Source organism: Marmota monax, unplaced genomic scaffold, assembly GCF_021218885.2.
Source record: "Marmota monax isolate L192 unplaced genomic scaffold, Marmota_monax_Labrador192_F-V1.1 WCK01_AAM20220418_F8-fsc00110, whole genome shotgun sequence".
Taxonomy (NCBI): Eukaryota; Metazoa; Chordata; class Mammalia; order Rodentia; family Sciuridae; genus Marmota; species Marmota monax.
Genome location: NW_026694633.1, coordinates 4,160,033 through 4,232,121, shown reverse-complemented (window position 1 = coordinate 4,232,121; position 72,089 = coordinate 4,160,033). Strand labels below are relative to the sequence as shown.

Genomic DNA, 72,089 nt, shown 5'->3' with positions numbered 1-72,089 from the left:
GTTGAACAGAAGTGGTGAAAGTGGGCATCCCTGTCTTGTTCCAGATTTTAGAGGGAATGCCTTCAATTTTTCTCCATTCAGAATGATGCTAGCCTGAGGCTTAGCATAGATTGCTTTTACAATATTGAGGTATGTTCCTGTTATCCCTAGTTTTTCTAGAGTTTTGAACATAAAGGGATGCTGTACTTTGTCGAATGCTTTTTCCACATCTATCGAGATGATCATATGGTTCTTATTTTTAAGTCTATTGATGTGGTGAATAACATTTATTGATTTCCGTATATTGAACCAGCCTTGCATCCCAGGGATGAATCCTACTTGATCATGGTGCACAATTTTTTTGATATGTTTTTGTATCCGATTCGCCAGAATTTTATTGAGGATTTTTGCATCTAGGTTCATTAGAGATATTGGTCTGAAGTTTTCTTTCTTTGAAGTGTCTTTGTCTGGTTTAGGTATCAGGGTGATGTTGGTCTCGTAGAATGAATTTGGAAGTTCTCCCTCTTTTTCTATTTCCTGAAGTAGCTTGAAAAGTATTGGTATTAGTTCCTCTTTAAAGGTTTTGTAAAATTCTGCTGTATACCCATCGGGTACTGGGCTTTTCTTAGTTGGTAGTCTTTTGATGGTTTCTTCTATTTCCTCGATTGATATTGGTCTGTTTAGGTTGTCTATATCCTTCTGACTCAATCTGGGCAGATCATATGACTTAAGAAATTTATCTATGCCTTCACTATCTTCTAATTTATTGGAGTATAAGGATTCAAAATAATTTTTGATTATCTTCTGTATTTCTGAAGTGTCTGTTGTGATATTGCCTTTTTCATCCCGTATGCTAGTAATTTGAGTTCTCTCTCTTCTTCTCTTCGCTAGCATGGCTAAGGGTCTGTCGATTTTGTTTATTTTTTCAAAGAACCAACTTTTAGTTTTGTCAATTTTTTCAATTGTTTCTTTTGTTTCGATTTCATTAATTTCAGCTCTGATTTTAATTATTTCTTGCCTTCTACTTCTTTTGCTGTTGTTTTGCCCTTCTTTTTCTAGGATTTTGAGATGAAGTATGAGATCATTTATTTGTTGGTTTTTTCTTTTTTTTTAATTTTTTTAATTTTTTTTATTGGTTGTTCAAAACATTATAAAGCTCTTGACATATCATATTTCATACATTAGATTCAAGTTGGTTATGAACTCCCAATTTTACCCCAAATACAGATTGCAGAATCACATGGGTTACACATCCACATTTTTACATAATGCCCTATTAGTAACTGTTGTATTCTGCTACCTTTCCTATACTCTACCATCCCCCCTCCCTCCCCTCCCATCTTCTCTCTCTACCCCATCCACTGTAATTCATATCTCTCCTTGTTTATTTTCCCATTCCCCTCACAACCTCTTATATGCAATTTTGTATAACAATGAGGGTCTCCCTCCATTACCATGCAATTTCCCTTTTCTCTCCCTTTCCATCCCACCTCATGTATCTGTTTAATGTTAATCTTTTCTTCCTGATCTTCCTCCCTGCTCTGTTCTTAGTTGCTCTCATTATATCAAAGAAGACATTTGGTATTTGTTTTTTAGGGATTGGCTAGCTTCACTAAGCATAATCTGCTCTAGTGCCATCCATTTCCCTGCAAATTCTATGATTTTGTCATTTTTTAGTGCTGCGTAATACTCCATGGTGTATAAATGCCACATTTTTTTTATCCATTCATCTATTGAAGGGCATCTGGGTTGGTTCCACAGTCTAGCAATTGTGAATTGTGCTGCTATGAACATCGATGTAGCAGTATCCCTGTAGTACGCTCTTTTAAGGTCTTCAGGGAAAATTCCAAGAAGGGCAATAGCTGGGTCAAATGGTGGTTCCATTCCCAGCTTTCCCAGGAGTCTCCATACTGTTTTCCAGATTGGCCGCACCAGTTTGCAGTCCCACCAGCAATGTACAAGAGTACCCTTTTCCCCACATCCTCTCCAGCACTTGTTGTTGTTTGACTTCATAATGGCTGCCAATCTTACTGGAGTGAGATGGTATCTTAGGGTGGTTTTGATTTGCATTTCTCTGACTGCTAGAGATGGTGAGCATTTTTTCATGTACTTGTTGATTGATTGTATGTCCTCCTCTGAGAAGTGTCTGTTCAGGTCTTTGGCCCATTTGTTGATTGGGTTATTTGTTTTCTTATTGTTTAATTTTTTGAGTTCTTTGTATACTCTGGATATTAGGGCTCTATCTGAAGTGTGAGGAGTAAAAATTTGTTCCCATGATGTAGGCTCCCTATTTACCTCTTTTATTGTTTCTCTTGCTGAGAGAAAACTTTTCAGTTTAAGTAAGTCCCATTTGTTGATTTTTGTTATCAACTTTTGTGCTATGGGTGTCCTATTAAGGAATTTGGAGCCCGACCCTACAATATGTAGATCGGAGCCAACTTTTTCTTCTATCAGACGCAGAGTCTCTGATTTGATATCCAGCTCCTTGATCCACTTTGAGTTAACTTTTGTGCATGGCGAGAGGAGGGGATTCAGTTTCATTTTGTTGCATATGGATTTCCAGTTTTCCCAGCACCATTTGTAGAAGATGCTATCCTCCCTCCATTGCATGCTTTTAGCTCCTTTATCAAATATAAGATAGTTGTAGCTTTGTGGATTAGTCTCTGTGTCCTCTATTCTGTACCATTGGTCCACCCTCCTGTTTTGGTACCAGTACCATGCTGTTTTTGTTACTATTGCTCTGTAATATAGATTTAAGTCTGGTATCGCTATACCGCCTGATTCACACTTCCTGCTTAGAATTGCTTTTGCTATTCTGGGTCTTTTATTTTTCCATATGAATTTCATGATTGCTTTATCCATTTCTATAAGAAATGCCGTTGGGATTTTGATTGGCATTGCATTAAACCTATAGAGCACTTTTGGTAATATCGCCATTTTGATGATGTTAGTTCTGCCTATCCATGAACAGGGTATATTTTTCCATCTTCTAAGATCTTCTTCTACTTCTCTTTTTAGGGTTTTGTAGTTTTCATTATATAAATCTTTCACCTCTTTTGTTAGGTTGATTCCCAAGTATTTTATTTTTTTTGAGGATATTGTGAATGGAGTGTTTTTCCTCATTTCCGTTTCAGAAGTTTTATCGCTGATATACAGAAATGCCTTTGATTTATGCGTGTTGATTTTATATCCTGCCACTTTGCTGAATTCATTTATTAGTTCTAGTAGTTTTTTTGTAGACCCTTTTGGGTCTTCTAGGTATAGAATCATGTCATCTGCAAATAGTGATAATTTAAGTTCTTCCTTTCCTATTTTTATGCCTTTAATTTCTTTCGTCTGTCTAATTGCTCTGGCCAGTGTTTCGAGAACTATATTGAATAGAAGTGGTGATAGAGGGCATCCCTGTCTTGTTCCAGATTTTAGGGGGAATGCCTTCAATTTTTCTCCATTGAGAATGATGCTAGCCTGAGGCTTAGCATAGATAGCTTTTACAATGTCGAGGTAAGTTCCTGTTATCCCTAGTTTTTCTAATGTTTTGAACATAAAGGGATGCTGTACTTTGTCGAATGCTTTTTCTGTGTCTATTGAGATGATCATATGGTTCTTATTTTTAAGTCTATTGATGTGGTGAATAACATTTATTGATTTCCGTATATTGAACCATCCTTGCATCCCAGGGATGAATCCTACTTGATCATGGTGCACAATTTTTTTGATGTGCCTTTGTATCTGATTCGCCAGAATTTTATTGAGGATTTTTGCATCTATGTTCATCAGGGATATTGGTCTGTAGTTTTCTTTCTTTGAGGTGTCTTTGTCTGGTTTCGGAATCAGGGTGATGTTGGCCTCATAGAATGAATTTGGCAGAGCTCCTTCTTTTTCTATTTCCTGAAATAACTTGAAAAGTATTGGTATTAATTCTTCCTTAAAGGTTTTGTAAAACTCTGCTGTATACCCATCCGGTCCTGGGCTTTTCTTGGTTGGAAGTCTTTTGATTGCTTCTTCTATTTCATCTATTGTTATTGGTCTGTTTAAGTTGTGAGTATCCTCCTGACTCAGTCTGGGCAAATCATATGACTTAAGGAATTTATCAATGTCTTCACTATCTTCTATTTTATTGGAATATAGGTTTTCAAAATAATTTCTAATTGTCTTCTGTATTTCTGTAGTGTCTGTTGTGATATTGCCTTTTTCATCCCGTATGTTAGTGATTTGAGTTCTCTCTCTTCTTCTCTTCGTTAGCATGGCTAAGGGTCTGTCGATCTTATTTATTTTTTCAAAGAACCAACTTTTAGTTTTGTTAATTTTTTCAATAGTTTCTTTTGTTTCAATTTCATTGATTTCCGCTCTGATTTTAATTATTTCTTGCCTTCTGCTACATTTGCTGTTGTTTTGCTCTTCCTTTTCTAGGGCTTTGAGATGAAGTGTGAGCTCATTTATTTGTTGGTTTTTCCTTTTTTTGAGGAATGACCTCCAAGCGATGAATTTCCCTCTTAAAACTGCTTTCATTGTGTCCCATAGATTCCGATATGTTGTGTCTGTGTTTTCATTAATCTCTAAGAATTTTTTAATTTCCTCCTTGATGTCTTCTATAACCCATTGATCATTCAGTAACCTATTGTTCATTCTCCAAGTGATGTATGCTTTTTCCTTCCTTCTTTTATCGTTGATTTTCAGTTTCATTCCATTATGATCAGATAGGATGCATGGTATTGTATCTACTCCTTTATATTGTCTAAGAGTTGCCCTGTGACATAATATATGATCTATTTTTGAGAAGGATCCATGTGCTGCTGAGAAAAAAGTGTAACTGCTTGATGTTGGGTGGTATATTCTATATATGTCAATTAAGTCTAGGTTATTAATTGTGTTATTGAGTTCTATAGTTTCCTTATTCAACTTTTGTTTGGAAGATTTGTCCAGTGGCGAGAGAGGTGTGTTGAAGTCTCCCATGATTATTGTATGGTGGTCTATTAGACTCTTGAACTTGAGAAGAGTTTGTTTGATGAACATAGCTGCACCATTGTTTGGGGCATATATATTTATGATTGTTATGTCTTGTTGGTGTATGGTTCCCTTAAGCAGTATGTAGTGTCCCTCTTTATCCCTTTTGATTAACTTTGGCTTGAAATCTATTTTATTTGATATGAGTATGGACACTCCTGCTTGTTTCCGAAGTCCATATGAGTGATATGATTTTTCCCAACCTTTCACCTTCAGCCTATGTATGTCTTTTCCTATCAAATGCGTCTCCTGTAGCCAGCATATTGTTGGGTCTTGTTTTGAGATCCATTCTACTAGCCTGTGTCTCTTAATTGGTGAGTTTAAGCCATTAACATTTAGGGTTATTATTGAGATATGGGTTGTTGTTCCAGCCATATTTGTTTATTTCTGTTACTAAACATGGTTTGTTTTCCTCTTTGATTATTCCCCCCCCCTTTACTGTCCTACCTCCCGCTGTTGGTTTTCATTGTTATTTTCCATTTCCTCTTCCTGTAATGTTTTGCTGAGGATGTTTTGAAGAGATGGTTTTCTAGCTGCATATTCTTTTAACTTTTGTTTGTCGTGGAAGTTTTTAATTTCATCTTTCATCCTGAAGCCTAATTTCGCTGGATACACAATTCTTGGTTGGAACCCATTTTCTTTCAGTGTTTGAAATATGTTATTGCAGGATCTTCTAGCTTTCAGAGTCTGTGTTGAAAGATCAGCTGTTATCCTGATTGGCTTGCCCCTAAATGTAATCTGCTTCCTTTCTCTTGTAGCTTTTAAAATTCTCTCCTTATTCTGTATGTTGGGCATCTTCATTATAATGTGTCTAGGTGTGGATCTCTTATAATTTTGCACATTCGGCGTCCTGTAGGCTTCTAGAATTTGGGATTCTGTCTCATTCTTCAAGTCTGGGAAGTTTTCTTGTATTATTTCATTGAATAAATTGCTCATTCCTTTGGTATGGAGTTCTATACCTTCCTGTATCCCAATGACTCTTAAGTTTGGTCTCTTAATGTTATCCCATATTTCTTGGATGTTCTGCTCATGGTTTCTTAACAGTCTTGCTGAGCTGTCTATGTTCTTTTCAAGTTGAAATACTTTGTCTTCATTGTCTGATGTTCTATCTTCTAAGTGTTCTACTCTGCTGGTAGTATTCTCAATTGAGTTTTTAAGTTGGTTTATTGCTTCCTGCATTTCTAGGATTTCTGTTTGTTTGTTTTTTATAACCTCTATCTCCCTGTATAGTTGATCCTTTGCTTCCTGGATTTGTTTGTGTAATTCCTTGTCGAAGTGATCTTTCATTGTCTGATTTTGCTGTCTAATGTCTTCCTTGATACTCCAGATCATCTGAAGTATATATATCCTGAATTCTTTATCTGACATTCCATCTGCTGCAGCTGTTACCTCTTCTAAAGTTGAGTTGACCTGCATTGCTTGTAGTCCTTTCTTTCCTTGTCTTTTCATACTGCTTGCGTTTCTTTCTTCTTGGTGAAACTGTTGTGTTTTTGAAATTTTTCCCCCCCTATATATTTATATTGCTCTTGTATAGTTGAAAAGTCTCCCTTGCAGGTGCGGGCGGGGGCTCTGCTCTGCCCCTCCTCCAATTGGTGTGAGGTGTCTACCACGCCCGCGGACCCCTGGGCCTGATCCGCCGTTCTGTCGCAGGTCTGCCTACCTTGCAGGTGGTGGCGAAGGCTCTGCCCTGCCCCTCCTACCATGCCCGGGGACCGCTAGGCCTGATCTGCAGGTTGGTCGCCGGTCTGCCCACCTTGCAGGCACCGGTGTCAGTTGCGCTCCGCCCCCACTCCAATTGGGGTCACTTGACCACCACACAGGCGGGCCGCTGGGCCTGATCTGGGCCCGGGCGAAGGCTCTGCTCTGCCCCTACTCCAGTTGGGGTGAAGTGTGTACCACGCTGGCAGGCCGCTGGGCCTGATCCGCCGGTCTGTCGCAGGTCTGCTTACCTTGCCGGCGCGGGCGGCGGCTCTGCCCTGCCCCTCCTACCACGCCTGCAGACCACTGGGCCTGATCTGCAGGTTGGTCGCAGGTCTGCCTACCTTGCGGGCGCGGGCAGCAGCCCCGCTCCTCCCCTCTGGCTCTACGACAAAGCGAGAGAGACTCGCGTATCTGTGACTCACCCTCCCTACCAGGGGACCAACTGTTTCCGTCGCCGCTGGCACCGATGAAGTTCTCTCCTCGGCCGCTCTCCGATGACATCAGATCTCTGCCATGCTGGCATCCCCTGTTCTATGGCTGAATCCCATTTTCTTCTCTTCCAATAGGCGGAGCTGTGCCCTCTGAGCCGAGCTTCTGCCCTCTATGTGCTGACAGAAATCCCTGTATGGTGGCTCCTGGGAGTCTCTCAATCCTGCTAACGTGGATTCCGCTGGGAAGGAATTCTGTCGGCGGAACTCTGGTGATGTCACCACTCTGCTATGGCGGGCCCCAGGCTCCTTGCCGGAGTGTCCGAAGGGAGGGGTGGGACTGGTCTGTCTCTGGTTGGTTTCAGCTCCCGGGTTTGCTATTTCATGAAGGCTTGGCGAGAGACCTCTTCCTAGAGTCCCTGCACCGCTCCTGCTGCACTGCGCCTGGGAGGCTATCCGCCCTGACGCGGGGGCTGCGTGCAGGCAGCCGACAGTCGCCGAGTTGCGCGGGCAGCGGCTGGCGGGTCTGGACCTCTGCGCTGTGTGGCGGAGATTCACTCATCTAGCGCAGACTGTCACCTCCAAAAATCCTACCGATTCCCGGCCCGTCTCTCTTTAGTGGAATTTTGCTAGGAGTTTCTCAGCAGGTCGAATCTAAGCGTATCCATGCGTCTCTCTGACCCTGTTGTTGAGGAGGTACTGAAAGCGCTGCCTCCCCTCTCGCCGCCATGTTGGATCCCCAAATTAAACGCAAAATTTCCGCCAACTATCACAAACTTTATATACACCACATGTCTTCTTAAACAGCGGCAGGACTGATTTTTTTCCACGTCTAGAGCTGCATCCTGCTTCAACACTGTGCAGCGCTCAGGCTCCGAAGCCCATTCACATGGTCCACTCCCCGCCCTCCTTCGGCGCGGCCGAGGCGGGTCCAGTAGCTCCGCTGTGGACCCGGGAGCCGGTGGGCCCTCCGAGATCTCCGAGGGGGCGGCGCCGGGGTGTCCCCGGCCTGGCCGCCGGATCCCTCCCTGGCGTGAGCCGCGGCTTTGTGTGCCCCGGAGAGTGCTCGGTGCACGGGGAGAAGCGCCGTGCGCCCGGACAGCGGAGACTAAAAATTTTTAAAAAATTAAATTTTAAAAAAAGTGAGGCTTACTCCTCCCCTCACTCTGGATACCCAATATTGCCATGTGATCTCTCCCTCCTTGATGAACAATTCTTCCTTCTTTCCCTTAATTATTGTAGCTCCTTCACACCATTCATTTACTTTTGCTTAACTTAAAAAAACAATAAAAAATAATGTTTCCTTGTGCTCACAATTGAAGAATTCTAATCTACTAAAGAGTTGAGGTTACACAGTATGTTGCAAATCTGGTTATCAGAATTGGATAGACAAAAGATGGTGGAAGACCATGTATGTTATACAACAGCAATAGCTCAACAAATTATTTCCTAGACTGCATGCCAACTGAAAATGAAATGTACTAGTTGAGGAAAAAAGGTAACTGCTGCCATGAAACAATTTAAAGAATTTAAGGATGAAGCCAAGCACTGTGGCAATGCCTATAATCCCAGTGACTCAGGAGACTGAGGCAGGAGGATCACAAATTCAAGGCCAGCCTCAGCAACTCGGCAAGGCCCTAAGCAACTTAGTGAGACCATATCTCAGAACAAACAACAAACAAACAAAAGGACTGGGGATGTGTAGCACAGTGGTGGTAGAGCACCCCTGGATTCAATCCTTAGTACTAGAAAAAGAAAAAAAATTAAAGGATGAGAAGTGTTTATAACTTGAAGATAGGATGGTTATTTTACATGAGACTGGGTAACGTAAAGCAAGATAAGTTTAATGCCTAAATTCAACCTTAAAATGAAAAAAAAATCCTGATTAAAAGTATAAGATTTGCTTTGAAGTATGCTTTAGATTTTGTCTGTTAACTGCTAGAGTCATAGGTCTCATTTCTTAAAATTAAGTGACTGGTAGGGAAAGACCCTACCAAAAAAAAAAAGGATATTTGAGAAGATGAAAATCAAAGTACTCCAAACCTCCAAATCCTTTAAAAATACTATCATAGGCATATTCCTAGGTGGAAAAGCTTTTCTTATCTAAAGTAGCTGTTTTTGCTGTGCCTGAGGAAATTGTCACTGGCTGAGGAGGAAGGCAATAATTCCCTTATGCCCCACCCTTCATTGTTACTTAGGCAAAAATCCAACCCTGATTTGGATACTGAAGGTTGAGTACAAAATTAGACTACCTGGAAGTGAAAATTTGGCCACAAAAATAATTACAGGCATCTCTTGATATTTATATACAAGTACTCACCCTTTTTCACAGGGGATATGTTCTAACACCCCCAATGAATGTCTGAAAATACAGATAATACCAAACCCTATAATTTCATGCCTTTTTTAAAATCCTGACTTACCATGCACTGTGGCTGTAAATTGTGCAATTTGAATTGTATCACAAAACTAGCATGAATTTCTTTTTCCTTCTTTACAATTTCACAAATAGAAGATTGATTCTTACCATAGATCTTAGTGACCTCAACATACAATTTTTCTAACCTTATAAAGAACTCTTTCAACTTTTCACTTAAAGGGAGCACTATATAGCTTCTCTTTGGCATATCTAAATTGCCAGCCATCACTATTTTTGCACTTTTGGACCATCATTGAACATAATAACTGTGATACTGCAACAGTTGATCTGATAACCAAGATGGCTACTAATAGGTAAAGCATAAAACATGGATATGCTGAACACAGGAATGATTCCCTTCCTGGACAATTCAGAGTGGCACAATGAGAGATTTTTAAAGCGACTCAAAACAGCATGTAATTTAAAATTTACAATTTATTTATTTCTGGTATTTTCCATTTAAAACTTTCAACCATGGTTGATGGTGAGTAGTAATGGAAACTGTGGAAAACAAAATAACAGATAAACAGGGAAAAAAACTGTAGTATAAAATATGGAAATTATTTGTAAAATGGAGTGTGCTCAATTATACAAGGAAAATCATAAAATTAAACTAGGCTCAGTTTGCTGGTGTGATTATATATTTCAATGTGTTATGCTATAGTTTGGATCTGGGAGGTTTACCCAAAAGCCATGGTAAAAGCCTGAATCCCAGGATGATGATATTGGAAGATGGTGGCACCTTTAAGAGGTGAGGCTTATGGGGAAATCTTTAGGTCATTGCAGGCGTGGGAAATGTAAGACCTTGGACCTCCTCCTCTCTCTCGATTCCAGGCCATGAGGTAAGTGGTTTTGATTCACCACAAACTCTTGTCCTGATGTGATACCTCATCACAGGCCCAAAAGCAATGGAGTCAACTGATCATGGATTAGTCCTTCCAAAACCATGAATCAAAATGAACCTTTATGAGGTGATTATCTCAGGTATTTTAATAGTGACAGAAATCTAACACATGTTGTTTTTGCAGCTATGTAAGATAGTTTGCTGGTTTGCTTAATATTATTCTGAATCCAGTGCTATTCCATTCTATAGGAAATTGACATGGTGGAAATTCCTTGACACAATACAGAGATTATAGATAATAGGACTGTTGAAATAAGATACCTTGTCAAAGGGTGAAAAGGAAGCAAAAGCTACAGAAATTGGAATTCCCTTGTCCAGACATCAACCCTTAGCCTATCTCTACTGACATTTTCAGGTTGTTCATTCTAATGGTACCACACCAAAAGAGACTATACAATGGAGTGTGTATTTTATTAACCTAATCTATTTGCAGTACAAGATGATATCATGATTCTATCACCTACAGGCCTTTGTATTTCCATTCCCTTTGGCTAAAATGCCTTTTCCAAACTCCTTCCCATTTCTAACCTTCTATTCATATAAAAACTCAAATCAGATTGTCACCCCCACCCCCCCCCCCAAAAAAAGTCTCAACTTTCTAGATCTGTGATGTCCAATATGATAGCCATCAGCCAAATATAGCTATTGAGTACTTGAAATGCAGCTAGTGTGAATTGAGATGTATTGTAAATTATAAAATACACACCATATTCAAAAGGCTTACTATGAAAAAAAGAATGTAAAATATCTTTTTACATTTTTTAGATAGGTTAAATGCAAAATAACATTTTGCATGCATTTACTGGATTAAATAAAAGATTACTGAAATTAGTTTTATCATTAAAATAATTTTAACGTATCTATAAGAAAATTCAAAATTATATGTACCTTGTGGTTTATTTCAACTGGACTTAAGACTATATAAGGAGGATCTCCTTTCTTCACTTTCCTATAATTATTTCTTTACTACTATGTTTTATATTTTAAAGTTGCATATTGTCTCTTTTACAAACAAGGGGCTGTCTTGATATACATGGTAATTTCAGAAGAGTGCTAAAATATATGCACTGAATTCTCATTATTTTTGGACTCCATATTTGGGAACTTACATACACAATAAATGTACTTGTAGTTCCCCCAAATCAATAGTTGTGATTTCTGGGACATTTGTGAACATAACACAGAGATTTGAGTCATGCATGTTTCCTAAAAAGGTCAAACACAGCAGTGCTCTACTTTCTTGTTTCAACAATTGAATTGTAAACTAGTGTTCTTTTTCTTTTCAGTCTATTTTCTGCCTTGTCCCCTTCCCATTTTTATGCCTTTTGTTGTGATTTCACTGCTTAAAATGGCCACCAAGCATCAAACTGAAGACCTGTTTATGTCCCTAAGCATAGAAAGGCCTTACAAAGAAAATGTGTGTAGATAAGCTACCTTCAGGAATGAAATACAAGGATGATGGCTATGAATTAAATATTAAAGAATCAACAATGTATGTTTAGTATTTTTAAATAGAAACATACATACAACAAGATCTCTCCATGACCAATTAATGAAAATATGACCAGAGGCTAACAGGAACCTAACACTATATTTCCCCTATGAACAATGGTTCAATGTTTGTTAATTCTCTGTTCCAGCGACTTCAGGAGAACAAACTGAATTTGTTGAACGAATGAAGCTCAATCAATGAAATTCCAAATTCAATTTTTATGAGAATACAATATACAGTGGCAGTTAGAATACTGATTCTAGAGCCAAACTGCCCAGATTTCAATCTTGATTCTCTAATTTGCTACCTGTGTGATCTGGGGCAAATTACTTTTTTCTGTCTTTTTCTGTAATTCAAAAACTAGATAAATATAAGTTGTTGATGATTGCCAAGGAACTAGGTGCAGAGCGTGGATAAAGTTTTTGATTACAGTGGTGATTATATAACTGCTTTTGTTTTCAAAACTTATAGAAAAGTCAAATTTACCTTATAGAAACAGTAACTTAAACCTGAGGTTAAAAAGTAGGAGTCAAGCATTCCACTTTACATATCTATTATACCACCTGCCACATTATCTCATAATTACCTGTATGCAAGTCTGTCTGCATGGCTACACTAAGGGTAGAAAATAGTCAAATTCATCTTGGCATCCCTGGGATTCTGTAACATCATTTGACACATAGCAGGTACTCAATAACTTTTTTTCAATGTCAAAAAGGGGGAAAAAAAAAAGTAGGAGTCAAGTTCAAAAATTCAAATGAAACTTTAATATGCCCCCAACGAAACTTTAATATACCATTTGCCTCTATAAATACTCTTTAAATATTACTAGTCATTCTAATTACAACAGGGAAAGTTAGATGGTGTAAGATAAAGCAAAGTGGACTCACAAACTCTGGTTCATATCTCGTTCTTTTCATATTAGCAAGAAGCTGAGTTGTTTGTGGGTAGTTACTTGCTTATTGTAATGGTTAAATCAGACATCACATATAAAATATATGAGCAGCCTTGAGACATACAGAAATTGGAGAAATGGGATTACTCATGAGACAGTAATACCAAATCACAGGAGCACATGAAATGGGATGTAAAGTGGAAAGTAAGGTTGGAAGAGAGGTGTTGGGTTGTAAAATGGAACTGTGAAAAGAAGAGCATATCTCTTAAGAAACTTTATTTAATCCTATTCAAGTTTACCGGCTCCATGTTGATTTTGAAAACAATCCAATGGTTCAACGGTAATATGAATAAAACCCAAATTATAGGGAATGTTAACGCCAAAAGCAAAGAAGGCCGCTGCCTTCCTCAACTCCATTAACAGTCACGGGTATTAGGACATTTCAATGCTGCTGTACCTCGCAGGTGCTTTCTGAGTTCCCACCCGCTGAGTGACTGATGACTCTGGCGGGGTACCCGGTAGCAGTGGCCAACAAAATCTCACCAAGGGATGGCTAGGGTTCCACGCGGAACCCACAACAAGGAGCACAATAATAAATTACTGCACTTGGGTTCCTCTTGGAGGAGCAAGCATGGGTTCCAACTCGAAGGAGGCCAGAAAACTCAACCAGAAGCTCGAACCCAAAGTTCCCTCCAAAGCCACGAGGGACACTCAGGGAATTCACGTGCCTCGCGAGTTCTGAAGACCATCACGTGACAAAAGCCACGCACCTGAAAGCAGGGGCAACCCGGCTCTTGGCTAGGTTCCCGTTAATGTCGACTGAAACCCGATCTAAAGTTGGAGGGATCAACCAGCCTCGCCAGCGAGTTACAGTCAGCAACCACACTCCCCAAAGCGCTTTCCACGCCGGAAGTGCACTAATCCGCAGCACGTGGGGTTGCCAGGGCGCGCTTCACGTGACTGGGAGGGGCCTCGGGAACCTGGTAGCCAATGGTAGCCGTGAGGGGCGGTGCCTGTGACGCGCCGGGGCCTATCCCGGAAGTGGGGCTGAGGTGGGGGCGGGAAAGGGCGGGGAAGCCGGGGTGTGGAAAGTGTGGCGGCCCCGCCCCGTCTCTTGGAACTGCTGCGGCCGCCACCGCCGCCGCCGCAGCTGCAGGGAGCCGGCGCGGGTACGCAGACGATAGGCGTTGTGTGCCAGCTGAAAGGTGAAGACCTGACCTGAGGAAGATCTGGTGGAACTGGAACTGGAGCAAGCAGGGTTGGGGTATGCGGCCAGAGACGAGTCCTTACTCGGGAAGGGGGAAAGATGGATGGGAGAAGGGAGAAGAGCGCGCGTCCCGCCGGAGCTCAGGCCCTTGCGGAGACCGGCCGAGCCCGGCCAGGGATGCCAGCAGAATAGGGGGCGCTTGAGCGGTCGGGGCGGCGGCGCTGCGGGTAGAGGGCGGAGTTTGCGCCGGTTGCCCGAGGTCCAGGTGCTGCCGGCCAGCTCCTTTTATTCCCTCATCGTTAGTGGGGACGTGCGGCCTGGGCCCGGTCCCCGATGTGGGATCTGAGCGGCGGCAGAGGGCCAAGCAGCGCGGCGCAGGACGGTCGCTGGGCTGTTTATGCTGGGGGGGTGGGGGTGGGTGTAACTGGGGAACGAGACCTACTTCCCCCAGCGCAGCGCGGGTGAGCGCGGGAGACCAGTATGTCTCACCCCCCTTAAGTTCTTCTGAAGCTGCCTTCCCCACGTCCTCACCAATGGCTGGAAAAGTTTGTAGAGGCCGAAATCAGAAAGTGCCCATTAGATTTGAGTGGGTATCTTATAAATGCTGAAATAACGGACCCAAAATGCTTGGCATCTAACCTACCCGAAATGAAACATTTCCCTGCCTGCATGCCGGTTGTTAAAAAATGGACTCCAACTTTTTTGCGTAGGTTCCTCGGAAAAACTAGCATTTCCCCAGCCCACCATGGCCGACGAAATTGATTTCACTACCGGAGATGCTGGGGCTTCCAGCACTTATCCTATGCAGTGCTCGGCCCTGCGCAAAAACGGCTTTGTGGTGCTCAAAGGACGACCATGCAAAATAGTGGAGATGTCAACTTCCAAAACTGGAAAGCACGGTCATGCCAAGGTAAGTGCCCTTCCAAGTCATTCTTTGGCTTCTGCATTGAGATTTTGATCATTTACATTCCATTACAGATAATGAGTATCTATACTTAAAATTTTTTAGTAAAGACATTTTTTTTTTCCTTTCCTCAGTTATTGAGTGATCAGCTATTGCTTTGAATGCTTAAAGATAGTATTCTCTTCCTGGGCCCTTATAATGTTTCATTAACTGGGAACTGAAACTTTCCTGAATCCTAGTGACCTCGAAGATCTATTCAGTTTACAGTTGAGAAAACCTTTATTAACAGTTCTAAGAAACCTATTTTCAGTCTTCTTATGTATTCTTATAATTGAACTACTGGGATTATAAACTATATTGAGTCTTGACATTTTATGATTCTGTTTGGTTGTTCACTGCATTTCAATTCTATGGCCACTACATTTTTTTAAGAAAGTAAAATTAGATGACCTTGGAAGGAGGAGAAAGAATCTGTCATAATCAGCATTGGTATTGTGTGCTCTTGGGTATGTACTGAGTGATATACTTGGCAGAGATTAAGTAGGTTTCCTGTTCTCCTCTATTAGGTACACCTTGTTGGAATTGATATTTTCACAGGCAAAAAATATGAAGATATTTGCCCTTCTACTCATAACATGGATGTTCCAAATATTAAGAGAAATGATTATCAAGTAAGTACTAATTTCCTTTAGAATGTTGATTCTTAAAAGTACAAATATTTTCTTCTAGCAGTAGTAATCTGACAAAACCCAACACTAATTTTGAAGGTTTTCTTAATCAATTTTTAGGCACCACCTGTCTTACGAATTGGAGAAACAGATAGTGAGGTTTTTTGTTTTGTTCTTTTCCTAGCATTCCTGTATTTTTAAAAAGTTGAGCACATCTCAGACCGAGTGACTGCATATTTTGACTAAGTCCAGTATTTGGTAAAATTACTGTGTTCTCTATTGTAAAATATACCAAATTTAGATAACTCCCTCCTGAGTGTTTTATTTTTTCCCCCCTAATCAGAGCTAAGACTTCCAAGAAACTATTGGATTTCATGTTCCTACCAACCAAGTTTTTTTAATTAATAATAGTAAATCAGAGTTTGGTATTCTTAAGTAAGGAAATAAGTTGAAAAGTATAAATATAAAAAGTATATGCTCACTGAATATGGTAAAGAAATTATAAAAGCTGTGTAATTGGTTTATTTATATACATTGATGATGCTATGACCTTTTCTTAAATTAATAGATTTTAATTACAATTATACTTTTAGATAGGTTGTGTTTGCTAATAACATTTTGTTGTTCAAGATATTGATGGTAACCAAATAATTAATATCATAGAATGTGGAAGCTCAGATTAATCATAAGTAATGCTATACTTGGAAGTATTCAATTTCTATATCAAGCATATCAGAAATTCACCATATCAAACTCTTTTCTGTTAATTTTATATAGTGAGAAATACAAGAGTGGCACTTGTATTATTCAACTTAGACTGAATCCTTTCTATACCTTTCATTGTATTACATAAATTTTAAAAGAATATTGCTATCATCTGGTATTTACCCAATGATTTTCTTTTATTCCATCAATATGCAAACATAGTTTTATGTAGTTTTAGTGTAGTAACAGTTATATATTTTTACTTTACTTTCTAGGTTGCTTTGGAGTCATTGTAAAAACTTGAATTGTCTTAATGTTAACAGAAAGTTAGGTTTGTTTTTTTTTGCGGGGGGTGGATTTTGAGTCAAATAGATCTGGGTTTGGATCTAGTTTGGCCTCTTTCTAATTATATGGATTTTGGACAAGTTATGCAACCCCTCTGAACATTAGTCTCCCAGTCTACAAAACAAGAATGATGTGAGGATTAAATGATTAAACGTACCCCACGAGTAGATGAGTACAAAGAAGCAGTTCTGTTTGGCTCCCCTTTCCTATATAAAAACTCTACTTAATAATGTCATTACTGTTGGAACACTGAATTTAGATGTGGTACATAATTGCTCAATAAAAAATCATCAAGTGTGTGTATTTATTGTGTCAGTGGAGAGAGGGTAACAGCAGAATAAGAAAAATAAGGCTTATCATATAATTTTCGTTTGCCCTAAGTGTGAATACTTTGAATATTCAGTATGCATTATATTCAATAATATTCATTCAGCTCATACCTGTTGCATGTGTCAGAAAGATAGTATCAGTAGTTCACATAATTACTACTTTGATCAAGTTAGCCAGTCATTGATTGGAGTTCACAATTTAACATAGAGGAAAATTTTAATCTGGATTTTATTTTGATGCATAATGAGGCCCAGACTGGGGTTCAGCAGAAGAACTGAAGTGAGGCCTTGGGTGTAAGAGTTTAAATAAAGACAAGTCTACTAGGGCAAAGGGGGAAAAAATCAGTAACTTTTTCACTTAAAATTTTGATATTTTGGGGCTGTGGCTTAGTGGTTGAGCACGTGCCTCGCACTTGTGAGGCACTGGGTTTGAGTCTCAGCAGTACATAAAAAGAAATAAAGATATTGTATCCATCTGCAACTAAAAAATTTTGTTCATCATGTCACTTTTGCATTCTAATTTTTTAAAAGTACTGTACTAAAATATTTGATCACTGAGGGTTTATTTTTTTAGGGGTATCCTTTCTTAATTTTGCAGCCAAGACAAGTGTTTCAGTCCAACTTAATTCCAGCCATTAGTATATAATTATGTGGGAGAGTGGATTAAAGGTTGATAAAAGCTAGATAGTTTGGGTATAGATTCCTACTTTGGCACTTTTTGGCTGTGTGACCTTGGCTGGCAAGTTACTTAACCTCTTGTCTCCATTTCTTTACATATAAAATGGGGTATGAATGATAAACTTCTCATGGAATCATTTTAAGGCTTCATTAGTTAATAGGACATTGCATGGCATAGTAAATACTCAGTGCCCACATCTTATTATCCAGCCAACATTATGGGACACTTATTTCTATTCTTTTAAAAAAGTTCTGTGCTTACAGTTTTATTTATTGTGCTATAGAGAAAGTCACTTATCTATCCACATGCCTTAAGTAAATTCCTACTTTTTTTTTTTTTTATCATTTGGCTATGTTTAGTCCTTTATATTTCCTGAATTCAGTATTTTGAGTGTCAATTTGATAGCCAGCTAAAGTGAAATATGTATATCTGATCATTATAAGAATTTTTAAAAAAAATTTATTTTTTAGGTGTAGATGGACACAACACAGTGCCTTTATTTTTATATGGTGCTGAGGTTCGAACCTGGGTCCTCCCCGGGCAAGGCGAGCGCTCTACCACTGAGCCACAATCCCAGCCCTGATCATTATAATAATTAAAAATAAATATTCAGGGGCTGGAGTTGTGGCTCAGCGGTAGAGTGCTCTCCTGGCACTTGTGGGGCCTTGGGTTTGATCCTCAGCACCACATTATAAACCAATCAATCAATCAATCAATAAAATAAAGGTATTGTGTCCAACTATAACTGAAAAATACATTTTTTTAAAAAGTAAATGTTTAAGAAAAGAAACATTTGTAATTTTAACTTTGTGTATTTTTAATGTAAGTTCAGAATGAAAGAAATATTATCTCCTCAATTCCAAAATCAGCTTGGATTAGATGGCTAACTTCTATTACTTCTCCCAAAAGTAGTTATGGCCATTTGGAGCTCAGTGATGGTGTAAAATACAAATACATTCAGATGCCTTTGGAAATCTCTAAATTGATAAATCTAGAAATGCTCTTTCAGACTTCATGACTCCCCTGGGTTTTTTGGGGGGAGGTGGGTACTGGGATTGAACTCAAGAGCTGAGCCACATTCCCAGCCCTATTTTGTATTTTATTTGGAGACAGGGTCTCACTGAGTTGCTTAGTGCTTCACTATTGCTGAGGCTGGCTATGAACTCGCAATCCTCGTACCTCAGCCTCCTGAGCTGCTGGGATTACAGGTGTGCGCCACCATGCCTGGCTCTTGAATGTTTTTAGAAAGTTCTGTGATGCTATGCATCCCACCCAAATTAAATGCTTTATGTATATTCACAGAAGTTTTATGTCATTCAAAGATTATTTTCCAGAAAGAAAACAAGTACAGGACACATAAAGTATATATTGTAGACTTTTGGATTATTGGTAAATTGCCAAAATGATGACTATTAAGTCCAAATAATAAATGATTTATCTTTTGAATGTTGAAATATGTGAGTTGAATTTTTTTTGTTGCAACTTAAAACACTAATGACGATAATAATGCTATGAATTTCCCTGAACTTAAAATCTTTTTATAATTTTAACATGCTCTGTGGATCATTGTGTTCCCTCATGGAAGCCAGTCTTTCTTTGGGAATAGAACACCTCAAAGCCAGTAGAATCCAGTATTGAAAAGACAAGAAGCAAATAATTTGCTACAGTATCATTAAGGGTAATAGTGAGAAGTACTACCCTCTTTGGTTTTTAGACTTGTGTATTCTACTTTTGGGAAAAATAACTCCATATATGTTGTAACCTACTACAAAACAGCCCTAGACCCACAAAGTATTACCCAGCTGGTGATGTACATGAATCTTCAATAGGTCAAAGCACATAGTTTTGGAATGATGGAGTTCATGAACCAGTGATTTCTTTGGGTATCTTCCCATTGTCTCATTTTGCCTGTAAAATGAGATTTTTTTTTAGTTGGAATTTATGTCATGTGAAATATTATGACAAGAATGAAGCATGTGGTAAATCCAGATGGGATTTTAGCAGGAGCACTACATGTAGGAAAGGCAAACCCATAAGAGTCTATTGCGGTAAGTCAAATCACTGCCTCTACCATGAAAGAAGGGATACAGTGTTATCAGATAGATAGCTGTTCCCTTTGGGAAATTGTGTCAGGGATCCTGTGCTGGTCTCTTCTGTGAGGTTCTCAGTAGGGGCTATTGTCAGATCAGAGTTAGTGGGAGAACTCCTGTGTCATTGAGCCCATTGAACAAGTACTGGAACAAGGTACCAAAAAGAAGCTGAATATCATTCACAGAACCCTCTTTTCTACCTAATTATTTACAACCTATTTTATAGCAGGTGCCCTTTAGTGAGCATTCATGGGATCTGGTCTTTAATTTTTATGGAAAGGTCCTTATTATCAGCAGTTTTCCTATCTTGTTCTTTCAGTGTCTTTGACCTTGCAGCCCAGCTCTTAACTCTGGCCCATAATCAGTATAAATCCAACCTCTAGTTCTCTGTTCTCCTTACCACTGCTCAGGGCCACGTCCAAATGGTGTATTATACTATGCATTAACACCTAGAAATTATTAAATTGTTTTTGTTTCATGGTCAACTGATTATAGGGAATTTCCCATCAAGCTATTGGGATGAGATGAAAGGGAAGAAGTATCAGTGTGAGATAAGAAGGTGCTTTCTGCATCCGAGCAACTTATACAGCTTGTTTGTTGATCTCATATATGCTACTTCCTCTTAGTGATGAGTGCTACTATGCATATCCAGCTTCATGACTTGGGTCAGTTGATGGTGGTGTCATTTGCTTAGGTGATATAATGGTAATGTTCAAGAATTCATTCTCTACCAGGAACCACTAACTGTGAGGAGGAGCTTGAAAGTGCTAGGAAAAAGAAGGAAGAAGTTGAAAGAAATAGGTCTTACCTAAACAAGTCTGTTTTAAAATAGATTGAAAAGCAGAATTCACAGATTAAAGCTAACAAAGCACTTGTAATGATTCTATATCTTCTCCAGCCTTCTGCTGCATACCAATAATACAAATGCAGGCAGAAAAAGTTTCCCTTTAATTCCTCCCTTTCAGTGTTCTTATTTATCCTGGCTATGTCATGGACAGAATCTATAATGACTAATTCTCCCTACACCCTTCCTTTTAGTTCATCCTTTGCTTCTTTAACTTATTGTGCCTCCCGACATTTAGTGGTGCTAAACATATAATGCCCTTTATAGAATTCTTATATGCCATGGCATCTTTCCATCTTTTTATTTTGGAAATTTTCAAAGTATCAAAATCCTGTATACAGTGCATCATCCAGCTTCAACAATTACAATACATCTTGACAATCTTGTTTCATCTATACCCCACTGTTTTAGTCAGCTTTTTCACTGCTGTGACTAGAGGACCCAACCAGAACAATTGTAGAGGAGGAAAAGTTTATTTGCAGGCTCAGGTTTCAGAGGTCTAAGTCCATAGAAGGCTGGCTCCATTCCTTGGGGTTTGAGGTTAGACTGAACATCATGGCAGATGTTCAGCAAGCAGCTCACATCATGATCAGAAAGCAGAGTGTCTATACTCTCCAGATACAAAATATATACCCCAAACCGCGTCCCAATTCCCACCTCCTCCAGCCACACCCTACCACATCAGTTACCACTCACTCAGTCCCTATCAGGGGATTAAATCACTGATTGGGTTTAGACTCTTTCAACCCAAACATTTCTCCTGTGAAACTTCTTGAATTGTCTCACACATCAGCTTTTGGGAGACACCTCACATTTAAACCATAACACCTACATCTATTTTTTATTCTTGTAATTTCTGCCTTTTCATTATTTTGAAGCTAATTCCAGACATTTTCATTTTATCTACAAATGATAAAGCAAAAAACAAAACATATCACACCTAAAACTTATTAATTACTTAGTAGTATCAAATATATCCCATCAGTGGTGGTTATTGTTTTGTTTTATAGTTTATCTGAGTCAGGACCTAAATTAGGTCCATAAAATGAGATTGGCTTATATATCTGTTAATGCTATTTTAATCTATAGCTTCTCTCTCATACATGTACTTGAATTCTCTCTTTCTCCAATTTTTTGTTGAAGAGACTGGGTCATTTGTTCTGCAGACTTTGTCACAGTCTGGGTTTTGCTAATTGCATTTTCTTGTTTAATGTGTTCCTCTGTCCTTAGTATTTCCTGAAGCTTTGGTAGTAAGATGAAGAGATGTGATCAGATTCAGTTTAGCTTTTTCTTTACTTCCTCTTCCTGCATTTTTAAAGAAGACTACTCTGAAGGTGATAATTCTCTGCAAATTCAAATTTTTTCAGGACAATTGGCAAATTTGAATATGGATTATATATAAGATAATAGGTTATCAATATTAAATTTCCTGATTTTGAAAAATAAACTTTATGTATTTAGTACTGAAAAGTCAGGATCTGTGAAAATTATTCTTAAGTGATTAAGTAAAAATAAGACTGTATGATATTTTATGTTTTACATATACAAAGAGAAAGTGCACATGTGGATAAATGTTAACCATAGGCGAATCTAGGGTAAAGAAATGGGATTTTATTGAATTCTTTTTGCAACTTTTCTATATATAATTTTTTTAAGATTCTTAATAATTTAAATGATCAAATAATTTATTTTCATTATTTTGTTTTTCTGCAGCTTAGTTTTGTTTTTGAAAACTTGCAATTTTATTTCATATCGCAATTTATTTTAATAAATGTTTAATGTTTATACATTGTTTTACTAGATATTTTGCACTTTTACATTTGAAGTGCTTTCTATATTTTACCCCACAGTTTATTTTACGAATTCCTCTTAAAAAATACCAGTTTATAATTACCAAAATACTAGTATTATTTGGTTCCTCTGTGTCAGTCACTAGTTGCAATAGCAACCTTTAACTTTGAAGTAGTTCGAGTTCCACTTTAGCAAATTGCTGAAAGAGCAGAAATGAAAGATCTGCCTTGTAAGCATGTGGTTAATTGTTTAAACATTATCCTTCTTACCTCAACCTCTTTGTTCTTCACTCCTTTCCAACTACCTCACAAATGTTTGAGTAACTAAGAAGTTAATTAGAAGTGTTAGCTGGGTGCAGTGATGCATTTCTATAATCCCAGTTACTGGGAGACTGAGCAGGGGGATCAAGAGTTTGAGGCCAGCCTGGACAAGTCTGTGAGACCCTGTCTCAAAAGAAAATGTTTTATTGTTGCTCTGTAGGATGGCTTTTTTGATTTTGAGAATTTAGATATATTTGCAAACTCAACCTCTCCCATGATAAGTGGAGTTTCTGTGGAATGTCACTGCAGATTTGGTAAATGGTGTACATGGAGGAGAGCTTAGAAACTTGGTCCATGTGGTATGCCTGGGTTATATCACAGTGGTTAAAGGGAATCAAGGACCACATCTTTGACTCCTTTGGTATGTGTTAGCAGCTAGTCTTCTGGATGATTGGTCTTTTATGAAGTCGTTAGAATTCTAGGCACACTGATGGTGAATATGCTTTTAGAATAAGTGAGTAGGGACTGGCTGTCTCCTCATTTCAGTAATAAAAGAAATTCAATTATAGCAAAACTGTGTTTTTTTAATATTAGATTAATAACTGGATTTGCTTCATTAATGTCAATAAGCTAGTGTTTGTTTTTAATCTGTTATTAGTAGTGAACTAGAGATAAAAAAATTGTTAACTTTGGTTGTAGTCAAATTATAATAGAATTTTGTTTGTAGTAGTGCAAAATTGAAAATAATTTGATTGCCCAGTAATGGAAAAACAGTTAATTCAGTAACAAGCATATCCATGCACTTGTGTAATGGTTAGATAGATTAAGGTAAGTCTATATTTTCTAATAGAAATCTAAGGCCTGAAAAACAGCTTGCTGAAAAATACTGATCCCATTTTTTTTTTTTTGAAAAGCAACCATATTTGTGTTGTATACTTAAATGTAAATGCTTCAGAATACACTGTAAAAGCAGTCTAAACTGCTGAATAATACAGAGATTGGGCAGGAAGAGTACAGGAAGGAATGAATTTACTGTATTTTAGTCTGTATTTTATACTTTGGTGCTTTAGCAGTTTTAAACACCAACAATATATTAATGTATTACATATATTTATATAAATTAATGTGGATTGCAGTTTAACTGTGTAACATTACAAAGGGGTGGATATAATCTAATTAGTATAAATTTTATAATTTCTTCTAATAGCTGATATGCATTCAGGATGGTTACCTTTCCCTGCTGACAGAAACTGGTGAAGTTCGTGAGGATCTTAAACTGCCAGAAGGTGAACTAGGCAAAGAAATAGAAGGAAAGTACAATGCAGGTGAAGATGTGCAGGTAAAGACCTAGGAGAAGATTGTGTTTTTTAAACAATTTTATAAAAACTTTGGCCTAAATTATGAAGTGTTGAAATATTTATAGTTCTTTTTTTCCCTATTCCTTGGGAGTGTCTTGCAAAACCCCAGTCTGAGAAATTCTACTTCAGGAAGCTATAAAGAAAGTAGATGATTGGGGAGGGGGGTTGTTACCCCTTTCCAAAGTCCATATACACAAAATATCTGCCAATACACAGTATATGGTAAATTAAATATATCTTGTATATGTATTGCCTTCTGGGTAACTTTTGCCTGCATTTTTTTTCCTTCTAGGTGTCTGTCATGTGTGCAATGAGTGAAGAATATGCTGTAGCCATAAAGCCCTGCAAATAAATGGGGACATAAGGCATGAGCAAACAGTTTAGGTCTGGATCAACTGCAGATCTAAAGTTTGGTTCTAAGTTGTCACCAAAGCTATGGCCTTCATAAGCAACCTCATTTTTGTTTTTTTTAACTGTTTTGAAATTGTGCTGGTTCATTTTGCTGGTAGTTGGTAACTTAACCAAAAAAAAAAAAAATCAAGATATATAATTCTTTTTTTTTTTTTAATTTTGTGTCTTTCCTATAACATTCCTGTGGTTTTCAGTATGTGAGTCCAAGAAACATAAAGCTTCAGCAAATGTGATTTGTCTGAGCAAATCATTCCTTAATTTTAATAAAATGATAAGTTAAACCAGGGTTTTAAAAGATAATGTAGCATTTGGTGGTATTGAAATACCACGTTTAAGTTGAATTGCTTTGCATTAATTTCAAACTAATGTCATAGAATACATAAATTATGATTTAAAATTGTCAGTTTTAGCCTGTGTATGGCAAATACATCTTTAAACAAAAATCATGTTATTAAAAAGCGTCAGTTACCTTGGTGGTTGTGTGGAATGATATACATTACCTCGATCATACCATTCTTTGCCACATTGTTGGTAGACTTACACCTTACATGGTGGTTTTAGTACTTGCTTGTCATTGACAGAGGGACATTGAGCTGTTGGATGAAAATGAGCATGTTAGACTGTAAAGAAGAAAAAAAGGACAGTGGCAAAGGAGGTTGGTTAACTCTAGGTTTTGACTTGAGACCTTTGTAATCAGCATAAAAAATAGAAAGTAGCTTTTTAGTTATATTTTTGCTTTTAACTTTTGTTCCCCTTAACCCCCTGGCACTGAAAGGACTGACCTGCTTTACAGGACACTATGCAGTGCTTTTTTTGCAACCATGTTGAATAAGTGTTGGCATTTATCAGTAATTGCTCCTTTTCAACCATTTTAAAGTATTTTTTTGACCTTAAACTATTACTTAGACTAAAACTGGGAATTCTTAAATTGAGTTGGAATTCTTAACTTTATATTGATTTGTTAAATGTATGCATATTTTTTCTAAAGTGAAATGAAAGTCAATCATGGAAGAAATGTTACTTTATTTAAAATTATTATTTAACTTTTAAGTATATGTATTTTTTCTGTTTTCTGTCTTAATTCAGTACTGATGTAAAATAGAACTAGGAAAGAATTATATAAGCCAAATTATTTTTTAAAGAAGTGTTTCAAGTGACATAACTGCACTTCCATTTTTTTTAGATCATTCTGTCACACACACACACACACACACACACACGTGTGTGTATCACACACACAGGAGTATATGTACTCATTCCAAATTTACTTGTTCCGAAATAAGACATCATTATAGAGTTTGTGAAGACCTTTAACTCAATAGTAATGATTATATTGGAGTGGAAATCATTTATCTCAGTAATGCCTTGATTCTCTAAGACAAGTTCTGAGATCTCTCCCATCATGCCTTGACCTCGAAGGGCTTTGTTCCTATCATCTAAAGAAAAATATATATGATGATGTAACTGATCTAATCAGTGACTAGAAAGAGTGTTAGGAACATAAGATCTCCAAATTTTAGTTGCTTAATTTGTACACACTTTAAAATCTTGTCTTGGCCTCAGCAAACCCAGTTAGACAAGAAGCAAGATACTTTTAAGAGAAGTGCAAGGAAGAGGATTCTAAAGCACAAGAAATATTGAGGTGTTATAGTAATTGATTTTAGTATGACATTAGCTTTTGCCCATCCAAAGCACAATTAGGAATTAGGCTAAATTCTTTCCAGTATGCTATTTAAGTATCTACTACATATTGCTCTAGTTTTTGTAGTTCTATAATCTCTAATGTGTATCTTACTTGCTACTGGTTGACATTACCCACAGGAATTCCAGAAAGTTATTAATCTGTGCTGCTTGCTGGTCATTCATCTGGTCCCACTTAGCCATACTAGAGTTCTGATTTAGTATTAGTTCTGGATTAGCATGCCCTTGTTCTTTTCCTAATTTGTCAAATTTCACATAAATATGTTTTCAATTGTGATATAAGTATGTACAAATGATAATAATGCATCTCTATCTCCATACCTTGAATGGCAAAAGTTATTTATGCATAAGTATTGCATTTTAAATACTATATGAAGTGTAAATACTCTAACATAATTATATAGATTTTAAAGATATGGGACTGTTTATTTTCACATAAGTCAATAGATGTTTCTCTAGAACAAAATATTTCATTTAGTAAAGCTTTATAAATTGTATTAAAAGGAAGCAGGGAACATATATTTTTTAACATAGAACAGAAGTGACTTCATTCTTTTTTGACGTCAGAGAAATGTTAAAAGTTGATTCCTACTATTTGTTGTACTTTTTTGTAGCACAATGTTAAATATCACAAGTTACCATGTGCAGAATATAAATTGTCATGTTGATAGATTAAACAATGATATACCATTTTTGTCTGTACACATTTCACCACTTTATAGACAGTATTAACAGGTTTCTTTCTAAGACAACATGTTTTATTTCTACTGTGAAGACTTTGTTACACCTTATTTGCTACAAAGTTGTATACTCTCTGACAGATTCAAATCATTGCTGCTTTGACTCAGCATTTGCACCATAACATAATTGTGATATTCTTTCATGCTCCCCTCCAAGGGCTGTCAGTCACTTGAAGAAATTGTTGCTAATGAAGCTCTTGATTCAGTTTCCCTTAATGGTACAAATTTCTGTACCATGCTTTATATTGATTACCAAAACTCCTGCAGCCAGACCATGATATCTTTAACAGGAGATGCTGCAATAAAATGTTTAGGCTATAAAACTTGGGGACACAATTTTTCATTACAGCACAATGTGAATGTGTACATGTGCACACATAGCTTTGTATGTTTGTTCTTTTTCCAAAGTCTTTCCCACTATTAAAAGTACTGTAGTCTGGTAGTGCCTCAAATGTTGGTAACTTTTAAATTTTAATTTACAACTTTTCCAGAATTTGTTTTTGTACTTTAAGGTTTCTCAATTAGATTGTTTCTAGTTGAGCTGTAATTTGAATGCATTATTCTCAGGGCTGTTTGTGCTTAGAGCTGAAGTTTTATTATTTAAAGCTAACTGCCTGAAAGTATATTGCAAACTATTCCCAAATTGTAACACTGTACTACATACATATAAAAAATCCTTAATATCCACATATTTAAACTACATGCTAGGTAGTTAAGAAAAATGGAATATTAGTAGCAGTTTTACTGAAATCTTGCCATATTTTCCATTTTAGAACAGAATTGGGTGGTCTTATCTTAGAGCCCTAATCTTAGAAATATTTGATAGCATTCCTTTGGCATGGACCCCAAAGATGGTTTTAGAGCCAAACATTTATGTAGTGGTTCTCAAACATATTTAGGGATAATAGACTGAAAATTCATAATGCTCTTTTGGGTACCTTAAAATGTTTACATACTGAATTCTATAATATTGACTAGGAATACATTTCCTGTGAGAAAATATGGCTCTTAAGCAGTATAAGAGCAAAAATATAAGCATATTTCCATAAACAAGTAGGTTGTACTTATAGTTCTGATAGTTTCAAATTCTCCAATATTATCTAGACATATTTCATAGGTTTCATGCTTATTTTTTTCCCTGCTAGCATTCAGACAATAGGCAACAAAGATTTAAGAAAAATTTATAGTGAAAAATCCTAAAATTGAGAAAATTCAATCTATTAACTTTGATCTATTAAATTTTTTCCTCTGAATTGGGTATATGGCATCATTATTTGATTTTAGCAGGGAACATTTGGATTTAGTTTACAGAACACAGATGTTCTGTGGGAACATGGCTTAAAGTCACTTTATAATTTAATCTTTTTCTATTAAATAAACATCTGAACACCAACTTAACTACCAAGTGAGGTCAAGTGCCTGAAAAGTGCTGTATACATCTAATAAACATTTTTTTCTTTATGTGAAAGATGCATCTTAAAGCAATGCAAACCAAGCTTTCACCTGCGAGAAAATACTTTTGCCAAACCTTGTCATTCACCACTAGATCCTTCTCTTTTCAACAGTTTGAAACCTATTTTACCATAAAAAAAAAGAGATTATCTGATTTATTTGAAGTCCCTAAAACTATTTCCTGTTATTGGTAGAATTAGTTTTATCTTAGTTTAAGAATGCACTTTTTAAAAAACCCTGGACACTAAACTGTATTCAGCAATGTCTGAGCAGCTTGTCAAGTTAGTTGTGATCTTTCTTGAGAAAAATTTATTGTGGTTAATATCTACTATGAGCACTCTTTTGCTTATTATGAATCATAATGAAAATTGCTAGTTCTATACTAATATAATGAAAATGACTAGTTCTGTAATCAATTTATGTACTTTTGTCCTCCTACCCCTAAACAAAATAGTTGAAACTGCATTATCTAATCAGTTGGCACTTTATTAGTAATACATTTTATTTGTATTAGATATAGAAGAACTCTTGCTTTTACTTGCAGAGACTCAAATGTTTTCGCCAAAACTTTAAAATTGTAAAATATGTAGTATGAATATTATAATTGTGTATTTTACATTTCAAAAATGGGTAAAATCCACTTGTGAAGTCTTTGGCTATACTAAAATATCCTTTAAAATGTAGATGGTAAACATCAGTTATAACATTTTGTTACCTTAAGATATATTTGTCTGTTAACTTTATCAGTTACATGAAATAAAATAAAGTTAATTAACAGCTTGCACTATTTTGTATATGTACATTCAAAAATGTTTTCTTACTAGAAAATTGTATTATATACCAGCTTTTGGGCTAAGAATGTTAATTTTTATATTTTAGTTCCAGGTTTAGGCACAATTTTTTTTACGTTCTTATTCTTAAAGTGACCTAAAAACAGTCACTTGGTTCAGGATTGAACAGAATTGAACAGGTTCAAGAACGTAAAAACACCTTCCCCTCTTCTTCCTATCCCTGTGGACCCTTCCAGAGGCACTTAATGCAAGAGAGGTTAATATTCTTCTCTCTCCTGACCTCCTGGGGTCTGAGGTGTTTCTTCCCTGTTAGCTGGGATTGCTCTTCTCTTTCCACAGTGACATAAGCGGTGTGGTGAGTCCCTGAAGCAATCTTTACCATTCTTTCATCCTCACTGTGTCTACTCCATACCACCTGAATAGATTTATCTTTCGGCGGCTCAGCAGTTTCTTCGTTCTATACACTGAAAAGTTCTAGAATATCTCTCCTGAACTGTGAGCCATGCCAGGGCTACAATGGCATTTGTTACCTCATATCCATGATCATTGTTGCTAATGTCTTTAACCTTCCAAACCCAGAAAACAAAGTTGCTGGAAAAGAAATACTAGATTAGTCTTTCAGCCCCAAAATCCCCTGCTTTCTTTTTCTTTTTCACCTTTTGCCACATGCAAATATTTGGAGCCCAGTTTCTCAGAGGTATACATGGGAGGTTTTAAAAAAAATAGTGAAAAAGGCTAATTATGTATTGTATTTTAAAACCTGTCTCCATTTCTCCCTGCCCATCCCCCAGCAATTAAACATCTTATCCAAATAGGAGGTACCTTTCTGTGAATCACCACATCTACAACTCATGCCTCCTGTCTAAAGTGTGTCCTCCACCAGGAATTTAAAACATCTATTCCCATAATACATTCAGCAATATAATTTACAATCCTTGTGTATATATTGGCTCAAAAAAAAAAAAAAAAAAACCCTTACAAGGTCATATCAGTTCATTGATTTGGGAATTATTTCTGAACCTAGTCAAAATAATTCTTTGGCCACACCCATGGTTGTTTTCCAATACACCCATGTGTATCTATATAAAGTAGTATCAGAGGGAAATTCATAGTCCTAACGTCAGTATTAACAACAACAACAAAAAGTGAACATAAGTGAGTTAAATTTCTGAAACAGCTAGAAAAATAAACCAAGAGAAAACAAGGAAGGAAATGACAAAGATACAACCAGAAATTGAGATAAATAGAAAAAAGCAAATTAAAAAACAATTTTTTTAAACAGACTAATGGATTGGAAAAATCATTGGTTAATTTAAGGAAAATGAAGAAAGTACAAATATATAAAAAAAAACAAGACTAGGAAAAACAGCAATGCAAAAGAAATAAAGCACAGGAAACTGAAAATTGCAAATAAAATTGAAAATCCAGCTGATGATCATTTCTTAGAAAAATATGGTTATTAAAATTGATCTCAGAGTAAATAGAAAGTTTAAGTAGAATAATTTGAATATAATAAAGTTATCAAGAAACACACAAAAAACCAAACACTTAAAAAGAAAACCAAGTCCAAGTGGTTTCACAGTAGAATTTTACAAAACTTTAAGAGTCCAGATAGTCACAACATGACCATACAAATTGTTTCAGAATATAAAAAAAAATGAAAATACCTAAACTCTATGAAGTAAGTATAATATTGATACCTAAACCTGTTAAAAGAGTAACCAGAAGGGGCTGAGGTTGTGGCTCAGTGGTAGAGTGCTCGATGAGCATGTGTGAAGTACTGGGTTTGATCCTTGGCACCACATAAAAATAAAGGTATGTGTTCACCTACAACTAACATTTTATATATATATATATATATATATATATATATATATATATATACACACACACACACACACACACATACATACATATATATACATATGTATGTGTATATATATATATATATATATATATATATATATATATGAGTTACCAGAAGAAATATATTGATGCAAACATCCTAAATACATTATTATTAGATTTTAGACTCAAATACCACATAAAGAAAATAATATACCATGACTCTACAGAATTTATATCAAGAATACAAGAATGGTTCAATTTTAGAAAATTGATTAATTCACTATCATAAGAAATATATTAATGCACTAGGAAATCAATACCTATCTCTCTCTTTTTTTCTCTCTCACCAGGGATTGACCTTCAGGGGCACTTAATCACTAAGCCACATGCTCAGCCCTTTTTATTTTTTTTTTATTTTGAGACAGGATCTTGCTAAGTTGCAAACTCCAAACACTAGCCTTTGACTTAATGGAGAAATGCTAAATGCATTCTTGCTAAGGTCAAGAACCAGGCATGAAAGCCCACTATTTTGGCCAGTATAACACTCTTTTGAAAGTATTGGCAGGGCAATTGGAAATAGAAAACAATTAGACACATTAGAAGTATAAAGGTAAAATAAAACTAGTTTTTGTTTCCAGATGATCTGATAGTTTGCCTGAAAGTCCCAGATAATCAATAAAGTTAACTCTAATATTAAAATTATTCAGTAAGGTAGCAGAATATAAAATTAACATGCAAATGATGGGTTGTAGCCCTTCTGTGTGAATAATGGGATACTGAGAACAAACTTACTACTACTGAAGAATATTACTTTTAAAGTCTTGATTCTATGTATGCATGTCTCTTTGTTATACTCATTAATGAAAGCTAAGGGGACCAGGCTAAGTAACTGCTGCTTGCTCTTTCTTTATTAATTTTATTAGAGAACATTAAAAACTGTGATTAAAAAGTTGATGCTTCCTTCCATGCATCTTTTCTCTTGATGTGTATTTAAAAAGATGTAAGTTATATGTTCTTATTATTTTTAACTAATTGCAGTTTCAGCTAGGTAAAATTTTTTATTATATAATGCTACTTGAATTCTGAATACTGAATCAAGATGATTATTTAAGATAATAAGTACCATTTTATTGCTTAATTAACCTTTAAAATGAGATCAAATATATTTTTCATTGCTTAATTTTATTACTACTTGTTTTCCACTTATTTAATCATTTTCCCATTGGATATTTAGATTATTTCCATTTTGACTACTTTAAATAATGCTTTGAGAAAATTTTTAATTAAAATTATCTTCTTAATGTGAAAAGAAATGACTGTGAAAGAAAATTTAAGAAGCAAAAAAGGTAATGCATGAAAATATCTAAAATTCCATCTGCTCAGAAACAGCTATTTAATGTTTTGGGGCATTCAAGCCTATGCATGTGTGTGTGTAGTTATATATCATGTCTATCTCCTTCCAATAACATAAATTTAAGAAAACTGATGTACTATACATATGTTTTCAGTTTAAAAAAATCTTTTTATTTAGAAATAATTAAATCTTGCCAAAGCTTACAAAAATAGTTCAAGAATACCCACATAATACCTTTATTCAGACTTTTTTACCTATCCATTTTCCCAATTTATCATTTCTCTCTCTGAATACTAATGTGTTTGCTCTCTAAATCTTGTTTGCATGGAAGGACTGCAGCCCATACTTTGCCAAAGTTGTGCAGTTTGTTTCCACAAGTGATGTTTGCATTACAACAACATTTGAATACATTTTTCCAGAGATAATGCAATGATGCTCAACAGGTGACACTTTGTGACCCACAGCATGGAAAGAAATGAAGTGATATTTTTGCTACACATACAAACCCTATTATTTTTACAATGCTTAATTGATGATAACTGATGAATGGAAACTTTTGTTCAAGAAAAGGGAAATTTTTTTTTGAGAATTTAAAAAGTTTTAATGTTTATGACAGAGAAAGATTACAAAACAGAAAAATGAGAGAAGGATACTGAACAAAGGGCTAATTACAAAAGATGGAACACAATACATATGACTTCAGAATATCTTGAAGTCACAAAACATAAGGGCTCTATCAAAACTACCAAAGAATTCTACAAGACATCAATGAATACAAAAATTGAATAGTTCTATAAACCTAAATTAGTACAGATGCAGGTCTAAGAATGTTTTTAAGAGGATACAATAAAAAGGGAATAAATATATAAACAAGGACAAAAAAAGAGCTACATAAATCCTATCCTGACTCCCAGAAAATTTTACTACCAACATTGTATTTCCCTGGATACATTTAGGTAAAAGAGAGCAGCATACTATCAAGAAAAGGGAAATTTAGATATCTTTTTTCTTTTATGAATCAGCTTCTAACAAATAGGATGGGTTTTAATAATTAAATTTCAGAGATGTAGACATTGTCGACTTTCTATATTACAGTGTGATCCTTTGTGCTATTAATAGAGCTGGAGCCTTCCAAAAGAGAACACTACAGAATACCGTGGATCTTCTGCTCCTGTAGCAAACTTTGATGCATGAGTCCAGGAACAGATTCAGAGCTTCACGAAAAGCAGATGTATGAAATACAAATAGACCATGACAGATAACTTTATTCAGAGTCCTTTTTGTCTGCATGTCACAGTATTTTTTTCATGGTTCAAAATACATACTTTTGATACTTTCATAGATAAATGTTTGTGGCTTGTTTATAAACATTCACAAACATATAAACATTCATAAACATACCTTTAATCTTTCTAGTACAAAATACTAGTGTAGATTTTTAAAGTTTTATGTTGACCACAAGGTTTATGTTTTTTCACATGTACATTGATCTATACAATGTATATATTAGAAAAGTAATGAGGGTTTTAGATTGTCTTCTCTCCACCATTTTGCCATAAGTGGCAGACATATATAGGTGTGTGTTTATGTTTCAGAGCTCTCTATTCCATTTGTCTCTATGTCTAGCCTTGAAACAATATTTCACAGTTTTAATTATGGTATCTTAGTCTAAACACAGAGAGTCCTCCCATTTTATTCTAAGATCACATTGAATCTACAAGTCAATCTGGGAAAACTGACATCTTTAGTATATTGGGCTTCCAATTTGTCAGCATTGAGCATCCTTCTACTGACTTGGGAATTCTTTAGTCCACTCCCCCATATATCTCATGTGTGTGTGTGTATACATATATATGTATGTAAACATATACATATATGCATGTATATATGTGTGTGTACATACATATTTATACACATACATGGATGACATATAGTTATATAGGGATATATAAGATAACTATATATAACATATAGTTATATAGGGATATATAAGATAACATATAGTTATATAGGGATATATAAGATATACAGATAACTCCAGAGTGCTGTTTGACTAAATGTTAGCATTTTTTAAGCAACTATATACATAGATCTTTCACATCTTTTATTACCTTTTTCTTAGGTATTTTATAAATTTTATGCTACTGGAAATGATACTTTCTTAATTCCATTTTCTAATTTATTGCTGATTAATAGATATGTAATTGGTTTTAGTACATAAACTTTGCATCCAGGAATATTAATAAATTCACAAACTAATTCTGATCATTTATCTGTAGATTCTTTTAAATTTTGTACAGATATAATACTATCAACTAAAAATAACATGATTGCCCAGTCTCATACATGATACATTGCTGGGTGTGGTTTGCTAGTAATTTATCTGTGATTATGGTGTGTGTATTGAATGTAACAATTTTCCTGTCTTGAAATGTCCTTGTCCTTTAGCTTTTAGTGTCAAGGTTATGTTGACCTAATAAAATGATTTAGGTGTGTCTAATTTTCTGTTATCTGAGTTTATGTAAAATTGGTCTCATTGCCTATTGGCTCTATGCAGTTGATCAATTTAGGAAATAATCCCAGGTGGAAGAAGTAAGGAACTGAGAAGAACTGGGAGGGAGCTGAAGCAAATATAATGTGCTAGCAAAAACAGAGGCTTAATCCTGACAGGGATCTTCCATGAAGCCCTATGGAATGTACTTCTGAACTGTTTACTTAAGAGAAGCAGTAGCAACCAGGTTTATGCAGATGAAACTTGATAGCATCTCCCTACACATTTTTCACTTCTACCCCAGGGCTTCTCTGAAAAGAGGCATGGGTCATTTGTGGGAACCTTCCTACCAACACTCACAGGGGTTCACAATATCGAAGTGGAAGGGAGCTAACACCCTAAGAGCAGCCATTTTTCAATGAAGAACAGGAAACTGGGTAAATGCTCCCCTGAATTGGAATAAAAGGTAAACAGAATAGGAATTTGGTCATAAAGCTGATATATTTCTCAGTTGCTTGACAAAATTCACTAATCAAGCTATCGTTCATTTTTCTTATAGAAAGGTTTTAATTAAAAACTTAATTCATTTCTGCCAGGTATGATGGTGAATGAAAATAAGTGCTGTAATCCTAGCAACTGAGGAGGGTGAGGCAGGAAGATTATAAATTCAAGTCCAGTCTGGGAAACTCAGCAAAACCCTGTCTCAAAATTAAAAACGACGGGGGTAGTACTGAGAGTGGAACTCGGTGGTAGAGCATGCCTGGTTTCAACTCCCAATACCAACAACCAAAAGTTAATTCATTTAAAAGATATAGAAATCTCCAGACATCCTGTTTCTTCTTCTGTAAATTCTGAAGTTTTTTTCATTGTACACAATTGCAGCACTTTTCATTTTTTTGCTGTACAAGACCATAACATCGCAGTCATACATGTACCTAGGGTAATGATGCCCATGTCCTTTCATCATCTTTCCTGTCCCCATGTTCCCTCCCCCTCCCCCCCCTTTGCCCAAAGTTCTTCCATTTCTCCCATGCCCCCCCCCCCCATATGGATCAGCGTCCACTTATCAGAGAGAACATTTAGCCTTTGGTTTTGGGGGGATTGGCTTACTTTGCTTAACATGATATTCTCCTACTCCATCCATTTAGCTGCAAATGCCATAACTTTATTCTCTTTTAATGCTGATGAAAAGTCGTATTTTCTAGGCATTTCTTATTTCATTTATTTTGCCATATTTTGGCATACAGTAAAATTTATGACTTATTGAAATGTAACATGTAGAAAAATGGCAGATCATAATTTACAGCTTAATGAGTTTTCACAAAACATACTTGATAATATAAACATTATCAAGTTCAAGACAGAACAGAAACAGCACCCTAAGCCCATAGAGCAGATATAATTATTATTGTAAACATCGCTAATATTTAGATTTACTCACAAATTAGTCATTTTCTTTGTTTACCATTTCTTGTGGCATCTGGGCCTTCTTTCTAGGATTATTTTCCTTCTCCTGAAGTATATCATTCAGAATTCTTTCCTAAGGATCAGTTAGTGGCAAAGTCAGTTTTATGGTCTGAAGATGTCATAAATGCCTCTTTATTCATGAAAGATAGCTTATACTTAGAAGCTCCAGGAAGATAGTATTCCCTTGTTGTTGACTTTCATGGCTGTGGAAGTGAAGTCAGTTATTGGTATAATTCCTTTAGTGGATATTTAGTCTTTTCCCTCTCTGGGTTCTTTTGAAATAAATTTTTGCCTTTGTGTTTTGAAATTTCACTAAAATGTTTCTAAAGTTATCCCACTTGTGGTTCACTTGGCTTTCTGGGTTTGATAATTCAGCCATTACCTATCTATGTAGTTATCACTTTCCCCCTCCATTATCTCTACTATGTCCTTCTAGATCTCCCAGTTGACATAACTGGAACAAATTTACTTGAATATCCTTGTCTTCTTAGTCTACCTTTTATACTTTTCTTTAATTTTCATTTCTTGTTTTATTTTTTATTTATCAAAACATAATCTCAATATGTTGTTATGTTGCTGAGGTTGGTCTCAAACTTAAGATCTCTTAAGAGATCTTCCTGCCTCAGTCCCACTAGTAGCTGGGACTATAGGAATGCACCACCATGCCCTGCTTTTTTTCTTTCATTTTCTAGGTTGTAGTCTAAGTAAATGCCCCCATTCATTAGTTTTCCCTTCAACTATGTCTACTCTCCTGTTTAACTCAATTACTTCTAATTTTAGTTTTTCTACCTTTAATTACTAGAAGTTCTTTGTTGCTCAGTTGTTTTTAAAATGCTGGCAAATATTGTCTTAGGTTTCCATATATTTTGAATACTTTTAGCTCTTAAAATATTAAAAATGTTTATTTTATATTTTGTATCCTATAGTTTCAATATACACAGTCTCTATGGGTCTGATTTTAATAGTGTTTGGGAGTTGATTTTTATTCATGGAAGAGATCAACATTTGAGTCAGTAGACCGAGTAGGGAAGAATAACACAAATGTAAATAGACCTCACTTCAGTCCATTGAGGACCAAGATAAAGCAAAAAAATGGAGGAAGGGCACATGGTCTCTCTCCCTGAACTGGGACATTTGTCCTCTACTGCCCTTGGACATAGGAGTTCCTGGTTCTTGGACTTTTGGAATCAAACAGAATTCCACCACTAGTGTTTTCTCATTGTCTGCAAGCATACAAAAGATGGTGGAGGATTTCTTGGCCTTCATAATCATGTAAGCCAATTCCCAGTTGTGTTTCTCTAGAGAACACTGCGTAAAACAGTTATCAAATGGGAGGTCCTCATTCGTGAATATTTGATTTGTGTTCTTTCAGAAAATTTTCTGGATGCATTTAAAACATACTCAAAAAAGTTATTAACAAAGTATATAATACCATATAATTAGTGTATAGCTATTATTTAATTACATATTAAGGAAATATGTAAGTATTTCCATATATATATAGTTTTCCTATGTTTTTGTGATTTAAAAAACAAACAAATGGTTAGCTCATATTTCTACAAGTTCCTCTCAGAGAATTCTTTGTGCCTGGATTTAAAACTGTATTTCTCCAGAAAGCATTTGTGTTTACCTCTGCCTGGAACTAACAATCCAAGCACACATTACTAGATTTTTAGTTTGAACCTTTTTCATGCTATTTGGGTAGAGTTAATTCAAACTCCAAATACAAATAAGCATGGCTTGCCATTTTAACCTCCAAAATATTCTTTTATTTTTCTACCAGCTTATTATACATTAAATGTTATTTATAAAACTATTTAGCCATTTCTTAAAGGTAGCTACATATTGAGGGATTTTCTAACAATGTAGTCTATTATATGGTCCTTCTGTATTTTTTAAAACTAATCTGTTTATTTGGGCTCTTAGTATCATGTAGATTCAATGACTGAAGTTTATATTAGAAGTATATCTGTACCTTGTATTCAAATATCTGGAAAGGCCACTTCATTTTTGGATCTTTCCATACATTGTTACATCTGTTTTAGAGTCTTCTTTCAAAATAAAAAATAACTGAGATGTTGATTATGTTGCTGTTAATACATACCATGTGGAAAAAATTCCACAGTTTGAAAAGAACTGAGTTATTTACAACATTTAGTCTTCCCATCTGTTCATTTCTGGTTAATATTTTTCTTAGCTTTTCTTTTTCCTAATTAAAAGAAAACAATTCCCCCGATCATATTTCTAATTAATTATTTTGACACATATTGGTTTTTTACATCCCCTTTGTGCAAATGGCTTAATCATTTTTAAGGAGTTTATTGTCATGACATAGAAAGCTGTCAAAGTAAAATAAAATCATACACACATTAATTAATGATTTTTAAAAAAATATCCAATAATGCAAGGATCATTTTTGCTCTGCAGCTTAGGCAGCCACTGAGAAGAAAATGCATTTGTCCCCCCTTCCTTTAATGTTTGGAAAAGAAATGAAATTACTGTGGTTCTTGAGATTAACAACTAAAAATTCTTGTTGAAATGGAATTTTTTCCTAGGAATTTCTTCTAGTCAGTCTCTGCATGCTTTATTAAAGCATAGTTTCCACTATAACTAATTGCTGGTATAAAGGACAAACACAATTATCATTTTCTAGGGTCATTTTCTAAATTAACAACAAAATTCCATTCCACTCTTATCCCTGCCTAAAGGTATAATAGCTTCATCTCCACAAAAAAGGTATGGCTGTTAAATACTGAGAGGCATACCACTTTTCTGATCTAATATCAGTTAGAATCTTACAAAAATCAAAAACTGTTTTTTCCCTTTATCATCAAGGTACCTCCACCCTTATGTGCCTTGTACAAATTGATAGTCCCCACCAGATATTCATTGAATATTAACTGGGAAGCATTTTAGATGAAAGATAGTAGACCTGGAGTTACCTCTAGAAACCAGAATAAAACAGAATAATTTACACCCAATGTTCAAACAAGAAGTAGATACCACGCGTTTTTCCCATTAGATTTTCCCTCCGAGAACCAAGTTTATTTTGGTTCCCCGAAGCACGGATTTCCCTCAACAGTCATTTAGAAAACAGCTCACAGACAAAATACAAATAACTTTTCCGCGAAGTCTTATAACTGCAATATGAGAGACGATCCCTAATCAACCCGAAACATTGCCTTGCCCTGACTGCACAGAAGGTCCAGGTGATTCGTGGAACGATGACTCCAGCATTCCTTGTGTGATTTCATCTGGGAGTAACCACAGGTTAATTGCAGAAATCCCCGTGGTCTGTGGGCTTCTAGGAATTCCTTAGGAGCCAAAAGCCGAGAACATTTCGACCACGACCGCTGGAAGGCGCTCGCAGAATACCTGACGCCAACAGAGGCCTCTCGCCTGGGGCCACAGCTACGGTTTCCTAGGTTACTGGCCTCCGCGCTCCTCCCTACGTCCTGTTCCGGGAGGCGGTGATTTTACGTTCTTGGCGTGTGACGCAGCGTCTGGGTATAAATAGGTGTCGCGCGGCCCTCCCTCTCTCTCCGATCACGCTGCTGGCTGTCAAGATGGCGCCGGTGAGTACGGCGGGTCTTGGTGAGAGTGTTTGGCGGTGTGGAAGGTTCTTAACTTCTGGCTGGTGGGGACATCTCATTGGAGATCGAAGGAGGGAAGAAATACACCGGGTCGGGAACACTATCAAAAACACCAACGCTACCTAGTTGGTTCTTGAGACGCCCATGGCTGCCATGCGGTCTGCTGGAGGTGGAGCTGTACCAGGGCCGGGAAGTGGCTTAAAATGCCGGGAGGAGGGAGGCACGACCAGGAGCTGGGACGGCGTCTGGACCATGTCTTGGCTGACTCTGGTGACGCTGTGGCCAGTTTGCCCCAGGAAGGGGAGAGGTGGGTGATCGGGCAGGTCTGGCGGCTGTTTCTGCCTGAAGGAGCTGCGGCGGCCAATGTTTCCGAAAACTTTAGAAGTAGTTTAGGGAGGAAGTTTCTCCAAGCAGTTTTTGAAAAAGTTAAGTGATGACGCTCCAGCAATATTAAAAAAAAATTGTTCTTCAAATTTAAAACATTAATAAGAAGACAAGATGTTAAATTGTCCTAAAGAATATTGACTAGTTAATGTCTGTATTGGGAGTTTAACACAAATTGTTACGAAAAAATGCTAGGTTAGATAGAACTGAATAATGCCCAGAGGAGCTGTAAGTTAATTGTTAGGTTGTACAGAAATTATATGCATTTCCCAAGTTATTTGCCTTAATAGGAATGTTAGTTATTTGGCCAAGAATAAGTCAGCCCCAGCACCCACTAATCCGGATTCGAAGTTTTACATATTCGGGATGGAGCACAAGTTACCAGGCTTCCTGAAAAAGCAGACTGATGATAATATTTGATATCCATCTGAGTGGATCTAATTTGGATAGGACATTCTATGTTAATTTTGTTTATTTATTTATTATTTGCTTTTATTGGGTGTATTTTGTTAGCCATGTTTTGCTTATGTGGTCTTGATTTATTACAATTAAAGAACCACCAAATAAAGGTTCCCCCTCTCTGCATCTTCTTTTCCACATTTTCAGTAATAAAACGTTATAATTGGTGGGTGGAATTCTCTGGCTTTTAACTGAGCTAGGGCTAGTGGGTGAACTACCTGTGGGAGGTTAGCAGTAAACCAGTGCTTGTTTTTGTAGTAAACACTGGTAGTTTAAATATGAATATGAGGTGTCTGAAAAATAAGGAAAGCTCATAAAGTCTTTTCTTGACCATTTGAACAGTTGAACTTCGTTAAAGGTTCAAATCATTATCAGGTGGGCGTTTTAGCTGTAAGTTGGAATAGGAAGTAGACACTCCTTCACCTTTTTCAGCTACAGTCAAAATTGGATTCTTTGGAGTCATTCTAATGAAGAAAATAGTTTACCATGTGTCACAGTTTTCTGTTTTGTGCTTATGAGATGTCTAGCAAAAAGGGAAAATTCTGTCGAAATTCACAAACATTGATTTAAACAAGGAGCATGCCCATCTTCACAGTCTTGTTGGAAAAAACGCTATTAAACAATTTAGAATTTTGCACCATTTCTATAGATAACCTAAAGTGTACTGAACATACTGTATTAGTAAAAATCTTGACGTTTTATTATGAACTGAATAAATTGTCATGTAGCATCATGATTTTGTTAAATTTCGTAGCAGAAAGACAAGAAGCCTAAGAGGACCACTTGGAAGTTTAATTTGGACCTTACTCATCCTGTAGAAGATGGGATTTTTGATTCTGGAAATTTTGTAGGTATTGTTTTACTTGTTCTGATGGTATAGTTATTGATAACAATTTAAATATGCAGTATTTGACATTAACCTGAGCTCTATTCCTAGGGTACCTTCCCTAGTGAATATCTAGGGTTTTCTTCCCTAGTTTTGCATTTTCTCTGTTTTAAAATAGGAACAATTTCTGAGGGAGAAGGTTAAAGTCAATGGGAAAACTGGAAATCTCGGGAATGTTGTTCACATTGAACGCTTCAAGAATAAAATCACAGTTGTTTCTGAGAAACAGTTCTCTAAGAGGTTGGTACTTGTTTTGCAAATTTTAATGTAGTTTGTGAAGTGTTTTATAGATTATGTAATCCTAGAATTCTGTTCCTAATGAAGAATAAATGTTGATGATAGCAAGATAATATGAAAAATATTTTGATCTTAAAGAGCTATATGAATAAAAAGTATATTAGTTTCTGAGTGCCAGTTATTTGCAGTGTTTTGTCATTAACTAATGCTAGATATAGTCAACTCATATCCAAGGTTCTTTGTACAGTGAATTACAGTGAATATCTAATAAGAAATATGTCTAATATGTACTTGGAAGAAATGTCCCAGTTTACCAGTGATAACCTTTTCTCATCAAGGTTTTGGCTTATATAGTAGAGGCATCCAGTCAAAGGCAAAATCTCAATTTTTAACATCTTGCTACCAATTTTCATTCTTGTGTATTCCACAAATATTAAACACTATCAGACAACATTATCATAGGGATGAGTGACTTAACAATGACCCTAAGAGTGGAAAGATGATGTTTTTGAATCAGGTGATCATAAAACACCTCACCCAAATGAAATGCAGGAATGAGCTATCCTTGCACATAAGGGAATTGTTAAAGGCAGAGTGAGAGAAGTCTGGCAGATTTAAGTAATGATGAGGAGGCTGAGGGCTAGGGATATAGCTCAGTTTGGTAGAGTGCTTGCAAGGCCCTGGGTTCAATCCCCAGCACCACAAAATAAATAAATAAATAGAAGCTGGTGGGTCTAGAATATAGGGTTAAGCCATAGAAAGGGTTTTGGGTTTTGATCTGTATTGGGAAGCCATTGGTCATTGTGGCTAAAAAGGAGTGGGTTGGTGAACTTGGTGTTGAGGAAAGAGCTAGTGGTCACTTGGACTAAAATGGTGGCCATGCATGTCAGCTGAGGTTTTGAGCTAATCTGAAAATGTAGTCACATTGTCCTTAAGGACCTTGTAGACTCCCAGATAATTACAAGGTGTAATTCTGTAATTAGTATATATGAGCTTGAGTAAGCACAAAAAATTTTCATAGAATGTTGGCCTGTGTACAAATGAGATATTCCAAAAGAAGGAGCAGCATTAGCAAAGAGTAGTAAAGCTTAGGAAGAATGTTTGGTAGTTTGAATTGTTATATAGTGTAATGAAAGGGAATGGCTGCAATGAAGAAATTTAGACCATGCCAAGAGCTTTTTGTTTTTTATAAAAGCCTACATAGATGCTAGGTGAAAGATTCTCAAAAACCTTGAACTTGTTGGGTGAGGTGGCATGCACTTGTAATCCCAGCAGTTTGGGAGGCTGAGGCAGGAGGATCAAAACTAGCCTCAGCTACTTACTCCCTGAGCTCTAGATAAAATGGCAAGAACGTGTTTCTAAGGAAAATATGAAAAAGGGCTGGGAATGTGGCTCGAGTCCCTGGGTTCAATCTCTGCTACCAAAACAAAACAAAAAACCTTGAAATTGTAAATGGATTTTTGACAGGTTGCAGCCAGCTGATCCAAGGTTGAATTTTAGGGTAAGGGGTGGAGAGTGATTGTAGTGGTGAAGGGAACATGAAATACATGTAAATGATGTATTTGAAGAGGGAAATTGTATAGTGCTTCATTGGTTGTGGTAGTATAACAATGAAAAGGAAGCTACCATTGCAATCTTACATATTTGCTTCCAATGTAAAGAAAATTTACTTTAGGGAGATGGGAGCAGAGTTTCATAGGGCATGAACTACTGATTGTATCCCAAGCAACCTTACACAGTGCTTTATGTTAATGAAAGGACAATTTTTGGAGGAACTAGGAATACAAAAGATGAATATGCCAAAGGATGTCTTAAGCCTTTTCATAACAAGGATTTTCTTAATGAGATTTTTGTTTTTTATTTTAAAGGTATTTGAAATATCTTACTAAGAAATACCTTAAGAAGAACAATCTTCGTGATTGGCTTCGTGTGGTTGCATCTGACAAGGAGACTTATGAACTTCGTTATTTCCAGATTAGTCAAGATGAAGATGGATCAGAGTCTGAGGACTAACTGGTCTCCCTTTTTAGGGCTTTACTTTTTAATAAAACAAATGAAGTGTACATGAAAAAGAAACATCTAAATATGGACTATCATTGAATAAAAAATTTGTTCTCAAATTCTGTTTCATTCTTTTATTGTAAGAGTATGCTGTTTACATGATTTTGATTTTCCTTTAGTTTCTATAAGTATTTTTTAAAGCTCATATTTAGTAGCGTGCTTTCAGGATTTCCAGAATTTCATTGCTTTTATAGATGTCTTTGGTAAAAATGATGTTGTGCAGAAAATAATGTAGAAGCCCTATTTTACATATAGTTTTGTATATTGGAAAGTGAGATCTCTTGACAGTCTTGGCTGCTTTGTGCAGTTTATAAATATTGTCCTGAGTGCCTAGAATAATTATTGCAGATTGGTGCTCAGTGTTTATTGAATCATTTATTAAAGCCTGATGCTTCAGAGAATGCTCTTTGCTAATTAGCATAAAAGCTATATGGGTGAACAGCATTCTTACTCAACCTGTTAGCAGTTGTATATCAAGGTGCTTCAGATCTAAACCCCCAACCCCCTAAAGCTACTTTCTTAGCATACTTCTCAAAGTACTGTGCCACTCCCCCATTCTAAAAATGAAATGGTCTTTAAAATCCAGTTGCCTTTAGAAGCTATTGAAGCAGAATGATTTGGCAAAATTTAGGAGGTTTAATGTGCCTGTTTATGTTAAACCTGAGGTAATAGTGCCTGATACTTGGGTGGGATCCTGGTGCCAATAAATTGTGTTACCAAATATATCTTGATCCCAGGTTGTGATCAGTTTATAGGTTGTGGAGTGTTTGAAATGACTGGCTTCAAGAAGTTTTGATTCACTTTCCTAAAAATATTGCAGCAACTCCTTGCTTGCAACTGTGTTTATTGTGCCAAGCTCTGGATAAGGTGGTTATGTAGTATTATAATTTATGGTGAGGGAAATAACATGAGAATTTGTTCTACAAAAAAAGTTACAGAAGCAGTTTGCTCAGGGCAAGTGCCTGAGGAAGTGTTTGAGCCTCCAAGTGTGGGATCTATGTATGTGAGTAGAATCTGGAAAGGCAGAAAGTAGCTGATGGATCAGTATTGAAGTCCTGTCTTCCATCTTGAGAGCAATGGGGAAGTGCTGAATTTTAAACAGGGTAGGGATGGGGTGTAGCTCAGCAGAACACTTGCCTAGTGCATGTGAGGCCCTGGGTTCAATCCCCAGCATGAGATGCTTTTGAAAAGGGACCATAGCACTGTATTGAAGGTTCGATTGTATGAGGGGAGAAAGGAAGCTTGCAGTATCCTGTGGAAGATGGTTGAAATGGAGAGAAGTCGATGGATAAAAAATTTTCAGAGGATACAATATGTGGGATTTGGTGAAGGAGTCTACTATTTTAGCCACTGCAATAAAATAACATCTGGTGACAGTTTATTTCTCAGTTATGAAGACTAGCAAGTCAGCTTTTATAAGTTTTTATTTAAAACTACTGGGTGTGGTGGTGCACACCTATAATCCCAATGACTCGGAAGGCTGAGGTAGGAGGATCACAAGTTCCAGGCCAGCCTCAGCGACTTAGTGAGACCTGTGTCAAAAAATAAAAATGTTGGGGATGAAGCTCAGTGGTAGCCTGACCCTGGGTTCAATCCCCAGAACTGAACAAAAACTTTTATAAGCGTATTTGTAATCTTAATCATGAGGGCTCATGACCTAATACACCTCCCACAGTTCCCATCACTTAGAGAGTTTCAACATGGGAATCGAGGAGGATTCAGATCATCTCATGGGTCATGCATTGATGAAGGGAGAAGTGTCAAGAGTCATTCATAGGTATGCTATTAGATGGTGCCATTTACTGAGTTTGGTCACAATGGGAAAAGGAAAGCTTAGGGGGAAAACAGTTCTATTTAGGCTAAGTTGAGTTAGAGGTACCTTTATGATACCTAGAAGATACCAAGCAGGAGGTTGGATATATAGATCTAGAACTCAGATGAACCTGGGTGAAAAGATCTTCATAGACTTCTGCAAAAGGTGAAATAAAAGGTCAGGTTTGGAATTGGATGAAAACTGCCTTTGAAGAATGTAGAGAAGGGCTGGGCTGGGGCTGAGGCTGAGCAGTAGTGTACTTGCCTAGCGTGTGAGGCACTGGATTCAAGTCTCAGCACCACAAATAAAATAAAGGTCTATCAACAACTGAAAAAATTTTTTAAAAAAGGAAGATCGTTTGTCAAAGACCAACTGTTGCTCTCATTCCCCTGCCCACCATTAACTTTCAAAAACGTGATATTCACATACTTAAAATAAGCAAAATGCTTGTTACATGGTGATACATGCTGTGAAGAAAAAAAAAAGGAGACACGGAATGTGGGAAAGGTGTGTTGCATTAGTAAATAGGGGTAGTATAGCTTTACAGAGAAAGGCTCCTTTGAGTATAGACCCAAAGGATACGGAATCCAATGCTTCTGGGGTAGAAGCATTCCAAGCATAGAGATGAATAAGAATGAAGGACCTGAGGCAAGAATGCCCTGGTTTATGTAAGGAACTACAAGGAGGCTTCCTTGATCTGAGCTAAATGAGTGGTGGAGAGTAGAAAAAGAGGTGAAATTAGAGAAGTAAAAGGGAGTGTGTTGGGAAACACTACGTGTTGTATTGGATACTGATCACACTAAAATGTAGCTTAAACTACATGGTTCTTATTCAAAGAATAAGAGCTAGGTATCTGTGGTTCAGGGCTCCAAGAAGTCACAGTCAAGTTGTTGACCTGGGCTGCTGTCCTGCAAACTGTTGCCTGTTTCTATAAAGTTTTATTGGAACGCAACCATGCCCATTACTTTTCATACTGTGTTCAATGACAGAGTTGGGTAGTTGCAAGAGAGACCATATGGCCTGCAAATCCTGACTTATTGTAAGGGTAAAAGAAATTGAAGTTAAAGTGTAAAAGTTAAAGGGTAAAAGACTGGGTATTGTAAAGTTTCTAAGCTGCAAGGTCTGAGTTAAAATGTAAAGGATTAGGTATTGTTAGGTTTCTATGCTACCTGCAAAACCTGAAATCCCTGTAGCTGTTAGGACAATACTGGAACTGCCCAGTAAATATTCCCACTGACTCCCTGGTTGTCTAATAACCTGGGACTCTGTGTAACTTGTCACGTAGTCATTTAGGCCCTAAACCAATCAGTTTGAATGTGTACCCCGCTTTAGAACTGACCTATCACCCCCACCTGACCTGTTCCCGCCAATGAATGAACTAATCATGTTTAGGAATTGTTGCTTGATTTTCCCTCGGTGTATGATGATTTGTTAAAGGAGACTGTGATGTATGTAAAATCCGCGCCCTCCCCAAAAAAAAGTGCACTTAAGCAGTGCTCAGCCCCTGCTCGGGGCTCTGGGCTGTTCTCCCTTCTTGAGTGGGCACGGAGCCCTAGCATGCTAGATCAATAAATCCCCTTCTGCCAATTGCATGAGTGGTCACTTGGTGGTCTCTTTCTCCGATGCTTCGCCGGACCCTTACATTATGAACTCTAGCCCTTTAAGGAAAAGCTTGCTTTTAGGCTTGACTGGGGTTGGATATCCACTCCCAAGCCTACTCACAAGGCCTTTGGCTGGAGAACTCTCAGTTCCTTGCTATGTGGTCTCTGCATGGAGCTGCTCAGTTCATGGCAGCTGGTTTTCCTCAAAGCAAGTGACCAAAGCAAGAGTGAGAAAACGACCACAATGGAAGCTGCAGGGTCTATAACCAGATCTCAAGTGCAACATACCATCCCTTTTGCTTTATTTTACAGATCCCACAGACCAACCTTGGAACACCAACCTTGGGCTGATTAAGAGTATGCATGTGGGGAGAAGGACTCACCATGGGGCCCCCTTGGAGGCTGGCTACCACTGAGAAGGTATCAATTAGGGGGATATTTGCAGGCTACTGCTGGAGCTCCAGTGATTTTCCTGAGCATTTCCTGGGAGCTACTAATGTGAGCAGAGACTGTCCAGATCAACTTATATTATAAGTGAATGACCTCAGTATTTTGTTAGTCCATGACAAGAAATTAAGGGAATTCAGAGAAACCTCTTCCTTAGACTATGCATTCTGGGCAAGCAACGTCACAGTTCTGAAGCCAACTTTACTTTGAAGGACTGAAATTCTCAGATTTTCTTTATCTTGTTGGGTCTCTATCTGTCATCAACTGGGAAATTTTTTGTTTGTTTGTTTTAGTTTTAACTTTTTGTTGGTTTTCTTTTTTAACAATATATCATGGAACATTTCAATTATACATAACACAGTAACTCCCTACACCCCAGATTTCATTTAAAGCAAATTCCTAGCATCATATAATTTCATCCATAAACTTGTGCTTATATCTTTAAATTTTAGTGTCTAAAATGTAAGGATTCTTTAAACATAACTAACATACCATTATCATACTAATAACACATTAAACAATAATTTTTTCTGTTATCTAATGCATAATCAGCATGTAAATTCCCTTAAATATCTGTTGATGGCTTAACTTTGTGCAAATTAGGGTTGTGATGAGGTCCTTGGTTGCAATTAAATGATATCTCTTAAAGCTTTAAAGGCTCAGCTTCCCCCTCTCTCTATCCCCACCCCAATTTATTTGTTGTTCAAACTGGCTCATTTGTCCTGTAGAATTTCCTACCATCTGGATTGTCATGATTCCCCACCTCCCAGTCCCAGTGTTATCATTTAACATAGTTCTCTGTCCACTGTGTGTCCTGTGAGTTGCTAATTAGCTCTAGTAGCTTTACCAACATCAGATTCAAATTTGATTTTTTTTGCTAACATACTTAGAGATGTCATTGTGCATATCTATTAATAATATGTGATGTCTTCTTTCCTCTTATATCATGTTAGCAGCCATCAAAGACTATTGCCTAGACCATAATTTCCCTAGGGTGCCACGTGGTGACACCCTTTAATTCTGTCATTCCTTTTGATTTATTAGCTAGACTGCCCTTATCAACCCTGAGGCATAGTTCATGTAACAGAGATAAGATAGATGCTTTGTTCTTTTTCTTTCTGTACTAATTTTTCAAGTCAAGTTAATTCCAAGCAGATATACTCTAAAGATGATCATAAAGTTTTGTTAATTTTTTCTATTTTTGTTGTTGTTGTTGTTTTTGTATCATTGAACCCATGTTGTAAAAATATTTGATGAGTTCTAATCTATAGGGTTATTCTTATTACACAAATTGTCCCTTCTTTGGCCAAAAGGAGCCTCTTAAGGTTAGCTCTTATATCTCCTGTTTTTTGATTTTGTTTTTTTCTGGTAGTAGGAATTGAGTCCAGGGATGCTTCCCCACTGAGCTACATCCCTAGTCCTTTTTATTATTATTTTTTTTTAATTTTAAGATGGGGGTCTCACTAAATTGCTGAGGGTCTCACAAATTTGTTGAGGCTGACCTCAAACTTTGGATCTGCTTGCTTCAGCCTCCCAAGTTGCTGGGATTATAGACAAGTGCCACCGCACCCAGCTCTTGCATCCTTTTGACTTATCCTCATTTTTATTTTATTGCTTCCCTGGTTTCTGATATAATAAGATGTTCCAGCCTCTTCCAAATGTCGGGACTCAGATCTGGAGCCATCCATTTTTACAAGAAGCTGTCAGTTATAGGCATTTGTACTCCCAGTTCCACGCACAGAATCCAAAATACAAGTAAAGACCTGTTGTTGCCAGCCGAAATCTAGCTAATGCCTAGTCCCCATCACCAGACTTTCAGCTCAATTTGTAGATTTGTGTTGCCTTTTAAAGGCACAAGTCTTCAATTTCACAATCTCTCAATGAGAACAACTGTTTTAAAGGTGAAATTGTTTTCTCTAATATAACTGTTATTTTATCTATGAGTCAAATTAATGAATAAAGTATAAGTAAAAAAATTCACTTTAACCTGTTTTGTGTTTGATAATTCTGTAAAATATTCACAAGATTCCTAAATCCAATCTACAAAAGAAAGTATAGTTAGACAAGTCTAGCTTTTGTATTAGTCTTCTCCATACTGTTTCATCTCTCCCCTGCAAGTAATCATTTAAAAAAGAATTATGGTTTATTTTTTTTTAATTAATTAGTTGTTATTATTAATGTGTGGGGTACTGGGTATTGAACCCAAAGGTGCTCCCCAACTTTTTAAAATATTTTTTTAAATTTTGAGATGGAGTTTTGCAAAGTTGCTCACACTGGTCTTGAAATTGAGATTCTCTTGCCTCAGCCTACCAAGTAGCAAGGATTATAGGTGTGTGCCACTGTGCCCAGTTATCCATTCATTTTAAAAAATATGTTCATCATTAGTTAAATAATAGTTTACTGTATTCACTTTTCTCTACACTATTTTTTTCATCTATGTGTTAATCAGTTTTCTGTTACTATAGCAAAAGACCTGAGATGATTAAAGGGAAAAGGTTTATTTTGGTTCATAGTTTTGGAGGTTCCAGCCCACAATCAATTGACCGTGCTGCTTTGGACCTGCAGAGAGACAGCACATGATGGTAGGAGCATGTGGTGTAGCAAAACCACTCATCTCATCATCCAGGAAGCAAAAGAGAGCAAGGAGGGAGTTGGGGGTGGGGTCTCCAAACCCCTCTAAGAGCATGCCTCCAATCACCTAAACACCTTCCTCTAGGATCCACCTCTTAAAGGTTCCACCACCTCCCAACAGTGCTTCCCTGGGGACACCATGTGAAACATTTGAGCCTTTGGATGGCGTTTAAGATTCAAACTCTAGCAACTTAATGATATTCTGGAGTTCATTGCTCCCCTGAGGATGTGCACTTTTTATTCAGGTAGTGCCCTACTTGATGAGCTTTTGAGTTGATTCCAGACTTTTTCTACTACATATAAATAGTACTGCAATCAAAAGGCTTGTGTACATGTCTTTTTATGTTTTTGCCATTGTATTTTTAGAGTGAATTCCTAAAAGTGAGACTTAGGGATCTAAAGATATATGAATAAGAAATTTCACTAGATATCGCTAAACTTCTCCCCATGGAGGTTGTATCATCTCTCCCTCCTTCCCATAAGCAATGTTTAATAATAATGTCTAGCCTTCCCATAAGCAATGTTTAATAATGTCCACAGACTCACCAACAGATTATACTGTCCAATTTGAGATTTTTAATCTATCTGATAAGTGAGACATGTTTTTCAGGGCACTTTGACTTTGCATTTTGCTTATGAGTGAATTAAGTGTCAATAAGCTAAGAATCATTTGCATTTCTTTTTCTGTGAGCTGCCTACCTGCATCGCTAATGTAAGACTCTCACATCTTTGTGGGATTCTTAGTCTTTTTAAAAATCATTTTTAGAAGCTTCCTTTATATTAAGGCTAGTAGCTCCCAGTCTGTGACATGTAAGTTGCAAAAAAATATTTTTTTTCAGTTTGTTGCTTTCCCCACTACTTATAGTGCTTCTATGAGCATTATTTTTATTTTCACACAATTAAATTTATTAATATTTTTCTTATTGCTTCAAGAATTTGGACCACAATTAGCAAAGTTTTCCCCATTTCCAGTTTTAGAAGAATTAATTGATGTTTTCTTTTAGTGTCTATATATTTTTATTTTTTAAAATGCAGATCTCTGTTCCATTTGGAATTTATCTTAGTTTACAATTTGAGAAATGGATCCAGTTTCACCTTTTCCTCATATGACTACCCACTTATACCATTACCTGTGATTAAAAGTACTCAGAAGCTGGACGTGATGTCACATGCCTGTAATCCCAACAGCTTGGGAGGCTGAGGCAGGAGGATCACGAGTTCAAAGCCAGTCTCAGCAATTTAGTGAGGCCCTCCTGAGCAACTCTGTCTCTAAATAAAATACAAAAAGATCTGGGATATGACTCAGTGGTTAAGCATCCCTGGGTTCAATGCTGGTACCAAAAAAAAAAAAGAAAGAAAATACTCAGAAAGCTTTGATGGACATCGATTTTCCTCCTTCTTGCCTGGAAATTCTTGCTTGTGGTTATTGCTGAGGTTACCAGAAAAATCTAAATTTAGAGCTTCAGCATGCTGCTCTTGTATAAGCTGGATGATTTAAATGCCAGAAGGACCATTTTAAATGAAGTGTTGCTATTGGTAAAGGATTTCTCTTCTCGAAATATGAATGGCCAACAAAAATATGAAAAAATGTTCAACTTTTCTAGCAATTAGAGAAATGCAAAGTAAAACAACACTGAGATTCCATTTTGTTCCAGTCAGAATAGCAGTTATCAAGCATACAAGTAACAAGAAATGTTGGTGAGAATGTGGGTAAAAGATACATTCTTACATCGCTGGTGGGACTACAAATTGGTGCAACCACTCGGGAAAGCAGTATGGAGATTCTTCAGAAAACTTGGAATGGAACCACCATTTTTCCAGTAATCCCACTTCTTGGTATATACCTAAAGGACTAAAAATCAGCATATTACAGTGACAGGGCCACATCAAGGTTTATAGCATCTCAATTCACAATAGCTAAGCTATGAAACCAGCCTATGTGCCCTTCAACAGATGAATGGATTAAGAAACTGTATTATACACACACACACAATGAAATATTATTCAGCCTTAAAGGGAAATGAAATTATGGCATTTTCAGGTAAATGAATGGAGCTGGAGAACATCATGCTGAACAAAATAAGCCAGTCCCCCAAAACCAAAGGCCAAATGTTTTCTCTGATATGCGGACAATAAGTTCACAATAAGGGTGTAGAATGCTAGGGGGAGATAGAGGTACTTTGGATTAGGCAGAGGGGAGTGAAGGGAGTTGGAGGTTATGGGGGGTAGGAAGGAAAGTAGAATAAATTGGACGTTATTACCCTATGTACTTATATGATTACATGACCAATGTGATTCTACAAGATGTACAACCAGAAGCATGAGAAGTTACACTCCATTTATGTATGATGTGTCAAAATGCATTCTATTGTCATGTATTTAGAACACATAAAAAATTTTAAAAAGAAGAATGAAATTATAGCATTTTGCCAGTAAATAGATGGATCTGGAGACTAGCATGCTAAGTGAAATATGCCAGTCCCAAAAAACCAAAGGCCGGATGTTCTCTCTGATATGTAGATGCATATCTCCCATAACAAGGGAGAGTAGGGAGGGGAAGAATAGAAGTCCATTGGATTAGACAATGGGGAATGAAGGGAAGGGAGGAGTTGGGAATAAGAAAGACAGTGAATGAATCAGACATAAGTTTCCTGTATTCATATACGAATACACAGCCAGTGAAACTCCATATCATGTACAACTGTAAGAATGGGATCCTAATTAGAATAAGTTACACTTCAGGTATGTATGTCAAATGTACTCTACTGTCATGTATAGCTAAAAAGAACAAATAGAAAAAAAAAACCTGAAAAAAAAAGCTTTCTCTTCTCTTTTGATCCCCCATGCCTGTGTGGCAGAATATTATCTTTCCCACTGTGCAGATGAAGAATCTGAGTTTCAGACTCACAGGCCTGCCCAGGCTCATGGTGGGCTCCTCCCCCAGGGCTCCTCCCACATTCAGGCCATGACCAGGTCATGGTGCAGTGGAGGAGCACTGTCTGGTAGTCACACATCCTGCCCTCCTTGCTTCCCAGCAGTGTGACCTGGGACACACCTCTTCACCCTCACTTGGCTCATGTGAGGTGACTGGAAATAGATCTGTTTCTCAGTGCCTCATGTTTCCATGTTCCCAGTTCTGATTGCCATCCATAGTAGGATTGATATGTAAATATCCCCATTCACCAAGGTTCCTGGGGCTTTCTGTCCCCAAACAGAAGAAAGTAAAGGTCTTTAAAAGAAAAAGAAAAAAAAAAACTTTCTGAATATAAACTCATAATGTTAAATGTGTATTTTTTTTAAAGTTTTAGTTGTGGATGGACACAATACCTTTATTTTATTTATTTTTATATGGTGCTGAGGATGGAACCCAGTGCTTCACCCGTGCTAGGAAAGTGCTCTACCACTGTGCCACAATCCCAGCCCTTAAGTGTGTATTTTTAAGACACATATGCTTCCTGAAACACACTATCCCCAGTATAAGGCACTCTGAACTTTTTCCTGCCCTAAAATTCTATGATTCAATGAACCAGACTGGGATTGGAGACCTGCTTTCTCAGTTAAGATGAAACTGGTAGGTTTTTCCCCAAAAAAGAGAAACATTAATAACAACTCCTTTTTTCCTATTTCTTTGAAGTGGGATGGTGGGAATTACAGGCCCTGGACATGTTACAAATCTGTGTTCCCCTGTCTGTGGAGCTGAGGGTTGAGCTGATCATGCTTTCTGTGCTTAAGGAGCCCTCAGTTCTAATGGGAGAATTGAAGATGGGGGCAGACAACATAAGGTTAGTGTGGTTCATGCTGTGGCAGAGACTGCACAAGATACTTCAGAAGCTCTTACACATAATGCATCAATAGGAGAATCTCAAGAGCCCTTCTAGAAGAGGTGACAGAATTTGAGCTCTCTAAGGAAGAGTGGGATTACACCTGTAATCCTGGAGACTGAAGAGGCTGAGGCACAAGGACTGCAAATTAGAAGCCAGCTCAGCAATTTAGCAAGGCCTTAAGCAACTTATTGAGACCCTGTCTCAAAATAAAAAAATAAAAAGGACTTGGGATATGGCTCAGTGGTTAAGCACCCCTGTAACCCCCCTCCCAAAAAACAAACAAACAAACAAAGAGCAGGAGTTAATGGAGTAGAGAATGGGAAAGGGATGTCAGGCTGAGGAGGCTCACTGAGAACCTTCTGTTTTTGAAGCCTTAATACTAAATTTCATTTAATCTCTATAGCTAGCTACCCTTCAAGTTAGCTAGTATTCCTCTTTTATAAGTCAGAAGACCAAGGACTTAGAGAGCTAAACAGTCAACTTGTAGTTACACAGCTAATAATTTCCAAACTGGAATTAAATCCAAAATTAAAATCCAGATCAGTCCAACTTTGATGCTCATGCTCTATAAACACCTTAGCTAAAAAGTGTTTCTAAACCATCTACCAGGCAATCCTTTTTTTTTCAGTGGTGTGCACTCAACTGACTCCTTAGGAGAATCAAACCTAAGGACTACTCAGATTTTTAGGAGGACCAATCTTTTTACTTACAGTTTTTTGCTGCCTGATACCCACACACTGGCTTATAGAAGTTTGTCTGACCCAATGTTGTAATAAAATCAGGCATGGGAGGTGGCCCACAGCAAGGAAGATTCCTTATTGAGTCCTCTTGTACTTTTCATTTAGACATGAAACGGGCCTTTAGAGTGAGTATTTTTTCTTCCTATTTCAGCTGAGGCCCCCAAGATTGAGAACAAAATGAAAGGAGCCAAATATTCCCACTTTCTAAATCTATGCAGAACTTGCAGGGAAGGTGCTCAGGCTTCAGCTTCCTAAGATTTGGTTCCTTAAATGTCCAGGACCTGAAAAGTTGGAGGCTCCCAGGTGTCTTACTTACCTTTGAGGAATCAATTTCCAGGATACAAAGATGCACAAGTGGCGCTATGGCTGTGGCTCAGTGGTAGCACACTTGCCTGGCATGTGTGAGGCACTGGGTTCGAATCTCAGCACCGCATATAAATAAATAAAATAAAGGTCTATCAACAACTAAAAAAATATTTAAAAAAAAAGATGCATGAGTATTGCCCCATGACCAGATATAGTCCATGGGGATGGACCAGAGCTGGGTCAAGTTTCTGCCCACCTGAGAGGGCTTCCTGAAAGAGATGGAGCCCAGTGGTGAATAGACCATCACACGCTTGGGGCACAGGTAGAAAGTGAAAAACTGAAGAAAAGGATTGCCCATGTCGCAGATGTGGCAGTGAAAAATTCTCAATGAGAATACTTATTTATTTATTTATTTTTATTTTTTACATACATGACAATAGTGAAATGCATTACATTCATTATTATTCATTTACAGCACAATTTTTCGGAACTCTGTATATAAAGTATGTTTGTGCCAAATTATGCCATTATACATGTACTCTCTTTTTTTTTGCATTACAATTCTTAATACACCTTTATACCATAATTGATCATATCTCTGTTTGTATACAAGGTATGTTGACACCAAATTCACATCTTCATACATGTATTTTTGTATAATAATGACCATCACCTTCCACCATCCTTGCTATTCCCTTTCCCCCTCCCTTTCCCTCCCACCCCTATTCCCTATCTAGAGGTAATCTTCCCCCCATGCTCTCCCTCCCTACCCCAATTTGAGTCACCCCCGCTTATATCAGAGAGAACATTCGGTATTTGTTTTTTTGAGATTGGCTAACTTCACTTACCATAATCTTCTCTAAAGCCATCCATTTACCTGCAAATGCCATGATCTTGTTCTTTTTTAGTGCTGAGTAAAATTCCATTGTGTATAAATGCCACATTTTTTTTATCCATTCATCCACTGAAGGGCATTTAGGTTGGCTCCACAGTTTAGCTATTGTGAATTGTGCTGCTATAAACATTGATGTGGCTGTGTCCCTGTAGAGTGCTGTTTTTGAGAATACTTTTGAGAAATTCATAGATAAAATCTTCAAGAGAAAGAAGAAGCTGTTGATTTTCTTCATGCCCAGAGAGCCATATCACCAAACCGTAGCTATTAAATCAGATCATTTCTCTCCTTCTGTTCTCTGCCAGGTCCCTACATTTCCAGCCCAACCCTAGTGGAGCCAGAGGCAGCCTCTTGAGGTCTGGGGAGGGACATGCCTTGGAATTCCCACCAAACATCCCCACTTTCCAAATCCATGCAAAGCTTGTTAATCAGTTGTTAAACTGCACTGTAAACACTCTGACACTTTGTCAGAAGTTTTGGTTTACTTGTTTCTTCCTTCACTAGACTTAAGAATACCTCATACCAGAGAACAGAGGGACAAAATCGGTTCAGTCCACTTTGTGTGCTCGATGCCCATAGTTCACACACACACAGCCCATGGCTGGCTTGCCACATCTCCACATTCTCATCACTCAAGGCTAAGGGGTGCTCATTTCCTATGTGGCAGCTCCCAACAGCAGTACATTGTTTTTCTGTGCTTTACCAAATGTTTCTTAAAGCTTGTTTATCAATAAGTATATTCACTTCATTCTTTTAACAGAAAAGGCCTGCATATTCCAGTATTCCATAGAACGAAGGTGTCGTGATTTGTCATGTGCTCATCTATTTACATGAGCTGGATCATGATTGTAAGGAATGAGGCAATGGGGTGTGGGGGGGTGGGGTTGTGGCTCAGTGACAAAGCACTTGCCTATCATGTGGGTTCAATCCTCAGCACCACATACAAATAAATAAATTAAAGGTCCATCAACAACTAAAAAATATTAAAAAAAAGAATACCTCATATTTTATGGGCCAGATTTATCTTTATGGGCATTTCTAGGTAAACAAATTCAATGGCTACACAAGAATTCCAAGTCAGGTAATTAATAACATTACCTTCCATTCATAAATGTAGGAAGGGGAACAAGGATGGCCCCAAATGAATAAAACTGAAGGCACCAAAGAAAATGACTCAGATAAAAAAATTAAAACAAATGACCCATAAACAGATGTGCAAGTAATAGAATCAAAGTTTCCCTCAACTGGCTGTAGGCCAGAAAGCATGAAGGGATGTTCACAACCAAAAACTTCCTGAAGAAATTTTAGTACTCCAGAGGTCAAAGAGAAAAATCCCCAAAGCATCCTCAGGGGAGAGAAAATAAAGCAAAATAAAAAATTACAAAGACAGAATCAACGGACCTACCCAAGGATGCACTAAGCTTGGCTGCAGGAACATCTGGTTTAGTCTTTTCTGTCTTTAAGCTTTCATGTCCTCTGTAAATTAAAGAAATTGGACCAGCTGATTTCTGGTAATTTTTCAGTTCTCACTTGCTGTGAATTCTTGTTGCCAACTTTCAAAGCTAACCTCTCCACTGGAACTTTCCTGATGAACCCATCTAGGCCACTCAGCTCCATCACTCTGCAAATATATATATATATATATTTGACTTTTTACTGCCCTTCACTTTAAATGAACAAGCATGTGAATTTACTGTCTGGATACATGCTGATTTGTCAACTTAACCTTATTTCTTAAGAACAGGAATAGTGCTTTCATGTAAAGTACACTATAAATAGAAAATATACAATATGTGTCTACTGGGCTAATCAATCAGTACATTTTTATGAACATCCATGTTGTGTCTCATGTCATGTTAAATCATAGGATTCTGAAATCTTCTATTCCAGTTTATCAGAGGGCATGAAATAGGACTCTAGTTTCATGTGAATGGATAGTAATACAGCAAAAACAGATCATATGGGAAATATATGCCTAAGCAAAATTAAACATTTCCCCTTTTCAGGTCTTTATTTATGGATTTCCATTCATTGTTTCCTCAAAATGTACTGAATTCCAAAATGTAATGATTCTCAAAAATGTACATGCATTTCTCAAATGTACCAGATCATAGGGCATGTGTACTTTCCAACTCAAGAAAGCATATTGTAGCTGGGTGTGGTGGGCTCACGCTTGTAATCCCAGTGGCTCAAGAGGCTGAGGCAGGAGGATTTGAGTTCAAAGCCAGCTTCTGCAAAAGCAAGGTGCTAAGCAGCTCAATGAGACCCTGTCTCTAATTAAAATACAAAATAGGGTTAGGGATGTGGTTCAGTAATTGAGTGCCCCTGAGTGCAATCCCCTGTACCCAACTCCAACTCCCCAAAAGAAAGCATATTGAGTTTCTCCATCTAATTACTGGTTTGCAAAAAATGTTTTGGTTAAAAATGGAAATTATGGGCTGGGATTGTGGCTCAGCAGTAGAGCACTCACCTACCATGGGCGAGGCCCTGGGTTCAATCCTCAGCACCTCATAAAACTAAAATAAAGATATTGTGTCCAACTACAACTAAAAAAAAAAAAAAGTCTAGTTACTTTTTAAAAAATGGAAATGACATCAGGAAAATCCAATTTATTACATCCAAAATGAGAGAATTTTTTTAATATAAATGACCAGTGTTTTCAACAACAAAGAAATAACACAGAAGCAGATGGAAACAGTTATAGAATAAGACATTTAAGAAAAAAAGTCACTGTTTATAATATGTGAGTTGTTTTAGAAAAAGATTCAAATGGCAGTGTAGCTGAGTGATAGAGCACATACCTGCATGTGAGAGGCCCTGGGTGCACTCTTCAGTCTCCTTTCTGAAGGAAAAAAAAAGCAACAAAATCCAAATATAAACAAGTTTTTGAGGTAAACTAACATAACTGAACACAAACAGGGTATTAAAAGTATTATTTTAAACTTTAATACTTAGAATAATTAAACAAATAATAATTTATTCAATTATCAAAATTTTAAAATGCCATAATTTAATTATTAAAATTAAGTGTTATTTAAAATTTTGGTTATTGGTTGATCATTGTTCATTTTATTGGGATGATTATAATAGTATGGTTGTTTTATTTGTTAAGATAAACAAACTGAAGTATATACAATGATAAAATGTGTGATATTTTCTTTCAAACATATACTACTAATGTTTTTTTTCCTGGGGATGAGTGCTCATTGATGGGTATATAACTTTATAAATATTTCTTGTCCTTGACACTTAAGATTATCGCACTTTCTATAAGTAATTTCTATTTCAAAAATTGTATATAATATTTAATTTATTGGATTTTTAGTTCACAAATAATGCATATAGGTTTTTTTTAAGTCAGTTTATATGTGCAAAGAGTGCAAAGTGTACATTTCTTTCCTGATCTTCAATGACCTGTTCTTTTTCTCAGAGGCAAAGACTTATCAGCATTCATCTGGAGGTGTCTTTATGCATGTATGAGTATCTCCAAGCAAATAAGTCTTGGAGATAATGCCATGTTAGTGGACATAAATTTCCTAATTTTAATAGTTATGTGTTACTTCATTGTGTGCATTGCCTTATTTTATTTGCCTAGCCACCTAGTGCTGGATACTTAGGAATTTCAAGTTTTTATGACTCCTCATAGTGCTTCAGTTTCTATCCTAACCTGTAGGTCTTTACACTCATGGTTTTTAATAGACGTCAAATTGTCCTCCAGGATGTTGATATATTCACTTACCTCCATTTCTACCCATTAGTCTCCAGAAGAGTGTTCAAGTTTACTTTCTCTCTCTCTCTCTCTCTCTGTATGTGTGTGTGTGTGTGTGTGTGTATATATATATATATATATATATATATATATATATATATATTTTTAGACTTTGAGACAGGGTCTCACTAAGTTGCTCAGGGCCTTGCTATATGGCTGAGGCTGGCTTTGAATTCATGATCCCCCTGCCTCAGCCTCTCAAGCTGCTGGGATTACAGGCATGTACCACAACACTTGGCTCAAGTTTACAGTATATTGATGCCCTTGAGGGGGAGAGTTTCAAAATAAATTGATTTTAGATTGTAAATGTTTTGCTAAAGGTTTTTGGTGTTGTTGTTATTGTTTGTTTTTGTTTTTGTTGTGCTGGGATCAAACCCAGGCCTCCCACTTGCTAAAATAGTAGGCAAGGCTGGCAGGAACTGTAGCCTTAGCCTTACTAAAGTAAACAAGTAGTTCAGAGAAAGTCAACTGAAATACTTCCAGAATTAGAGGTTTTTTTCTTCTAAAATGATGTGATAAATAAATGTAGATTACAGGTATGTGCTCTATCACTCAGCTACACTACATTTTAAAACCTATTAAAAAGAAAACCCTGGAATTCTCCTTATTTTATAATAAGCCTAATAAGATAAAGTCAAATTTTTGAAGGAATGGATTTTTTTAGTTTGGATGCCCTTTCTCTCTGGTTCTACTCTCAGTCCTGGTTCCTTTCTGTTAAGTCTCGCTATTGTTAAAACATACCCTGTGGGGCAGGTTTTTGCTTTTTGACAGTGAAACCTGCATCTGGTACAGGCTTAGTTTGGGGTCATTTTGGGGAACCACTGGAGCAGAGGTGACTAGTTCTTGGGGGAAAGTAGGAAAATAGTACTGAAAGAACTTATCAAGAAGCGGAGAAGCCAGAAAACAACTATCAGAGCAGGTGTAGGCTCCTCAATCTCTCCCCAAACCCAGCTCATTAGGACGTCCTGCCAGCCCTGCCTTCCAAGCACCCTTATCCCTGTCCTGAGGCCCTACCTGCTCAAGCCACTGCTATTTCCTGTCTGCAGGAGTCCAACAGCCTCCTCCAGCCCTCCTGTCTTCCCAGCAGCCTGAAGAACTTAAAAGGCTGTTTGATCACAGCTCACAACTCTCCCACTTCCCCCATCCAGTGGCTTCCCCTGAGAATAAAGCTTCGGCCTTTTCACCTCACTCTCTGTTCAGCCTGCCCAGGGACAGGCTCTGATCTCACCAGAAAAATGTACATACCCAACTTATACAATATTTTGCATACAATTTTATAAGACTTTATATACTCCTAAAGCCCCTGGATATTAGGACACAGGAAAGGACTTCATATATACCAGCACCTCTTGTCAGAACTTATATTTAATTGAAATGTGTTAATCAACTTTTCATTACTGTTACAAAATACCTGAGATGATTTAAAAGGAGGAAAAATTTATTTTGGATCACAGCTTCAGAGGTTTTAGTCCATGGTTACTTGCACCTGTTGCTTTGGGCCTGTGTTGGAGCAGAATATCATGGCAGGAGCATGGGGCAAAGGAGGCCTGATCATCTCATGGCATTTGGGAAGCAAAGGGAAAGACAAGAAGGGGCCAGGGTCCTAATAGCCCCTTGAAGCACATGCTCCCAGTGACTTAACTTCCTTCCACAAGGCCCTACCAGTTCCCAATAGTGCCAAACTGAGGAGCAAGCCATTAACACACGGGTCTTCCAAAGACATGTATCCAAACTATAGCATGAAGCTTTCCCACTGATAACTTATTTGATTGGTACTTTTTTTTTTTTCTTTTTTGCCCTGGGGATTGATCTCAGGGACACTTTGCCACTGAGCTACATTCCCAGTTTTTGTTGTTTGTTTCTTTTTGAGACAGGGTCTCACTAAGTTGCTGAGAGTCTTGCTAAATTGCTGAGGCTGACCTTGAACTTACAAGTCACCTGCCTCAGTCTCCCGAGTTGCTGGGATTCCAAGTGTGCATCATCACACACCCATCTAGGGTGGCACTTTTGTTATAACAATTGATAAAAAAAAAAAAAGAAAGAAAGAAACTATGGCGCAGAGACTTTAAAGAACTTACCAAGAAGTGGAGAAGCCAGAAAACAAAACCAGGCAGTTTAGTCCTGGAACCTGAATTCATAATCACATTCAGTAGAATGTTGATGCCTGTATTAGTCCCAGTTCTTCAGAGAGGCAGAACCATATGATGGATGGATGGATGGATGGATAGATAGATAGATAGATAGATAGGAGTGTTAGCTTTTTGCCACTGTGACAAAATACCTGAGAAAATCAACTTAAAGGAGGCAAGGTTTATTTTGACTCACAATTTCAGAGGTTTCAGTCCATGTTGGCTTGCTCAATTGCTTTGGGACTGAGGTGAGGCAGAACATCATGGCAGAGGGCATGGCAGAGGAAACTAGCTCACCTCATGGCAGCCAGGAAATACAAAGAGTGAGGAGTAGTGTTAATGATAAAAATAGAGATAAATAGAGGGGTGGGGAGAGAGAGAACATGGATATATTGTCCCCAAGGGCACCCCTCCCCCAAGGGCCCACTCCTTTCAATTAGGTCCCACAACTACCTTCCAATAGTTTACTCAAATTATGAATCTGTCCATGGATTAACCCGCTCATGAGGTTTAGACCCTCATGATCCAATTATTTTCTAAAAGCCTCACCTCTGAAAATTGCTGCATTGGGGGTACCCTTCAACACATGAGCCCTTGGGGGGATACTCTAGAGCCAATCCATAACAGAGAGGAGGCTGAGAAGTCCCAGATACACCATCTGCAAGCTGTAGAACCAGGAAAGCTAGTGACAGGTCTAAGACCACAGGCCTGAGAAACTGGGGCCACAGGTGCAAGTCCCAGAGTCTGAAGACTGGAGTTCTGACGTCCAAAGGCAGAAGTGCCAACTCTAACAAGATAGCTAATCCTACTTTCCCATGCCTTTTTGTTTATCTGCTCCCCAGCCAATTGGATGGTGCCCACCCACATGGTGTGGGGGGCAGAGCTTCCCTCTCAGTTCTCTCATTCAAATACCAATCTCTTCGGGAAAACTCTCATAGACATACCAGCAATAATGCTCTACCAGCTCCCCGGTTTCCCTCAACTGTTAAGTTGACACCCCAAATGAACCATCACAATGTCTATCAGTCAAACACTGCCAGAAACACCTGTAGTTAAAGGTGAGTTTGGTGGAATGCTATATTGAGTCAGCACACGGCAAGGAAGATGGGGACATCCAGTGTAAGGACCTTACAGGGAATTGTTAAAGAACTCTGGGCTTGTGTTAAGTGATTTGGGGAGAGGCTTAAGGCAGCAAGAGTTTGCTAAGATTGGGTGCTATCAGGAAGTAGGAGTAATTCTGTGATTGGGTATCTTTAGGAATGTTATCTAGTGGGTAAAAAAATAAATTCGGGGTAAAACTGTAATAATAAAATCAAGGCTGTTTCTTATATCAGCCCAAAAATGGAAGGGTGGGGAGGATATTTGGTTATTTTTGTGGTTTTGTCAGTATTCTGCTTTCTGTGTTCAGAAATGATCACTGTGTTGTCTTGTTTCTGTCTTGCTTTTTCAGAGGCACAGAGTGACTCTGGTGTTAATATTTTGTGAAAATATTTATGTTTAATAGAATACTTTGACCTACCTGTGAGTACCAGGTCAGCTCCTGGCTGCTTTTCTCTTTCTCAAGAATTAAGACTCATAAGGTTGCAAATGAGAGAAAACTAAAACCACATTGATTTGGGCAAAACATAAGCCAGCCAAGGACTAAATTTTTTCTTGGTAGGAACCAAGCCAGGTGTTCTTCCCTAAATCAATCCCTGAAATAAAGGAGATGGGGTAAGCTAATTGGCTTAATCCAATCATGAAATAGCCCTTGCGCTGAAGACAGAAGGTAGGGCTATGTCCCTCCAAACCATGTGGGATAGGAGGTGGGGGAAGGGGGTTGGCTCCTTTAAGGAAATCACAAGTATATCATTTTCAGTCAAGAAGGAGTATATTCTGAAATTTATATGAGAGAGACCTAAAATAGCTAAAACTATTTAAGAAAAACACATTGGGAGGAATCAGTCCATCTGATATCAAGACTTATTTAGCAACAGGAATCAAGACTGTGAGTATTGACAGAGACTGTGAAGGATTATCCTAGTACTACATACAAGACTTAGTACTAGGAGTTTTATATATTATCCTATTTTCTACTTGTATCTTTTTTATAATTAAACATAGTAGTTGGACTCATTATGGTATATTTGTATGTGCACATGACATAATTAGATCAATTACATTTCTCAATTCCTTCTCTTTCCCTCCTTTTCCCTTCCCTATCTCTTTGCTCTACTATTCTCTCTATTATTATTATTATTATTATTATTATTATTATTATATTGGGAATTGAACTCAGGGATGCTTAACCACTGAGCCACATCCTCAGTACTTTATTGTATTTTATTTAGAGATAGGGTCTCACTGAATTGCTTAGAGCCTCTTTAAGTTGCTGAGGCTGGTTTGAACTCACGATCCTCCTGTCTCAGCCTCTTGAGACACTGTGATTACAGGTGTATGCCACCATGCCCGGCCTCTATTGTTATTATTTTAATTAGTAATTATGTATACAAGTGAGACTCATTGTGGTATATTTGTACACGGACGCAGCATAAATAGGTAGATTTCATTCCGCAGTATATCCTTTAACCCTCCTCTTCTTCTTCCCCCTCAATCCCCTTCCTCTACTCTATTGGTCTCTCTGATATTTTGTGAGATCTTTTTTTAAAAATTCTTTTCTTTCTTTCTCTCTCTTTAGCTTCTACATATGAGAGAAAATATTAAACCTTTAATTTTCTTAGTCGGTCTTATTTCACATAGCATGATGTTCTCCAGTTCCATCCATTTAGCAGCAAATGACATAATTTCATTGTTCTTTTTTAAAAAAATATTTATTTTTTAGTTGTAGTTGGACGCAATACCTTTATTTAACTTATTTATTTTTATGTGGTGCTGAGGATCGAACCCAGGGTCCTGCATGTGCAGCGAGTGCTCTACTGCTGAGCCACAACCCCAGCCCAATATCATTGTTCTTGATGGTTGAGTAAAACTCCATTGTGTATCTATACCACATTTTCTTTATCCATTCATCTTTTGACAGACACCTAGGCTATTTACATAACTTGGTTATTGTGACTTGTGCTGCTATAAATATTGATACACAATATATGTATCACTATAATATGCTGCTTTTAGATCTTTTGAATAAATACCAAGGAGTGAAATAGTTTCATTCCTAGTTTTTTGAGGAATCTCCATACTGCTTTCCAAAATGGTTGTGCTAATTTGCAGTCCCACCAACAATGTATCCTTGCCAGCAATTATTATTATTTGCATTCTTGATGATTTCTGTTTTTACTGGAGATGAAACCTCAGTGTAGTTTTGATTTGCATTTTCCTGATTGCTAAGGATGTTGAACATTTTTTCAATCAACAAATGAGCAAATGATCTCAACAGTCATTTCTCAAAAGAAGTACAAACAGCCAACACATGTATTAAAAAATATTCACATTCTTAAAAATCAAGGAAATGCAAATCTATGTGATACATTTTATAGATGAAATAATTGAGGCTTTGAGCAATTAAGTAGCAGAACTGAAATCTGAACCATTTACTGTTGTCTGATCCCATGGCCTCTGTTCAACTACTTCAAGGCACTAAGGAATGAGTGAGTGGAAGGATATAGAAGTACAAAGATGGTATGAATGGAAAGGAATAGGGAACAGAAAAGAAAAAGGTTGGATAATTAGAGTGGAGTGAGATTAAGAAATTAAAACAGAGATGTGTTTTTGTGGAGGGGAATAAAATGGTGAAGGCTGAAAGTAAGATGAAAAATAAATTAATTGGGAGAGAATAAAGGTTGAGAAATCAGCAAAGAGGCTAGGAAATTTACCAAAAAAAAAAAAAATAGCAAAGAGACTTTGATGGGTATCCAGTAGGAATAATTGAAGCTTTGGTGTCAAGAATAAGCAATGGATGGATGTAAGAAATCTTTATTTCACTTATTTAATTTTGTGCATATTTGTTGAACTCTGACTATGGATCAAACATGATGCTCACACTTTGCCCATATAGAGCTTACAAGAAGTACCAACAGGATTTGACAATGGAGTAGAGAGTGGGGTGAAAGAAAAATTGAGATAAAATTGATTGCAATTTGAACTGGAGGTTAGATTCTCAAAAATGAGGACAATTCTTAAGTCTGACTTGATATTACTGAGATTTGAAATAGGCCTTTTTTTTGCTATTTTTCTTAGATGAAAGTTTTACATAAAAAAAAGAGCTGGTAAGAACATTATTACGGAAAAGAAAGAATCATGATTTTTATATGCCAGAGTCTGTAACATTCTAGGTTAAATAATCATTCCCTTCAGTGGAGTTTGGTTTCCTCAACATAAAATATATAGACTGCTTGGAATTTAGTGGGGTCCAGTTCTGGCTGCACATTAAAATCAAATGAGGGACCTTTCACACACCACCCAAACCTGGCCCTTCCCCAGACCAGTTAAATTAGAACTTCTGTTATTGGGACCAGGCAGGGATATCTTATTTTTAACTATCCCAGATGATTCTAATACAGACAGTTATAGAACCACTAGTTCAGATTTTCTGTAATGCCCTTTCCACCTCTAAAGAAGCCATGATTCTCAAAGCCAGAAAATTAAACACATTTAATGTTATATTTTGTAGGTTAATAGGGCAGCGGGTGGAAAATGAGCTTAGGGTTTTGGTGTTTATAAGCAATAAAATGTATATTTATATTTCATAGTCCAATCCAAGGAAAAGAGTGACCCTAGAAAGAATTATCATCATCTCCCTTTGGATCTCATCTGGCTTCCAAAAAGGAGAAGCCCAGAAGCACATCTGGTTATTGTGTATGTTTGTACAGGCCACACAAACTTATTTTACTAACATTTAAGGATCTGCTGGGTTAATTCCTAGCTCCAGGAAGGGCTGTAATTGAGTATTTTTCTCCATTAGGTGGAGCTGTATCTTTGTTACAGGAGAATTCTATAAATTTATGAAAGGGATGTTTTATAGATGATGAATTTTAAAGCAAAACAGGAAAGAATTGTTTATTAAAATGCATGGTGTAAATTGTTTTTAGAATAGTATGTTATTTCAAATATCTGAAATCAAGTTGACTTTGTCCAGGCTTTATATCTCACATTCTCTGTGGACATAAGTATACTTAATAAAACTTTGTTTTTTGTGACTTCCTTCCGAACAGCCCCAGTCATACTCTACTATTGGAAGTAGAGGTAGGAGAATTGCTTGAGACAAGGAGTTTAGGACCAGACTGGGCAACATAGTGAGACCTGTCTAAAAATTAATTAATTAGCTAATTAATTAAAACCTATCATTAAAAAAATCCCATTGTAACCATTTCTCAAACCTTATTATTCTGAACAACTTCCCTTGATCTTATATGCATTAGTATATTAAAGGTTTAGTATACAGGAGAATTACCTCTGTAGGCACGTTATTTTTAATATACATCCAATAATTATGCTCTAGAACAGTCTCAATCTTTATAATGTGTCTGCTAGGTCTTTCCCTGCTGTGTCTTTTTATATCAAACCAATTTCTTCTGATAACTTTGAAAAAATGTGTTTTGTTTTGTTTTTATTTTTGGTTCTGGGGATTGAACCCAGGGGTACTTTACCATTGACCTACATCCCCAGCCCTTTATATTTTTTATTTTTAGATTCAGTCTCACTAAGTTACCCAGGCTGGCCTTGAACTCATGATCCTCCTGCCTCAACCTCTTAAGTCTCTTGGATTAAGGTATGCATCATTGCACCTAGCTTTGAAAGTGAGTTTTTGCTAAACACACACACACACACACACACACACACACACAACTTTGTCTCTGTCTTCCAACTTTCTAAAATCAACTCAGAATCTTATTACATATTCTTATGTTGTCATCAAGTTTGTGGTCATTGGTCTCATTAATTAAGAAATAGTAATAGTCCATCAGTTGTGCATGTGTGACCTGCATCATATCAAAAAAGAAAATAAGTTTTCTTTAGCTTCATTGTATGAAGTGGTCTGCTTACAATTGTAATATGCACAACAATGCATGTTAAATGACGTTGGTATTCAACACAGATTTGATCATACTATGTGAATAATTTTGTATATTTGTTTCTAATTAATATTATAATATAATAATATTCCCAGAAACTCAACTCTTAATGAGTATCTCATGTATATTTACCACACAAACCTGGAATGATTTGCTTAAATCATTCCTCTGTTGTTGAACATTTCAGCGATTTCAAATAATTTGCTATCGTAAACAGTAGGGCAATGAACTTAATGTTTTGTTTTTAAACATTTGGGATTATTTAAAGTAGATTCCCAGCAGTTGAATTGTTAGTTAAAAGAATGAGTAATAATTTAAATCTGTTGATACATACTGCTACTTTTCTTTACAAAAAGATTTTCAAATTATATTCTCACCAGTAGTGATATGAAAGTGGGTCTTGCCAGGGTGATCTCTTTCTTAACAATTTTCAATGATTCTTCACTTGCTACTTTTATTTAAAGATGACTGATCACAGAAGCTCAATGAGCTCAATCTACTTTTGTAATGAATTCTATGCCATTTACTAAATTCATATTGACCTTTGGCTTTTGACTAATATAGAGTTAGAAGCATTGGGAGTTTCTGGTGTTAATTCTAATCCCTTCTCATTAAGGAATGGGAAAGCCCATGGTGAAACCAAATCAAAATGGCTGATGCATTGCATGGAGGCACAGAACAGCCTTTGTGACCCTTGGAAGCCAAGAAATTGAAGGAAGTCAATCTGCCAGCTCTCCCTTAATTAGATTTGCATTATAGTTCCCTGTGGTAATTAGTGGGCTTGGTTCCGAATATTTCACATTTGCTTTGGGTAATGAAAAGTGAGAGGAAAGTGACAGATGTCAATTCTGTGGAAAGTTTAAGAGGTGCAGTATGTTTCCCCCTTTTTGTGCCTTTGTGATTGTGGGAGCCCACTTTGAGATGGAGAGTCCACCAGTCAGATCCCTGAGAGGTTATAGTAAGTCATTGTCAATCTTGATGAATGTAAAAGTGTGAACACGAAATAAACATCTATTATTTTAAGAGCCTGAGATTATTCAAAATTTTCTATCTCTGCAGCACAATCTAGCTCATACTGACTGATAAATTTACAATCCAAGTGCATGTGGGAGAGTAGCTGCTTTCCTCATGTGTTTCCTCTGTTTAAAGGCAAGAAAAAGAAAGCTCTTTTTGATTATGTGGCAGGATGTAGATCAAAGCTGGGAGTGTAGTGCAGGGAAGACATTAAATGTTTGAATTAGGACTTGTTTTCACTAGTATTTCCCTATAGCCTTGCCTGGCCCCTCATTTTTCCTTCACTGGGAGTCATTTATTGTTACCCTTTAATAACTCATGCTCGTTCATAACTCAGGGAAGTCATCGTTCCCTGCCTTATAAGGACTGATAATGAAGATGCAGATATCTTTCAGTCTTTCTTTTTCCAGTTCTCAAGTGCAGATTTTGCAGTACCAAATCCTCACCAACTGCTACACAATGCTACTGCATGCATCTTTATAAAATGCTAAACGTTAAGAATGTTTGGTTCACTATTAACTCTGCATAAAAGCCTGATGCTGAAACTGTTTCTTCATTTTGTCTGACAGGTAGTATAGGCTGCTCTGGCTCACTTACTTCTTTTTTTTTTCTTTTCCTCCCCCCCCCCAACTCTCTTCCTTTCTTCCTTTCTCCCTCCCTCCCTCTAATAAAAGAGAGACAGCTTTCAATATTGGATTAGACCTTGAAATATTTTCCTTTATTATCAAACCAAAAAAGACAAACAAAGCCATAATACTGTGGTTAATTTCTGTCTTGCATTGCAAAAACTATCCCTGTATATGAAGCTGCCTGGATTTTGGTGTTTGGGCATTTTACCTTTATTTATTCGAGGGTCCTACAGATATAATCAGACAAGAAAATAGACATTGTATAGTGTTTAGAAAGAAGCTCTGGAAGAGAGAAGCTGAGTTTGTATTTTTCTGGACTCTTCTCAGTGCAAACTAGGATGATGAAACCTATCACAAAGCTTTGCTATAAACAATAATGTGACTGTAACAGGAAAATACATTGATATTGATAGTCCCCCTTAACTTTTAAAAGAAGGCTTTCAATTTGCTAACAACTGGGTATATATGTAGGCTGGAAGTAAGAGATTGGATGAAGAAAATGGAAGCAGAAAGGCTGGCGGCTCTCTGGGGAATGAAGTGTGAAAGGAAAACCTGGGGGTGAGGGTGGGTGGAAAGCTTGAGTGGAGGGAGGAGAGTCAGCACTGATAAGGAGTCTGTGGCTATGAAGTATAACACTTTTCGGTTTCCCCCTTGAAACCTTTAGTAAAGTTTAGTTTTTAAAAATGCAAAGTACTAAGAATGGCTATGTAAAAAAATTATTTATGTAAATTCTTGCTGACCTTGGGTTAAGTCAGTCTAGAAGGATGAGGTAGCAGCTCCTATCTTCATTATAAATGAAAACATTCACTGTCTGACAGCTCACCAGGGTCTAAAACCCCTCTCATTGTCTGAGAAAGAAAAAGGTATTTTGTAAGAGGAACAACAGTGGATATTTATGGCATTTGAACAGTGTTATATTTGCAACCCTTGGTGGTGATATGGCAGTTAGAGACTGAAGTAGCTGGCAATTAGAAATATAGTTAAAGAAGACATTGTTTCTTAAAGTTGGGGATTTGAACAATCAGAGATAGAAAGTCTAAGAATACAAGCACAGTATAAATGAATTAAATGCTGTAGTGAGGACTCAAGACTGGCATGTGATTTGGTCCCTTGTGGGGAACAGAGAAGCAGCCACAGATGAAACTGAACTTGGCTGTGAGAAAATACAAGATCTAGGCAGGACCAAGCCTTCCCTCTTAATCTCTCGGATCATTTATGGCTAGCAGTTTCTTCTGAATCCCAGAGAGAACAGTTTGGGGCTAATATAATGTTTTGTTGTATATATCTCCTTTTTATGTTGTTGTTCTGCTTTGGGGCGTGGTACAAATGTTTATTAATTTTATAATGGATTATTTCTTAGGTGGGGTTGGTCCTTCTTAAACTTTTTTATAAAATTCTCAGAAAAGATAATTAGGTCCTGTGCTAGCTTTTCATTGCTGTAATCAAAATACCTGACAAGAACAACTTAAAGGAGGAAAAGTTTATTTTGAGCTCATGGTTTCAGAAGTTCAGTCCAAGGATGGCCTATAACCTGAGGCAAGGCAGAACATCATGGCGGAAAGGTACGGTGGAGGACAGATGCTCAACTCATGGCAGCCAGGAAGCAGAGGGAGAAAGTAAGGTGCTAGGAATGAAATAAAACCCCCAAAGGCATGTCCCCCAGTGATCCACCTCCTCCAGCCACACCCTACCTGCCTATGGTTGATACCCAGTAATCTATTCAAATTATTAATCCATCAATTGGATTAATCCACTGAGGTTATATAGCTCTTGTAAACTAATCATCTCACCTCTGAACATTCCTGCATTGTCTCACACATGTAGAGCAAATAAAAAATCATACTTATATAAACCTGTCTCCAGAAAGGTTTTCTCTTCATCATGATGCCATTCACTTGTGAATTGCACTTCTCTGTATGTTTGGTATCTCAGGATTTTTTTTTTCAGTATCCTTTCCCCAATTATGAAAGTACTAAACACTGTAAAAAACACAGCATAGGAAAGCATAAAGAAGAGAGTGAAAAATCATACTTAATTTCACCACATAGAAATAAGCATTCTATGTTCAACAAGGCTTAACCCTGAGTTCTAGAAATTAAGTTGATGAACTCTATAAATGACAATCCTGAAAATCAAAGATTTGTCCTTAGCAAAGACTGAGGCATATATGTCCCTTAAAAATTCTTGAAATTTATAGGACTCCTCAGTCTTTTCGATTATCCTGTAAGTACCATGGGTTATTTGGAACTGCAGAAATGAGCACTTGATTTATTAAAATCATCTTTACTTACTTGCTAAATCTTGTTGACTATTTAGAGAGATAGCAATTGTTCGAAGTATTCTGTCAGCTGATACATGGGTTTGAAAAAACAAAGGGAAGTACTATCTCTGTTTTTATCATAAAAA

General features: G+C 37.0%; 2 protein-coding genes across 5 annotated transcripts; both read left to right on the top strand.

The window, feature by feature from the left end:
• The first annotated feature begins 13,912 nt into the window (after positions 1-13,912).
• Eif5a2 (eukaryotic translation initiation factor 5A2) lies at positions 13,913-29,090 on the top strand. Of its 3 annotated transcripts, none has more exons than XM_046422957.2 (5): positions 13,913-14,086; positions 14,740-14,939; positions 15,500-15,604; positions 23,852-23,983; positions 24,295-29,090. In XM_046422957.2, the coding sequence occupies exons 2-5, from the start codon at positions 14,775-14,777 to the stop codon at positions 24,352-24,354; spliced, it is 462 nt and encodes a 153-aa protein (XP_046278913.1). In that variant the 5' UTR covers positions 13,913-14,086; positions 14,740-14,774; the 3' UTR covers positions 24,355-29,090. The 3 variants fall into 3 exon arrangements, with proteins under 3 accessions (XP_046278913.1, XP_046278914.1, XP_058428253.1); XM_046422958.2 differs by having other exon boundaries at positions 13,927-14,027; XM_058572270.1 differs by lacking the exon at positions 13,913-14,086 and adding an exon at positions 14,475-14,615.
• A 10,650-nt stretch (positions 29,091-39,740) lies between these two features.
• Rpl22l1 (ribosomal protein L22 like 1) lies at positions 39,741-43,936 on the top strand. Of its 2 annotated transcripts, none has more exons than XM_046422937.2 (4): positions 39,741-39,832; positions 41,448-41,540; positions 41,698-41,819; positions 43,685-43,936. In XM_046422937.2, the coding sequence occupies exons 1-4, from the start codon at positions 39,824-39,826 to the stop codon at positions 43,827-43,829; spliced, it is 369 nt and encodes a 122-aa protein (XP_046278893.1). In that variant the 5' UTR covers positions 39,741-39,823; the 3' UTR covers positions 43,830-43,936. The 2 variants fall into 2 exon arrangements, with proteins under 2 accessions (XP_046278893.1, XP_046278894.1); XM_046422938.1 differs by having other exon boundaries at positions 39,786-39,832; positions 41,451-41,540.
• Positions 43,937-72,089: the final 28,153 nt, after the last annotated feature.

Coding starts and splice junctions, on each gene's coding strand:
- Eif5a2 (XM_046422957.2), top strand. CDS start 14,775: ATGGCCGACGAAATTGATTTCACTACCGGAGATGCTGGGGCTTCCAGC. Junction 14,940..15,499: donor GAAAGCACGGTCATGCCAAG/GTAAGTGCCCTT, acceptor CTCCTCTATTAG/GTACACCTTGTTGGAATTGA. Junction 15,605..23,851: donor TTAAGAGAAATGATTATCAA/GTAAGTACTAAT, acceptor TTCTTCTAATAG/CTGATATGCATTCAGGATGG.
- Rpl22l1 (XM_046422937.2), top strand. Junction 41,541..41,697: donor TTTTTGATTCTGGAAATTTT/GTAGGTATTGTT, acceptor GTTTTAAAATAG/GAACAATTTCTGAGGGAGAA. Junction 41,820..43,684: donor GAGAAACAGTTCTCTAAGAG/GTTGGTACTTGT, acceptor TTTATTTTAAAG/GTATTTGAAATATCTTACTA.